At 39.1% G+C, this 72089-nt stretch overlaps 2 protein-coding genes across 2 annotated transcripts; both read right to left on the bottom strand.

Annotated features, from left to right (window-relative positions):
- Window positions 1-9884: 9884 nt before the first annotated feature.
- LOC140337198 (monocarboxylate transporter 2-like) lies at window positions 9885-44615 on the bottom strand. The gene is made up of 5 exons (XM_072420792.1): window positions 44552-44615; window positions 36420-36665; window positions 16722-16865; window positions 11813-12649; window positions 9885-11140 (listed from the first exon to the last, which is right to left on the bottom strand). Exons 2-5 carry the CDS (start codon window positions 36634-36636, stop codon window positions 10851-10853), a joined length of 1488 nt encoding a protein of 495 aa, XP_072276893.1. The 5' UTR covers window positions 36637-36665; window positions 44552-44615; the 3' UTR covers window positions 9885-10850.
- Window positions 44616-62073: 17458 nt separating this feature from the next.
- On the bottom strand, window positions 62074-71532 carry KBTBD8 (kelch repeat and BTB domain containing 8). Its single transcript, XM_072420793.1, has 4 exons — window positions 71452-71532; window positions 67448-67658; window positions 64666-65777; window positions 62074-63951 (listed from the first exon to the last, which is right to left on the bottom strand). The coding sequence occupies exons 1-4, from the start codon at window positions 71465-71467 to the stop codon at window positions 63491-63493; spliced, it is 1800 nt and encodes a 599-aa protein (XP_072276894.1). The 5' UTR covers window positions 71468-71532; the 3' UTR covers window positions 62074-63490.
- Between the last annotated feature and the right edge of the window lie 557 nt (window positions 71533-72089).

Here is a 72089-nt window from a genome sequence, read left to right on the forward strand (position 1 = left end):
TGTATTGCAAAAATATTTACAAATGAAATAAAGGTGTTTTCCTCTTTTAATGCATCATTAAAGAAAAACAACCTAACAATAATACAAATGAAAAAAGCTAATAACGATTAGAATAAAAAGCCAGGAACATTTTTGATAGGAGGAAAAGGGACATGTCTAGTTAATTAGATCTAACTGGGGTAAAATATTAGTTAAGGATGATAAAAAAGGAACAAATATTTTATATGGGTTCAGCACTTCTATGGGTAATTGTTCTGTTTTACATATGCCCCCCTCCCTGGGACTGAGCAGTTAGCATTCCCTTTAGCATTGGGGTGGTGGGGAGGGGGTTGACAAGGGTTTTCTATAATAATGCTGATCAATGCTGGAAGGGGGTTTCTGGCAAAGGGGCAATTAGACAGTACAAATACATTTAAGAAATTTTTCCTCCAATTCAAGGGTGTAAAGAGCAAGTCAGCATAGGACTAGGGTGCATTAAGAACAATGTGACCCCACCTTTCCCCATTCCAATACTGTAAATCGTGTGGTCTGGTATTAGCATAAAGATGTGGCTGCATGCCCAGCATGCTTACTAGCTTGGCCGGTTTCTTCAGTGAGGAAGGGACAAAGCACTCTGTATATTGTGCTGGACAATTTGTAGTCCTAATGCACCATAAGCTGTGCTGTACATTACATATTACTGAACAAAGTGTTTAAAATAAATGTTTGGTGGTACCAAAACTGCAGCATATATATTATATTATATTATATCATATACCATGTTTAGGTGCAACTTCTAGCTCACCTGGTCCCTCTAGCCACTTACACTGTTCAGTATGACATGGCCACCACATACCGAGCTGCAACTTTTCCTTCCTCAGGGTGCCCACAGGCTCTTCCTGTCTTTCACAATTCTATGTTGATCTTGGATACTGCGTAGAGCAATTGTCCTTACTAGGGTTCTATGGAATACCAGATTTTCATCCAGAGGTTACTAGGGGTTCCCTGAGCAATGAGCAATTTGTTACTCTCAGGTCAGGTAAAGTGACACTAACGATTTTTTGGCTCTGTAAGGTTTCCTATTGACCACTACAGTAATGTACAGTAGTGAGCTGTGGATATAGTAAGGGGTTCCCTGAAGACCTGAAAGTTATTTCAAGGGTCCCCCATGTTAAAAAAGTTGAGAAAGCCTGGTTTAGAGAATGTCGGCTTCCAAAGCAGGCTTATTGTAGAGGCGAATATTTCATTTAAAGCTGAATTGGATAATAAAATATTTTTTTACTGTCTAAAGGGGAAGTATTAAAAGGGGCAGAAGTTTACTACTGTTGTGTGTATGTGTATATGTATAAATATATTTATATATATATATCTATATTGTGTGTATGTGTATATTTATTGGAATATGGGGGAAGTTGTAAGTTGCAAACCACTTTAAGATGATTGTCACCACATCTATTTCCAGAAACCTTATCAGAATGATATTCCCCTGAACGTGCCGTGTAATCTGCGGTGTATTCCTCTCACTGTATTGATCTATTACATGGGTGATGGATGCAAGCAGACAGCAGTCACATCTATATCTGACCACTCCTTCAATACAAACAGACACTTTTCTCATTAACCTTTTGGCTGGCAGTGACGGCCACAGAACTGCAATATGATGTGACACCACCATTAATTGGGAGTATTTCTCTCTGTCTCTTTAGTGTTGGGATGTTAAATGTTTTCCTGACCTCCCAGCCCTTTCTGCACATTAGGATTAGATTCCTCTTAATAAACATGTCAAATGATAAAGATACATTTTATATATTTATAAAGATGCAGGAAAGAACAAAAACTTTTTCTTTAGGTTTTAATAAAGTTGGAACCTCTGTCGGGTTTTTATTGCTATCTATGTCTACATAGTGGCTCCGTAGTCACCGAGACATAAAGTGTTTAAAAAATTCAGTAATGGGGACTCAGACTTCATTAACAACTTGGTGGTGCTTGTAACCCTTTGGTGCTTCTATACTATAAAAAAAGTTTTTCCTGGAGTTCTGCGTTGAACGTGATATGAATTTGCACTCTGTTTATTTTGTGAATTTGGAAGATTATTGCATGTAAGAGACACAGAAGCCACTCCGGCTGTGATTATCAGGGGTGTCTCGTCCTTAAGGCCGCTGAGGCAGGTCGCCTTGGGCCCTGAAATTCTAAGGCCTCTTGCCATGCACAGCACAGCTTTCTCCACGCTTTCATAAAACTTCATAAATGGCGCCTGAAGGCATCAGACATAATGGCACAAAGTCCACCCAAAACCAATACAGAGCATGTGTGCCAGCCCAGTGAGACCTCCACACTGACATGCATGCTCCATCCTTCTGGTTGGCATTACCTCACATGCTCTCAGGTGTCATTTATAGGTGAACTGGTGAGGGTTCTTGTCCAGAGTCAGACACATTGGGGGCAGAAGCATTTTTTTTCTCCTCATCTACAGTATACAGCTGGACTCGTCAGGAATTATGGATGGGTTATATAATGTAAATAATCCAATGAATACTGTTAAACTGATTTGCAGACCTGGGGGCCCATTATGGCATGGGGGATTCTGGCTGGTATGTGGACCTGGGGATTATGGCATGGGGGGTCTTATGGCTGGGATGTGGACCTGAAGGGTATGGATTATGTCATACTGGGGAGGACTGGGATGTGGATTTGGGGGTTATGGAATATGGTATGGGGGTTCAATATCTGGATTGTGGGCCTGGTTGTTGTTAATGGCATTGTGGTCTAATGGGTGGAATGTGTCCTGGGAATTATGGGTTATGGCATGGGGGTCTAATGGGTGGAATGTGTCCTGGGAGTTATGGGTTATGGCATGGGGGTCTAATGGATGGAATGTGTCCTGGGAATTATGGGTTATGGCATGGGGGTCTAATGGATGGAATGTGTCCTGGGAATTATGGGTTATGGCATGGGGGGTCTAATGGATGGAATGTGTCCTGGGAGTTATGGGTTATGGCATAAGGGTCTAATGAGTGGAATGTAGACCTGGGATTTATGGATTATGTCATTGGGTTCTAATGGCTGGGATGTGGACCTGGAAATTATGGACTATAGCATGGGGGTATTATGGGATGAATATGGATATGGGGGTTTTAGGTTATAGCATTGAGGTCTAATGGGTGGAATGTGGTCCTGGGAATTATGGATTATGGCATGGGGGTCTACTGGGTGGAATATAAATGGGTGGGTTACAGATTATGGAAAAAGAGATTTTATAGCTGGAATGTGTACCTGGGAATTATCGATTATGGCATGGGGGTCTAATTGCTGGGGATGTGTACCTGAGGGATTTAGATGATGTCATCAGGATTCAATTATAGGTGTATTAATATATAAGTGTATACATTGAATATTTAAAACAGCATGCCAATATGCATTTATTGATTGACAAAAAAAACTAAAGAAATTATTGGTGATCACAACACTGCACCAAACACAGAACAAGTCGTATACCATCTATCGGAGTCAGAGATGTCACAGGCAGCCAGTTTGTCAGGAGCAGGAAAGTGTGTGAAATTAATTATAGATGGCTGTTTAATTACCTTCATTACTCAATTTGCTCCTGCCATGCGGCCATGTGATTGGAATGAATGATGAAAGAGAAGTCTTGTATTTTGCAGTTAGTGGATGATACGGCTGGAATGGGGTTGGGGCAGGGCTGGGACATGACCAGGGGCAATTCTGTTGTTTTTGGTACAGGAAGTTCCATAATGCTCTGTTCCTAATTTGCTGTTTCATAGAAAATTCACCATTTAGAACACTCTTGTGTTTCCCTGCTATCTCCAAATAGAAAATGCCAATTAAGACTAACACTAAGATTCCTGGAGTTCTGCAATGAATGTGATCTAAATTTGCACTTTATTTATTTTGTGAATTTGTTAGATTATTGCAAGTAGGGGACACAGAAGCCACTCACCTTTTTGTTAGTGTTCCAGCTGTCTTTATCAGGGGTGACTCGTCCTTAAGACACCTAAAGCCGCCTACACACTTCCAATTAAAGTCATTAGAAAGGATCTTTCACCATCCTTTCCAACGACTATGCACTGCACAATGCATGAACTAGTATTGTAGGAGGGGGAGAATGACCGAGCGGCACCCTGCTGTGCGCTCTCCCCCTTCACTTGCATTACGATCGTTCTTCGTTCATCATTTGTAGATCCGTCAGGACGGTTGTTCGGACAATGAATGACACACACTGTACACACTTCAGATTCTAATCCGATATCGGCCCTGCAACGATTATCCGGCGAGAACCATTGGAAGTGTGCACATTAGTGCTTTAGATTAACTATTGTAAGCCCCCAACAGCTAAAAAAAAAAAGCAGCCATTGTACTCATATACCTGTAACATCAATGAACTTGACCACAGGCACCTGGAAAATGAAATATATAATAGTTTTGTTGTGGAATTGGCCTGCTCACATGGTGAGCGGAATGGGGGTATTGATCAGGTTACATACAGATGCTGGGACATGAACTAAGATATGAGCTTTAAAGGTTTGTAAGGTCAGATACCAGTAGGATCAGCAATTAAATATTGCTGTACATATTTTCGAATATAAACCAAATATAGACTATAATATTACTATTACCTGGAAAAGAATAAAAACCACATGGACTTGAGTATACACTTTACTCTGTGCCACCGCAGTGTAATACCCTGTTCATTCTGTTTGATGGTATAGCTTGCAGCAGCAACATACACAAAGAAATTAGCAGCATCTCCTGCTTCCCTTCAGCCGTGCAGCTTGAGAAGCACGTGTCGGCATCCCCAGCACATACTTAGAGGCTGTGCACATCTGAAGGAGATTTTAGTAGCTTATGAGTATCTGGATCCATTCCACCCTACCATTGACTCATAGGGTTTTATAGCCTCACTGCTCACAATCACCATTTGCTTGTTGTAGTGTAAGGCTGGGCTGACCTGCTGCGGGTGTGTTTATTCCTTAGATTTACTATTGCTGACCCTGCAATTGCATGCTGTCAGAACCGACCTTTTGCCTGTGACCCGACTCTGCTTTGTCTTTATCTGGTGGTCTGATTATCTGTGTCTGACCTCTGTATTCTGGACTTGTCTCTGTTGAAATTTTGGTACTGCAATATTCATGGGATCTTGGTTCTCCTTCAATCCTTTCTCAGACGTGCACTAAAGTCTTGGTGCAACCATGAGTGGGGGCTTGCTATAGGCGAGGAGTGCAGAGTTAGATTGGGGAGTTAGTGTCTGGTGAGCACCGGTACTGGATCAGAGCATAACACACACACATATATATATATATATATATATATATATAAATATATATATACCCAAAAACAAATATATAATATGTTGCAACATACCCTAGTATACACATTAAATGTAGAGGCTGATTTAGTTTTTTTTTTTTTGGAGGGGAGGATTTTCTTACCTTTTTTTTATATGGTAATGCTGCAAATAACACTCTACCAGTCTCTTTGTATCTACACTCAATTTTCTCTGTTCTACACCATGGTAGTAGGTTACAAGAAATAAAAAAGATAGAATTGTTTGTGCTTCATTTTAATGAAGTCTTAAAAATCTTTGGAAAGATCCACAGCTATTTTTGGTGTTAACTGAAAATGTTCTTCGCCTAAAAAACAAACCAATTCAACTACCATATCTAAGGACTGGTAAATAGCAATATATCAAATTTTGATTTTTAGATAAGATTTTATATAAAATGGACACATTGTGCAGGTTTGTTTGACTGTTCTCCTGTGTTAGCCCAGGGCTATGCAAGCCATTAATATCTAGTGAAAAAATCACTCTTTTGTTCTACTGCAGGAAATTGTTAGGAAATTACATGGGCTCAGTGTTACAGGACTGTACATGAATAGGAGAAATTGCCAAGAAAAGCCACAATGAGCAATTGTTGAGAGATTAATCACCCCACTTTCTATGGAGAGGAGCTGATTTACTAATAGTTTGTAGTATGTATGTAAATTGTGACTATTGAGAAAATCTCTTTTGTAGCTGCTCACAGCAATATAATACAGACAAAACAATCAATTCAATGAGATGTAGTAGCAAAATTTAGTTTGTGTCACCGTAAATTTAGAGCTTTAGAATTCCAAACTTCTTTCACTGGACTTTTATTATTGATAAATAATGTTCTTATGTTTTAATTTTTTTTATAATTGTTTACATCATATTTGCAGTTGTTTTAACTCATATTCCCCTTTTGATACATATAACAGAATTTTCTGGACCTATAGGGTGTCATGTAGTTATGAATTCATTTTGGATGATGACCTTGAGCATACTGGTATATTTCTCTCAATATAACATGCATTCTGTTATATTCTCATCTATCAGCGGTCAGCAGAAGCATTCAATCACATGACGGTACAAAGGTATATACGGTAGGTGATAAGGTCCTTCAATAAACGTATAATCAATACAACAATGCTAAGCTTAAAGTGAATTTGGTATCCAATCTGTTTTCAGTTTAGTACACGGATGTTAAGTAATAGGGGAGTACTGCAGATACAAATGACAAAGCCTTTGTCACTTTCTGTCCCCAGAAAAGCATAGGGATCATAGGCTACCCTGGGTGATACATAAATCGTGGTGCTGCAATTGTTGGCTGTATTCACAAATGTCTGACAAAGGTTACGTCTTGCTGCAGCCTCTCACCTGGAGACTTATTATAAAGTTACAATCTGATCAGTGGGGGAGAGGAGACTAGGTACATGATTCCTTGGCCCTGCAGTAGACTGATGGCATTATCTCAGCCAAGGCAAAGTCACTGGAGATCAAGGATACATTTTATTAGAGTTCATTATTATTATTATTAGTGTATTTGTATACACAATAATGTATATTGTGATATCCATGAAGATTTCAATAGCCTATCCCAGTGTTTCTTGTTTTTTTTTTTAGCATGGGGTAACCCTTGAAATAACTTTTAGGACCCCTGCTATAATAACTATATTCAGAACTCACTGTACATTAATGTGATAGTCATAGGAAGAATTCCTTTTACTTTGCTGGTCATTGGGAAGAATGCCACCCTTACAGATAGCCAAAAATATCATTGGTGTCAATTAAACTAACCTGAAAGTCATATATCTTCCATTGCTCAAGGAACCTCCAACAACCTTTGGAGGAACCCTGGTCTATCCCCTTTATTATTTTGAAACAATGTAAAATTCCACTATTCATTCTATTTATTTGTAAGTGCACACACTAGAAAAACGGTTCACTGATCAACACATTATTTTTCACCCAGCAGTATTAAATAAATACTAATCTTATTTTAGTTTATTTTACTCATTTAGAAGGGCTCAGGACAAGGACAATGCAAAAATAAAAAGATCCACGCTGTGTAATTGAAATCATATGTTTACAGCTTTATTTCTTACAACATTTACAAGAGGTAGATTTGTGTACTGGAAGTGACACAGTAAAAAATCCACTTCAAGAAAACCAACAGTGAGCATCTCTCCTTGTATTGTGTGACCTTTGGTGAGTTTCTACACAGCACATCTTTGTGTTTTTTCACACAGGGCAATGGGCAGGCAGTATGACCAAGTGCTTTCTCAAGAATAGGTTATCTTAGGGGCAAGCCCTTGTAACCTGAGCACATTCTCATGAACTAGGGTTGGGTAGGCACTTGCAGTTAGAGTTATAGGGTTGGGTAAGCAAGCCCCTGCTACTAGGTTTGGCTGTGGTTGGGTAAGTGACTGTTGGTACAGTTAGTCAAGGTTGGGTATGTATTCATTAGTAGAGATAGCTTGGGTTGGTTAAATGCTTGCAACATGGGTTTACTAGAGTTTGAGTAAGTTCTTGCCACTAGGGTTAGCTAGGATTGGGTAAACACAGGTTGGGTGAGCAATATCCACAAGGGTTAACTATGGTTGAGTAAGCACTTGCCACTGGGGTTAGCTAGGGTTTGGTAAGCACTTGCAACAAGGGTTAGCTATGGCCGAGTAGGAACTTAGCACTAGGGTTAACTTGGTTTGGATAAGTGATTGCTGCTAGCGTTTGCTAGGAATAAGTCAACGCTTGTTGCTGGGGTTAGTTAGGGTTGGCTAAATGCTCACTGCTAAGGGTTAGCTATAGGCATATGCCACTAGGAATAGATAGGGTTGGGTAGGTGTTTGCCACTAGGATTAGCTTGGGTTTGCTAAGTGAATAATAATAGATTAGCTAGCAGTGGCTAAATGCCTAATTCTATGTTTAGCTAGGGTTGGATAAGTCCTCACCACTAAGGTTACCTGAGGTTGCGAGTAAGCACTAACTGCAAGTATTAGATATGGTTAAGGCACATGATTACAGAGTTGCTGAACAGCCCAGCCGCCTCTCTGTGCAAATAAAGACTTAATCTCATTGGAAAAGTTTATACAGAACATACAAGAATCCAGAAGCTGATGTGGTTTATCATACCCCATCTTAAACAAAAATATCACTCATGGATGGACTGACCCTTTAGGATTTTGTTCACGCAAACTTAAACTAGTGTAAGAGCAGTGTGTACAGCAAGATTTTGCAAAGTATTTGTAAAGTTTTCACCAAGCAGCTTTCTTGGTGCCTTTCAAGTATCTTTCAGCTTTAATCCAGGAACATTAAAAAAAAAAAGATCTTAGTAGGAGGATTGTCACTTCAAGCATGCTGCTAGCAGGCTTCAATAGGCATCAGTTCTTCTTGTAGATTGCTGAAAGCCCCCTAAAGCCTGGCAGCAGATTGTTTTGTACAGACAGCATTCCCATTAAAGTATCCCTGTCAATGGTTCCTCCTGCCAAACTTTGTGGCACTACTGGACACAGATGGTAATATAGAGGGCTGGTGGATGGACCACTGAGTCCAGCATGACATGCAATAGGTTGATTACCCAATAAATGTTGGGTTTTTGACTTCAGAAGATGATTTTTCTTGATTTACTTCTTTTGCATGGCGGCCAGTTTTATTTTTCTGACAGGTTTTTTTTAAAGGCTTCAACAAAGCTACCTAAAGCTTGCTGTGCACACTGCTGCTTTACAGGTCGTAGCCTAATGGTGCTAAGCAGATAGTCAACATACATCCACCCTGGGTTTTAATGGGTTGTCAACTGTCCCATTCAATAAAATAGTCAATTGCTGCATTTTTTAATAAAAATATTTATTTGCATGGGCAGAAATCACTAATAGTCTTTCTTAAAACATCATCACTTTCTCTATGTGCTAATTTCCTTATATATAAGAAAGCTGCCACTAGCTGAGGACAGTGGTTCACATTCTCTGCTACTTTTTTTTATCAAGTAAAATATTTGGTCCAGTTTGTATGAAAAGTCATCTGTACACACTTAATTAAAACATATTACTGCAATGAAAAGAAATGACAACTACTCCCAAAAAAAGATAATTTGGATGTTTTTTTTATCACCTGCAATTAAATAAATTTAAATCTGAATTCCATTTTTTATATTTTAAAACCCAGGCCCCATTTTTTGTCAGCTCCCAGTACACCACTCACCTACTCCAAAGCTTCCCTCAATCAAATCCTTTTCCAAGCTGAATGACAGCCAATGCACTTCCTGTGGGTCCAGGGCATCAAGGACTCCCCCCTGAATCTATTGTTTACTAAAGGATGAGTAACTACAAATACAATGATTTCAGAGCGATATGGTCGTTGAATAGTAGTTATTGAATAATCATTTATTATAGTTATAATAAATATTTATTATAATAATTCATTATTTATAGTTATAAGGTGTGCAAATATTAAAAGAAAAAAAACAAGGTTTTAATTTATCCTTCTGAACTTCTGATTTAAATGTCCCTGAGTCTTGCAGCGAGACTTCTCTGCAGGAGTTTTTGTCCCTATGCAGGAAAACATGGCCATTAAGAAGATCATTTTCTCTGTTCTCCAATAATATTCCAAAATGAAAAAAAAAATTGGCTTTGAAATCTGCCTCCACAGTGACATCTGGATAAAGAAGATGCCTGCCAAAAGTAGACTATATATAAACTTCCCTTGCATGGCCACTGCAAAAATTTCCCATTTGGATAGTCTACTGCCCGCTGCTTCCATGAGTTGCCGTGGTCCTATAGTGATATATGAGGCAATTGAAGAAACCAAAGTAAGTCATAGGTAGCTTTTTTATTCAATTGCTACTGTGCTTGCAGGTTTTCTAAAAAGCATATGGATAAAGGGTGACTGTTGTAACTATAACACATTTGGCTATACCTGCAGTGGTCACATTTTAATTTATATAGTTTAAATCTTTTCCTCCTTTAAAAAGAAAAAAAAAGCTTGGTGCCAAAGAACAAGCTCCCTTGATAGTGGTAAAGTTTGTCTAAACTTTTCCTGGCATATTTGCAGATTAGCTTGACCTGTATGTAAATATGGAGGAATATAAATTGTAAATAAAGGGATGTGCAATAGGGTAGGGGGTTCATAAACTATGTACAAATAACTTTGTTATTCTAATCTCTTCTTTTCATATGGGCTACTAACATCAACTCAGTGCCAGTGTGCTGCAGAAACTGTAATTATCAGGTCTTATGTACCAAGAATGGAGCTAATTCAAACCTAATGCTCAGCCGTGATTTTATATTGATTTTTGGCTATGGGTAACCGTTTATTACAAAATATAATTTCTCCTTGTAAAGCCCTAATAAATAAACCTAATTTATAGTTTAAAATATTTAATTTAGCTTTCCCCCTGTACATAACGTGGAGTCATTGCTTCTGAACAAGTCCAGCCCATGACATCACACAATAGATAGATCTTATATCACAGTAATATACATACTGCTAAATGCAGCCCAATTGAGTCATACAGGCATAACAAGCCTATAAAATAAATTTACTAAAGTGTCCTGAGGTGCTTCTAACATGTGTGGCCAGATCCATTGGCTTCCTCTAACTTTGTAGTTGGGATTTCACTGCCATTTTTTGGCTTTTCTTCAGTGGCCACTTGACTGTAATCATCTTTCTTGAGTACACCTTCCTTCATCTCCAACTCTTTATGTTGTCCTTTTTGTTCTGCTTTAGCCTCTTTCCTGAGCATTCGATAGTTGTAGAAGTTGCCGACGAACAAAAAGACACCAGCAAACACCATGATGGCTCCGCACTCTAGAAACATATACTTATAATCTCCAGTGGCATCAACAATGGCACCTGCAAAAGAATAACATAGATACTTAGAATAATAATATTAAGGGTTATCTTCCTTTTTTCATTGCACATAACTCCCTATTTTTTATTACGCTGCTCATCACTAGTCAGAGGGTCACTAAAATTATAAACTAATATAGGTAGATCCTTGAGGCTATGATTTCCACTGTTTTGGGGTTTATTAATATAGACTGTCCCTGGGTAGTTGACAGGTGGCCAGGCATCACCACTATGCTTACTCAAAATGAATGAGCATTCAGAGGCAGTTTTAATGGTCAGTTATCAGTGTGCCTCAAACACTTTGATGGATTCTGCATACAACAGACACTGTTTGCAGCATTTGGCCAACAGCCTTGGTTCCATGCAGTTGTAAAGCCATAACTGCACCCCTTCCCATGTGGAGTAACCCTTAAAGTGGTTCTGATATACAGTTTTCATTTCTGATTCTATATGACAATATAACTCTGTGTAATGAGTCTGCTAATAAGGTGCTCTGCTGTGATACTTCATGAACCACATAAGCTTTACGCTGATATTTTTGTGGTCTGAGACTTCATTCAGAATTTCCTGTACTAATAGAAAAAAATGTCATGTTACTGAGATCAACAATTCCTATGAGGGGCATGCATGATAGATGTAATGTACTGTATTTTGGGTGCAAGATTAGCAAATCACCTCCAATTGGTGGTCCCAGTAGAAGAGGAACACACTCTACAATTGTGACCAGTCCAACAGCGCTTGAAAACCGCTTAGCTCCGACCAGATCCATAAGGGTTTCGAAGAGCATGGAACAGACCATGCCAAAAGCTAAGCCAAAGAAAACAGAGTACACAACAAGACCTGTGTAGGTAGTAGCCAGGGGGCACAAAAGATGACAGGTGCCATTAAATATAATAGATAAGCTGAAAAAGTACTGGATTCTTGGTCTGATCCATTTGGTATTGGCTACGATTCCAGATATTGGCCTGGCAAACATATCAACGATAGCAAGTATAGACAAGAGGAAGGCAGCTGAATATTCGTCAACACCACAATGTCTTCCATATGGAGCAAGAAACACAATGGGAGCATAAAAAGCAATGAACATCAGGACATTTCCAATGAGGTAGATCAAAAAACCCCGATGTTTAAAAAGAGACAAGTCAAGGACTTTGTTAAACCGGGTTAGACAACCTTCTTTTTCCTCATTTTCTGAATCTTTTGATTTTTCTGGCTCAGTTAGTTTTTTGTTAAGCTTTTCTGGGTCTTTCTCCTTTTTCTTTTTAGAAGCTGTGGGCCCAAGGGGTCGGAAGAGTGCACCTGCCACACAACAGTTCAGCAGCATTGCACCCAGGATGAGAAAGCTTCCGCGCCACCCATACTTGTCAAAAAGGAACTGATTCAGTGGAGCAAGAGTTGAAAGAACAACGGGACTTCCAGCCATTGCCAAACCATTGGCCATTGGTCGTTTTTTAAGAAAGTACTTCCCCACGGTGATGACCGATGGCTGTAGGGTCAACGAGAAGCCAAAACCTACACAATAGGGAAAAATAAGTTTAGCACAGGCAATATTGTCATTACAAATGCAAATCACAAAAGCAAAATACAAGTCTCATTGTAGATTTTATGGTGTTAAAACAAAGGTCACAGTTTTAAAACACGTCAGAGAACTTGGAGAATTATATTGAAATAAAATAAATGCTTAAATGATTTCTGTTCTGTATGACATAGAAAGATAACTCACATAACATTTAGGAATGTATATGCTTTGATTAATAATAAATAACTCTATGTTGGTATAAAGAACTATGTTCATAGTACAATCATAGTAATTGTTTTGCAATACATTTCATTATGTTTGGTTTAGCTACTTTAGTCCCAAACTACCCCTGAAGAAGCTGTTGGCTGAATTGTGTCAGGAAACAAAACACTATTGATTTAAGTTGTATTTCCGATGGGTTTGTATAGAGATATGTTCCTATACCCTTGGCTTAATAATGGGTCCTGGACCATTAGATTTTTTCTTTGTATCCAGACTATATGAGGGGGTGCTGAGAAGTTCCTGGCTTTGCCCGCTACCAGGTCTTTGCGATTCTTAAAACTGTTTTTTGTTTTAGTGAGAAGCTGTGATGGCAGAGGCACAAGCAAGTTTCACGTCGTTGGAGTTACGGGCCATCATGAAGTTTTTGTTTTTCCAGGGAAAGTTAGCTAAGGACATTCACACTGAGAAGTCACAAACACTGGGGGAGAAGTGTCCTTCCTACAGCACTGAGACACAAAAACTTCATGACGGCCCGTAACTCCAACGTTGTGAAACTTGCTTGTGCCTCTGCCATCACAGCTTCTCACTAAAGGAAAAAGTTTTAAGAATCGCAGAGACCTGATATTTGCACAGTTACATACTAAGATATTAGGCTGTCATATGCCCCCACACTCATTTTTCTATTTCATCCGGAAGGGGGCAAAGCCAGGAACTTCTCAGCCCCCCCTTGTACCTTACCATTGTCATTTATTTGTTGATACTTTAACAATGTATACTTTTTCAAATTGCCAAAAAACCTCTATTTTGTGTTTTTTCCTGACCCTGACAATGAAACCATTGCAGTAGGTAATTTGCACCCAGCATTTACAACCTTCAAAAATGCTAATTAGGAATGAAACCATTGCAGTAGGTAATTTGCACGCAGTATTTACAACCTTCAAAAATGCTAATTAGGAAGTAAGTGCCATGCTGTGTCCACAAAATTAGGATAAGGGTGACTCCTAACAGTCAGGGAGAGTATGGTCGCCTGAGCTAGCCCAACCATCTTGTCTTTAGCATAGGACACAGAGCCCTATGGTGGTATTGTGATTGTTAGCAGGCACTTTGTTAAAATTTGCAAGGTAACCCATATCTGCCAGATTTATTTTTATTCCACACCAATAAGTACAACAACCAATTGACTACAAGCAATTTTTAAACTCATCTATAAAGAACCACAAGGAACTTAACACTGGTTTCTACAAGAGCTATATGAAGACAGCTGAATGATGATTGACACTCAAGTCTAAGTACACTAAATCATAAAGAATTGAGATATACTAGTAGCTCCTTCTCCTAAAATCAAAAGCGATGGATCATTAAATAGATACAAAAAATACTGCTATGATGTAATCTATTCTAGCAGCACGTAGTACTCCACAACCACACGCACTGACAAATTGTTAAATCACATGCTGCTTGTGAAGTTTACCAAAAAGGGAGCCATTTGTTCCAACTGGTCAGTGATCAACTATCAGTGTCCACTTTCGAGCTGAATTATTAGCACAACCTACTAGTAAAAGTCATCCCTGTATTCAAACCTTTTATGTAATCGACTTATGTGCGTACATATGTGAATTATGGAATAAATGATATTTTAAGGATTTTTGCTTTATAGAACTTCTGACATTTGCAACAAAATTAAAACAAGTGAACATTTTTATAATTTAACACATTTTTGGAGGCACACTGGATTTATGAAATGTAACATGTTATGCAAATTTAGGTTGAATGCCAACCACTAGGTTGAATGCCAACTAGCTATTTAGGTAATAATCAATTAGAGCTCCTTATTATCTCATCATTAATTTTCCACTGACACAAATCTAATTTATTATCATCTCATTTTACTAGCATTAATTAGTATGTGATCGCTTTCTACTCTTGCTGACTTGCAATTAAAATGATTTGAAGTCACTAACAAAATTCCTTTGGCTAATTTGACTGCTTTTCACAGTTAAATCTGAAGTCCGAGCATACATAAAAGACATGTAATACAGCTCTGTATTCATGAAGAACACCAATAAATATGTTACTAAATGCTAACTTCTGTATTAGATATTAGCCTATATATCAGTCCTTGTCCAGCATGTGTTAAGCTTATGTCAGGAATTCAGCTCTGTTAGTTTAAATTTGGTCCTAGAATCAGGCTTTTTAATCATGAACAAATTCCTCTATGTTTTCTAACATTTTTTTTTTACATTTTCTCCTGAGTTTATGAAGTCGGAGGGGAAAATAAGCTGAACTACTAACCCAGGAACACAAATACATTTTTTGTTTCTCTTTTCTCTCTTGTTAGACCAGGCAGGTCCTCAATTGAACAAGGGACAGGCAATGTCCGTTCTTGCCTGACTGCAATTTTTAAACACACTTACCTGTCCTCGTTCCATCACAGGTACTGCCATCGTCTCCTCCTCCTCTTCCAGGTTGCCAATCTCTGGCTATCTTGATTGGATGGGCCAGGATAACGTAATTCCTGCACATGTGCTTGGGTGTTCATTCAGTCCCAGTAGCCCCAGGGGGTGCATGCACAGATCAGTCTCCTCCGAAAAGAAGATTGCGAACAGGAAGGTAAGCATGTTCATTGAGAACAGACATCACCTGTCCCTTCTGCAATAAACAACTAGCCTGAACACAATATATCTTTGTGGAACTATAGTTTTGCCTTAACAGCAAAGATCTTTCGTAATGAAAGATCTGGTGTGGGGTTAGGGTAGGGACAAATGTGATTATTCAAAAGAAACTTAACCTAGTTGAATACTAACTCTAAATTTGAGAAGGGAATATTTGTGGTTGTTGGAGATACCAGGTGGTCTTTAAAGGTTTGCCCCTTACAAACCTTATTGGCTGGATCTAGCTGAAAGTTTACCAATGTCTATAGGCACCCCAAACCAGTGCAGCAGACAAAGTTTGCCATGTTTCCAAAGGTTGAGTTGAGTTTGTAGTTTATGAGTAGTAATTTGCAAATGTAACAAAATTTGATTTTAACCCTAATTAAAAAAAATGTCAAACTCGAATTTCAATTGTTTTGATTTAAATTGTCCACCTTTTTTCCTAGCCATGTTTGGCCCTTTGGAGGGATGCTAGACAAGCTTTAAGACTCATACAGCATAAAAAGCCCCCACTATTTTGGGGGAGCATCAATATTATGCGTATTGATGAATGACATGGCTTACAGTTTCATAGCGACTTCCAGAAATACCATTATTTTATAGATATCGGTAACATTGTTTTTTGTCACTGCATAGGTATCTGCAAGACGCTGGAGTATTTAGCTTGGCTCAAAAATTCAATGACTTTAAATTTGATCAAAATATATGATTCTTGATAAAATTAGAATTCTGGAAATTTGGGTAAAATTTGTTTTCAACCCAAATTGGAATCTCATCAAGAGAATGGGAATCTCATCTCATAATGCTGGCCAAGACCATGTGACAATAAATTTGGATGTTGCCTTTGGCAGTTATACCCACTCAAAACCTTTTCTTGTTTTAGAATGAAATATCCTTAGAAAACATTAATGCAAATAGCATAATCATATTTTTTTTACCTATAATAGCTACCATTACATAAGCAGCATCATTACCGTAATGAACATATAGATTTCAGAAAAGTATGACATAATATCAGATTTGTCACTTGTTAATGATAAATTCTGACTGGTCAATATTTTTTCTACCATCTGACTCTATTCCTAAAAGGTACGTCATAAATCTGCCCATTGATTGTCCTGTCAACGATTCAGTAACAAATCTATACTTTACAATGGATTACAGAGTAACTGAGGAAATAATGGCTCATTACCTGCAATGACTCCAACGAAGATGTAAAGCTGTAAAATGCTGGTGCTGAATGTGGCCACAATCATACCAATTGAGCAAAGGAAGCCCCCGGCGATGACCACAGGGCGGCTGCCAAACTTGTTTACCAGGATGCTGCTGATGGGACCTGGATAAATGTAAGATAAAAAAGAAGAATACATCAACTGATTTTATTAGACTGTTTAAAAGCTGTAAATGTTTTAACAATGATTGTAGTTAGTTGTAATAGCAAATCAAAATACAATGTAAATGGCCATCAATAAATGGATGATGATGTGTGATATTGGCTCATTTTCATTTTGCTGTGTATACAAAACAATTTCCTGCTGATATATAACTTATGGGTTCATATCTGGCAGTGGTTTCTAAACACAATTAAAAAGAAAGGGTTGATTAGGGATTTCAGGCTTCCCAGGCACATAACCATTGCAACACCAATGCCACATAACCAATAGGGTGAAATTGTAACTCTAATTGAATGCTACAAGAAGAATATTTCTTCCTTGAGGCTGGGGTAGACTGTTGCCAGATAACTGGATCAGATTATTAACTTCGTTATTTCAATTTATTATATCAGTGTACCCCCTCCACCCAGTGGGAGAGGAACGCCATTTGCTAGGCTGCTGTAACCTTCATCCCAACAGCTAGGGCTGCCATTGGACATTTCTGGGCTCATGTCTAAAAGTCAAGATTTTGATCGGGGCTCAGTAGAGAAGTACCCCTTGCCACCCCCACCAGATTGCAGCCATACCAACATCAGCCTTATTTACACACCAACACACTCCTACATGAGCGCCATAGAACCCTAATTTCCAGGCAGTTTATCTCCCACAGTTTGCACCTTCTTCTGTGTTGCCCTCCAATTCCTCTCCTCTGGCTCCTGGAGCACGGATTTCTTTCCCCAGATTGCCACATGTAGCCCTTTCTGGCTCCCAGCCCAATTGTCCCACTGCATGTGCCAGGAGACAGGAATAAATCAAGCAGATACCGCTAAATCTTCCTTGTCCCTTTGGCCCCAATAGCAATCTAGGCAAAAGGGGCACAGGCAGCAATAAGCCCCTTAGGGGGGCAACTAATGTCAGAGTCTCCCTTCCTTCCCTGGAACTGCAAGGGTCAATGGGGTAATAGTTACACCCCTGTTAAAATTGTTGTAGATACTAGGCAGTATAGGAGCAGCCTTACAAATAAAACTTAAAAAAAGTCAGATCATGAATGATTGAAACAGTCAAAAAAGATTTGCAGGGTGAAGGCTGAAGAAATCGATTTAGTTCTAAGGTTTTTGAGATCGTTCTTACGCGCTCCGCTGATACGAGCTGAGCATCATTACCCCCAGAATAAATAGCTTCTCCATTCCCTGTTCAGCAATTTGTACCAGAGCTGCCCAAATACACCGACACGGAGAAAAATGCCCGCTCGGCATCTCCAATAAATAAAGCACAATTTAAAAATATATAGCAAGGGGATTTTCATACCAAGGTGAAACCGTTCTATGTAATGAGGTAAAAATATGTCTCAAAGAAAAGGATAAAAAACTACAGAGGCTAATTTCTGTGCTATTATAGCAGGACTGTATTTCATGCAGTTTATGGACTGTACTGCGTCTCGAAACAACTGCAGGAAACCATTACGCTTAACAAACAACGCAATCATACATTTTCCACAACAAGCACAATAAAATGGAAGGTGGGGAATGCAGTAAAGCAGAAATCCAGATTAGCTTTGTGTAAAAATAAAACTTCAAGGATTACTATGAAACTATAATACGTTACAAAATGTGAACCCAGGGCATGCATCATACTGATCAATGCGTCATGAACATGACAGAAATTGAATATAGACATGGGACAGATAACTTTAAGGTAGATGTATATGGGTAGACTGACAGCTCATTCAGCAAAAAAGATTTATTGCAAAATAGCAAAAAAATGTTTTCACTGTCTTCAATAGGAACTTGTATTTTGGTTTCAGGAAACAGCCTTACTGCCTCCTTTATTCTAGATTAATTTATGTATCTATAAAATAGGTAAAGGTAAATTAGGGAGATAGAGATGATTGAGAGATAGATAGAGAGAGAGATAGAGAGATAGATACTCAAGTATAAATCAAGATTTTTGACCTGAAAATACCAACAGAAAAATAATTTCGGTTTATACTCAGGTAATACCTAGTGGTATGTCCTGGAACTGCATTTGTCTCTGTTTTCACAGATCAAAGATAAGCTATTTATAACACTTTATATAGGGACACCATCTAACTGGGACCAACAAAAATGTATCTTTTAAGAGCAAGTGACCCATTATATTCAACTTAAAAGTAAAAAGAATAAAAAGGGTAAACAAACTGAGCTTATATGTGATTTTATTTTACACCTTTTGAATAAATGTTTTAAAAATAACACATCACAGATGTATTTATTTACATACATAATTTATATAATGACATTTTTGATGATCACCGCTTTGAATGTAAGCAGCAGCTGCATTTTGTGCCCTAGCTTCTTACTCAAGTCACTGTAGAATTTTTCTGTTTTATTTCGGTTAATATTTAAGTATATACAGAAAATAATATAACAATAGATAGATAGATAGATAGATAGATCTGTGAGTTTTTGTGCCTAAGTTTTAAATTAAACCTACTGAATGCTGTCAGCTGTGTAGTCAGAAGCAGTGTAGTCTGAAACACTTCCTGCCCAGCTTGGTTTATGGCAGGGACTTACCAGATACATTCCTAATAACTATACCAAATGCAATGCAAAATAGGATCTACATGGACTACATCTACATGGATCTTGCCTAGCCCTGCTAAGGTCAACTGATGGCAGAGACAAAAAGGTTGCTTCCCTCCTAACCATGTTTCCTGCCCCTGCACGGAGCTTGTGTTGTCATTAAACCACTCATTAAATTTATGTTTAAGGTAATTGGAAGCATTTTATACTATAAAGAGACTTTTCCTTAATATGCAGAAGTCCGTTTAATGGTTGTTATCAGCAGACTCATAAGCCTTAAGTTGTCTTTTTCATCTCAGAAACTTTGGAGCTATAGGTACACAAGGGTACCTCTCAGTGCCAGCTATTAACTGCTTAGCTCAGTTGTGTTACATATCAAAAAAATGTGTATTTAGCTATTTGTGAACCACAGGCTTCTAATACACAATTAAAACATCATTTGACAGACAGGTCATGTAATGTATTAAATTGATACATTATTAATATAAATCATAGCAGCTATTTCTGTCCCTTTGTACATATTTGGCTGCACATCTGTAGCTGCTTTTCCATGTAAGTGTGATTCAAAGAAACCATTTTTCAGTCTGGCCTTGTCACACACTTAGTAAACAATTACTAAGAGCACGCCTGAAAAAAAAGACATTATTGATCCCAGCAGGCGTCATTCCATTTCTAGATTTCATTTGCTTTTATCTCTCACATGCAATGTGCAATATTGGATTATGAAAGGCCTTCCAATGTAATTCATTTCTTAGATTTGCCAGTATTAGCAATCAGACATGTGAAATTTGCAATATACATCGTAACCTTGTAGTTAAAGAACAAAGGTAGGTGCAAGTAAGATCAATCCGTGCAATACTAATTCAAGCCAGGAGGCACCGCAGGTGAGTTCAGCTAAATTTTCTATTAATCAGACTTTTTATATTGTGTGGCAGATATAGTAGAATTTTCATAGTGCTTTTTGCAGAGAAAGCAACCTCTTGTCATCTATTTCTGTGCAATCTTTCTACAAAAAAAATTGAGAGAAGCTTGGACCTTGGGAACATTTTTTAGAGAGAGAGATTCGGGGCCACGTTGGAGATTATTTTTTTTAGGCAATGACAATCCAGTTGCACAAGATATATGCTTTAGAATAGAACTTTACCAGTAATTTTCTAGTCTTTAGCAATGCATACCTTGCATCAGCATATGCTATAAGGGTATTTTAGACATCTGGCACCTTCTGACTCCTCTCCACATACACTGCACCCCATTTCTTCTACAATTTCCTTTCTTAATTTAGTCTCTAATATCCAGAGGTGGTCAGAAGAGGGAAACAATGTAATAAAAAACTGTCATAGTTGAAGCTTGGTGATATTTCCCATCTCCCATTTCCCACCTTGCTACCCTAGGCCCAAGAGTGCTTGCATAGAGCCCCACTTAATATTACTTGGAAAATTATAATGGTAAAGGACTAGGATTTGTGGATAGCCCCAGCATGCGTACCATGACTAAGTTTATGTTCCTGGAGTTCCAAAAGACACTAGGCCATATTCAGAGATCCTGATGCTCTACTAGGCTCATGCCTAAAAAATTTAACCCAGGAGAACTTTTAGTAGACTTGTGACTAGGCTATGGATATTCATATATGTATATATCCCATAAGCCTTAAAACAAACTACTGCAGGATTAAATTCTTTCCACAAACTTACCAGATTCTGCTCCCAGTATGGCTCAATAAAATGTGTTCTGAAATCCATGGTTATTTGCCCATTGGCATGTGTGTGCAATGTCTAACGGCCCATGACTAGCAGCAATATCACATGGAGTTGGTCACCATGTACCACTTAAATAAATCCAACATTGTATGCCAGAATATCCCAACATATGTACAGGATTGTAAATAGATGCGAAAAATCAGAAGAGTTTTGACATTCATGGTTTTGTGGTGTGTCATACATCAACTGAATATCAATTTACCAAATGATGTCTATATGGCTACTGAATCAATTGTCCATCCAACAATCTGATTATTTAGTTATTTACCAAACATTACAACTTATCATTAAATGCTCATCCACTATGTATGGGAACAATAAGCCGACTTATTTTACAAGCAACATTCAGCCACTAAACACCCAAAAGAATGCATGTAATGAGTCTGTATATTTTGCATTTTCCTTTCATCCTCTGCAAAGTTGTGAGGTTAACAAGTGACAAAGGTTAAACTTTTACAAAAGTCAAACTTTTATTTTCAAAGCCAAATGTCAAGGAAAGTCAAGCATCACATTGTTACCTTGACCAGGTTCAAGGTTTAGAAATTGACATAACTTGCGTGTTATGTTAACTCTTTTGCTTTAGGAATTTTAGGTCAAACTCACAAAACAAAAAATAATTTCTACTTAATGTTTTTAGGTTGTTCCATAAATATTACAAATTATTAAGGGATATAATTATAAAAGAGGGATTCTGACATTCCCTCCAACATTCCCTGGTGGGAAACAATTACTGCCATTAAACACAAGGACCTGGAAGATTCATATTTTATGTTTTATTATTAGATCCCTACAATGTAGAGTATATTAAGTGTTGTAGCCAATGAAATGTGTACATAAATAAATGTGATGGTGGATTAGTGATTTTAATATTGCATTGCTTTATTCATTATCATTAAAGCTAAACTTAACTCTAAAAAATTGCAAACAGACAGGTCCGTTAATACAGAAAGGACAGGTGGTGTCCCCTCTGCAATCAAAAAAAAAGCCATAAATGACAGATTGCAGCTTTTTTTTTGTATGTAAAACCACCTGCCAATGTTCCATCATGGGCACTACCATCTTTTTTTCTTCTATTCTTCCTGGTTCCAATCCAATCTTTAGCCATTTTCATTGACTAGACAAAGATAACAAAACTCCTGTACTCCTCATTTAATACCTGGCACATTCCTGCCAAGAAACTTTGCCTAGACCGAGATGCCTAGATCCTTAATTTTCTCTCCACCAGTAATCAGAATTAGCATTGTACCAAGGTAGGAGCCAATCTCTTTCATTGGTGAAAAAATGGAAAATTTCACTGGCAACACTATTTGAATGACTGTGTCATCACTGAGCCAAAACTTAATAAAGTAGATTCTGGTCCCGGATCATCCTAAAACAAAGATGGTGTTCTTCAACACTGCACATAGCCATAGTGAAGTCCCAAATTTTTTTTTAATTTACTAACTGTTCTAATGATTATCAAGTGCTATCACCTTGCAATTTGCTGAAAGTTGGACATGAAATAGCTAAATCTGTTGTGCATGAGTGTCACGTATACTTTAATATTCAATAACAGCTTCATTTACTTGTTGATCTTTCACAGTGCAGAGTCAGACACCTTGCTAATCAACAGCCCAAATTTGTTTTCTCTGGTTGGCCTTTGGTGCCCAATCAAACAGGATGAAATAAGTTTATTTGACAGTGCAAAGGTCAGACAGTTCATTCAGTGCTCAATTGGCAGGCAGAGTGGTTGTAATGATCAGAATAAATCCATGGGAGTATTAACCTTTTACCTTTCATAAACCGTCAGTTTCTCCCGCTGAGCATTGTGTTAAAAGGCTACAGAGTGTTGTTCTCAGACGCTGAAGAGCATATGCATTAGAATTAAATGTAATCGTACTTATCTTGTTTACTGAGGTGTATAATTATTGTGGATTCATAACTAGCAACAATCACCAAGCCTGAGCTAAGTGGACTAGTCGTTCCATATAGGAGATCTTTCCAGTTAATAATAAGGACATGCTATTTAGACAAAGAATGCTGTTTTAATCGCTGAACCTATCTTTTGTCTTTCTTTAGTTCGGCAACCCTGACTTTTCCAGATAATTATTCATAAGAAAAACATGTCACGTATCATTGGCCAAGCTCATTACAGATTTCACACTTTATAAATCCTTTTTAATTTCTGCCTTGATGGAGTTGGCCTCTTATTAAAACTGAATTATGCTGCATGGGCTGTTAAATTTGTTATAAGATCAAGGAGAACAGGTAGTGTAATACTGAAAGGAAACACCAGTGTTATATGGAGATGGGACTTTCAAGTTTTGGGATGTCCAACTTCAGTCCTTGACGACCACATACAGAGCCAGGAATTTCCATAAAACCAGGGCATGTTATGAGTATTTGTAAACCACACCTTACCTAAAGTGGGATTCAAGTTAAAATATAAAAACTTGGGAGTGGGCAGGTCCTTTACTGAAGAAAGGACATACATGTCCCTTTATCCAATCAAATAACCTTACCAGCCTGATCACAATTTTTTTTTAAAACCCCCTTTTCCTCCACAGGCTATGACATTTTCCTTTGCTCCTCTTCTTGTTTGCTGATCTTCAGTCATCTTTAGGTTACCTGCATGTTAACTATTTTCTAAATAAACTCACCTTCCTTCACTCAGTTGAAGTTAAAGTTTGCTGACTGGGGCAACAGGAAGCAGAAACTGCTGGTATCAACAACTTACAGAGGCATTCTGTTAGGAATGATCCAAGCACATGCACTACTACCGGTACTAACCATCAGAGAAAAGTTCCAACGGTATTCAAAGACTTTACTCAAAAATCTGAAGAAAAGCTCATTTCTACTGAATATTTCATTTATTCAGCATTGACTACAGAGGCACATTTTGCTTACATTTGATCCTTTAAATGATGAAAATGTAGTATATGGACCTTCCCCAAGGCAGAACATATTCTTTTAGATGGGCCATTAGGCCCTGGATTGATGCCCTGAAACTCTTCAACTTAAACCTTCTCTTATGCTAGTTGACCCACTGCACTGTGCCCACTGCCAGGAATTGGCACTCCGTTCCCTTAGCACATTTCTTTATATGGTTTTTAGATCAGTGTCACATTGTTGGTCTTTTGGTAACTGGCTTCAGTATTTTGGGAAGATTTTCCAACCTTACCCTGCCTGAAAGGATATTAAATCAAAGAAATGGTAAGGGAGCCCCTTGCACTGATCTTCAGTAAAATGTACAACTTGACTGCAATGTGTGACCATTGGCAAATCAATTTTTAGAGCCGGAGTTTTTAGGGACATTTGGTGGGCAAACAATCTACTTTCATATCTTTTTGCTTGTTCATTTAGGTGCTTTGCAGCATTTATTATCACCTAAACTACATTCACATGCAGAAGACAGACTGACACTTTTACAGTATTGTCTTCAAAATACAATACTGGACAAAGTAGCAATTAACTAGCAATAACGTATTGCACTAAACACTATATAACCCAGCAGGGAGACTTCCCAATCTGCCTTGCCAAATTATTTAGGAGAATTAAGAGTATTGTTGTTTAAAAGGAATACCCAAAATAATTCAGATGCTACCCACATTATACTATCCTCTGTAGTATATAGAAGGACCATCAAGCAGTATTTAAAACTAAGGTACTAGCAGGAAAAGAAGAAGTCTGTGAAGCTTGCTGTCCAATGTATATGGTTTTACAAGTGCTTCATAGACCCTCCCCATCCAAAAATGTACTACAAAGAATAGGCAAGAACACTATTAGGTTATAGTCCTACCTTTACAAAAATGTAACCCCCTATACTAAAGGAATAAAACAGCGGTTAGTGTATGGATGATAAATACGGAGTATGAAAGAGACAAATTTTGAGACAAATTGATGCAAACATTTGGATTTGAAATATTAAATATGAAATGAAGTTACAACCAATGTGCAAATACATTTTAAATGTATGAAACAGGCAGGAGCTACTCACTGTGTACTTTACAGATTCAAACTGATTGATACTCATAGAAAGATTGGGCTTTAAGCCTGTTGTGAAGAATTACAGCAAGAATTGCTCCCATTGCCTGGTGATTGTCAGGGGCCAAAACTTGCTTTTATGAAACTAAATAAATGTTTAATATCTGACCCAGTTTTGCCCAACTTCCAAAAGCAATACTATATATGATCAAGAAATATTCTTTAGTAAAAGTCTATGTAGGTGGAGAGATAAACATATAGTGCACTAAAACAGAGTTTTTAGGTTTGGCTAGAGTAGTGAAGGGTGAGATGATGCCCACTGTGTCTCCATGACCCTTGACTATGAGAAACCTTGAACAAACACGGTGGCTAAGAGGTAAGTGTTCTGGCCTTTGCAGTGCTGAGTTCCAGGTTTGAATCTTGGCCAGGGCACTATCTGCATGGAGTTTGTATGTTCTCCACATGTTTGTGTGGGTATCCTCCCACACCCCAAAAACATCCAGTTAGGTTAATTGGCTTCCCCCTAAAATTGACCGTAGACTGTATTAAAGACATATGACTGAGGTAGGGACATTAAATTGTGAGCTCCTTTGAGGGACAGCTAGTGACATGACTATGGACTCTGTACAGTGCTGCATAATATGATGGTGCTATATAAATATTATGTAATATTAAAACCCCACATTTCACACGTCACCAAAGAGGTATGAGTATGCCTTCTAATGGAGCCACTGGTTCTGATGATACCTGTATAAAGGAAGAATTAACAAATTCTGGTTTTATTCACTGGAAATCTACCCAACATCAGTTTAAATCCTTCCCCATTCAATACATAAAGTGTTGGCTATCCATAGACATTAAAGCCACACCACCAGTTTGGCCCCATTCTGGCTCCTCTACTATGGTGAGTAGGTCCTGAATGCTGCAAAGAATGGCTTTCTGGGTTGTTTCATCCTTGTTTTCTTCGATCAATCATAATGGGCTTTTGCTTCAAGAATGAGGACCAGCCCCATCTTCCAATTCCTTGGGAAGATTAGTGACTTGATTTGAGTAATATGCCTGGACTATTTTTTTTTTTTCGTTTTTTTTTTTTTTTTATTAAGTAAACTGGAGAATAAGGAGAGAAACATATTGCTGCTCGATTTAAACTCTCCAAAAATGCCATTTGTCATGCTGAGTCAGTGACCTAGAACTTGTTTTTACAGTAGATAACGCCTTTTCACTTTTGATCCAGGGTAATAAATCAATAAAGTATTGAAGCCAGTAGATCAGTATAACAGCAAGGCAACTACAATCAGGAGTATCTCAGCAATGGCAATACCCCTTTCTCTCATAACAGGTTTACTTTAATTCATTTCATGGAATTCTGCTGACCTTGGATGATCACACAACCAATATACCCGTGCTTCATAAAAATTGGTGGCTTCTATCCAAACAATATTTAAGTTATGAGTGCATGCCAGTGAGTTTAATCATCCAATGTCTTTTCATAGTCACTATAAAGCCTCTGAAGTGGAGATTTCACCATTGTGGTAACCTGCCCACAGCTAAGTGAGCAATAAAACTAAAAAACCTATTGATGCTTTGGGTCACTGAACATGAGGTCATTACACCTTGGTATTTAGGAGGACATGTACTGTAGAAGGTGTACCCTCCAAAAAAGGCAAGATAAAGCTACGAACTTGTCAGGAGAAGGACCCTGCTGTGGGGGCACACCGGCCAGAGCCGCTGACCATGTCTCCCATATGCATCACAGGGAGGTAGGCAGGTTGTCTCTCTGGACACAACCCACCCACTCTCCCATCCCAGGCTCAGACCTGTGCTGGAAGAGTAGGCTGGTTGTGGCATCATGAGGTCACTCTGGTGAAAGATTCTTTCCCTTTGAGTGACACACGACTCCCTGCGCTTGTGTGGCCCGTAGTCCGTGGATTTATTTGTCTGGGAGCTCCAAAAGGTTGGGGATCATTGCCTTATAGGGATTTCTTCACATTTTTTATATGGTATATGCAACTATGTACATTGCAAAGGGGTCTTTTTACTTATAACCTAAATCATACCCCTAATCTCATAAGACTAGTAGTTAGAAATAGCAGTGCTATAGATAATCCCAAAGTGCATATATGAGGCTGAAGGCACAAGAAGTATACTAATTTTAAAGCAAATTTAAGACAAAACTAAAGTTCCACCTTAAGACTTTGCAATCAGGCAGGGCTTTATTGCAGAAAAGAACAAGTGATGTCTCTTCTGCAACTAAACATACTTAAACATTTGCTTTCTACCTTTGTCAAAATTGCGTATCCCAGCTTACCCTGTAGCTGCTGGGACTCAATAAACTCCCACACACCTGCGTGAGATTTATATCATGCCAGCCTGGCCAATCAAGATGGCCAAAGATCAGAAACAGGATCAGATCAGAAATGTGTTTGGATGAATCAATATTTACAAAGAAGATGGCACAAGGACAATGGAACGAGGACAGCTCAGTGTATTTAAAAATTTGTAATCAGGCAGGTACAGTTATTTTTTTGCATCACCTGTCGCAGGACCTGCTTGACAGTTTTTGGAAAAAAGTGTTTTGTTTCACTCATTTCTAGGTGATACCTATAGCACATCTGTACTTTTGGACTTTATGTTTAATTTAAAAAAGTAAATTTTCAGACCTCGCTTTACCTACAATTAATTTAATTTCTAGCTTTGGCTAGAAGGTATTATTACAGCTTAGTAAGTGAAGGTGTACTCAGCCACCATCACAAATATTACAGTCATCAGTAAAATCCAAATCTTACCTCTACATGTCTGTATGTTTCCGGATATGAGATGCCTTTCTCAGAATTATTACACTAATCCACTTTAAGCTCAGTAATTCTTAAGAATGCTATAGAAGTTCTGTGCAGCTGTAATATAGCTGAGGGTTTTGGGTGACAATGGGTCCATTTATAACATTTATGAAAGAACTTTGTCTTGTTTAGAGGTTTATTTTACACATATTAAAGGAAACTCTGGAGTAAACAAAAACATTTCTATAGTTTTAATGACAGAGCTGTTGAAACCTTAAGCCCCGTACAGATGCCCAATGGGCTTAAGAAAATAGTCACTGGGAATGATCGTTCATGATCATTTTCTGTAACAGATTAATGAGTGCTGTACACACAGTGCCGTTCTGTTCAATGAATGACAGTGGTCATTCTCAATTGGCCATTTAGAGGTCCAACATGGAAATCACTAAATGACATTGGTGTACCCCTGTCTCTCTGTATCTCAATCATTATTAGAGGCTGAGGAGAGAGATTTGGGTACTTTGATTAGTTGCATTTAAAACACACATTTAATGATTTCTTAATGGATACATAAATGCATTAAGTAATGTGTTTTAATATCTCCAAGGAGTTCAGTGGTAACGATTTTTGGCAAAAATATGGTGGTAATTACATGAGGGAACATGAAATGACACAGAAGAGTTCCGAGAGCCATACCCTATTTGTATAGATTTCTATTTTGATGTATATATGCTATAAGCCATAAATATCCACATTGGTGATATTACAGATAAGCTCAATAGGCAAAAATGGCCACATGAGTCTTCCCTGATGACCTTCTGTAATTATATTTTCATTCATTCTGGTAATTCTCTGCTGAGTCATGATGTAGTTTCCCTGCCTTTGATCAATCTTAGCTCTATCCATTCATTTTAGTGTCATTACCCTGTAAAGAAAGTTCTCTTCCCATGTTTTCAGATGAAAGGTGAGCTTCGGTCATATATGAAACACATCAATTTAATAGATTTCCTGACTCAAGAACTTTTTCAGCAATTACAGAAACTATATATGTTAAACCTGCCAAAAAATCAAGTTTCCTGGAATTCCCTGTCCCCATGTAATGTAGATGAAAAACACAGGAGGTGTTAGAAGTCCAAATCAGGAGAACAACCTATTGGGACAACCAAGACTCCTTTTCAATGAGCATTGTTAACCTTGGACAGGAAGCATGTTATTTGCAGGTTTACCAGGCAGAAATGCCATTTTAGTCTGTGTGTGTTGGGGTACCATAAAAAAAGAAGGTAATCATTTTGCACAAACACAGGTAGCGTGCAATGCAACAGTTAAGCTGCGTACACATGTGCAATTATTGTCGTTGGAAAGGATCTTTCACGATCCTTTCCAACGACAAAGGACTACACGATGCATGAACGGTGCTGTACATACAGCACCGTTCTGCTCTATGGAGAGGGGAGGGGGAGAGCGATGGAGCGGCACCCTGCTGCGCGCTCTCCCCCTTCCCTTGCATTAGGATCACTCGTCGTTCGTGGATCCACCAGGACGGATCCACGGACGATGAACGATGCCGACTGTACACACGCCAGATTCTCGCCTGATATCTGGCCGATGCCGATTATCGGGCGAGAAAAATCTGATGTGTGTACGCAGCTTTACTCTCTTAGGTTCCCACAACCTATCACAATGTAAGAATTACTGCCCTAGCAAGGTTTGCATATCAAAGTGAGATACATGATGTTCTATGCAGATCATGAGAATAAATCTAATAGACAATTGGGACAGCCATTTCCAAGAGGTTACAAGCAGTTCCCTGGACTGTGGCTGATTGCCTTCCCATTTGATGATGTCTGCATAGTTGATGTCTGTAGAGTCAGCTGCATGGTTGTAATGTTGTTTTTTTGTCATCTATAAAGGTTGTATTCTATCACCCACTTTAAGGGGACATTCTTTCCTCTGCCCACCATTTAAGAGCCCTCCCCAATTAAAATGGTATTTTTAGGGGTTTCCCAAGACATGAACATTTTTTTTTAAAGGTTCCTCAGGGGTAAAAACGATGAGGAGCAGAATTAGAAGCTGTTTAGAGGCTTAAATAAGGTGAAACTGTTAACTTCAACCATCCAATCATGTGCAAATAAAACTCTTATTTTTATTAAATTAATTCAATAAATGTAATAAATAGGAGGAAATACCTACACCTCTTCACCTTATTTGTAAAGCCAAGTAAAATATCCTTGTGTGTACACAAAAACATCAGGATAAAGGGCCATTTTGTAAATCATCAAAAACCTCCAGGCCATTCTATGTTTGGATTGATAAAAGGTGTGTTAGTGGTTGTTTTTATCTTGCAGATAAGATTTCCAATTTATGACTATAAATAATATAATTTATGACTTGGATAAGAAAAACAAGAATCAAAATGTGTACGAGCCTTGGAGTGGCATAGGAGAAATGTACGTAGAAGCTTAACAATATAACATCAATTTCAGGGGCCTAAAAAATGGGGACATCCAATATATAGTTTTATTTTATTTTTTTTAATTTAATTTAGAAAATATTTAGAAATAACTATGTCTTGTACAAGTGTTTATAAATTAATAATGAATATATTGTGATTCACCAGTTCAATGTTTGTCCTGCAAGAAAAAAAGAACACTGCTGCATTCTTTAAATGTATCTTGCTGTTGGGATCTCCATGTTGGACATCCATCCTAATTCCTAGACTTCAGATGGATAATCTGGGAGGAACTTATTTTACCTCCTGGGCGTTTCACTGATGTCTCGATTTCTGTACTAAAAGTGGTACTGTTTTTTATGAAATTTTTGTTTTCTATATTGTAGACCTGTACCTTATGTAAATATGTCCAAACAAGGGTGTAGTACAGTGGTCGCCAACCTTTTCGGTTCCGCGGACCACTAAACCCACAGGCTCCTGACTGCGCATGAGCTGGGAGCCGGGTGTCACTCAAAGGGGAGAAACCTCCCCCAGAGTGATTTCATTATGACATAACCCTGCCCACTCTCCCATTGCAGATTTAAAATATGTCATATATATATATATATATATATATATATATATAAATAAAATTAATACATTTAATAATAAACTTTAAAAAAATCTGTTAAAAAATGTTTTAAAAATTGGGAAAGGTACTATAACTGTACAGTAGCTTGTATAATATATATATATATATATATATATATATATATATACACACACATATATATATATACACACACACACACACATACACACAAAACTGTAATTGAACAATCCAAAGATTGTATTGATACAATTTAGCTTTTACAGTCCTTAACGCGTTTCACCAGTAGGCTTCATCAGAAGGACAGAGCATTATTAGTAACGCATCTATATATCTGTATTTTTGTTTAAATAGTAGTTGATGATCAAATTAGTATCATATCACTGACAAATTGATGTTCAGAAACAAAAATATTTGTATAAAAACAATGCTGCAGACTTTATGTGGTTATGAGTGATGTGACCCCATGCTATCATAGGCACCACTCTTTAAGTGCACCACAATTTATATAATCAAAAAGGTAAAATATCACCTTTCGTTGTATTGTCTTCAGGAAAGAGCAAGAGAGTACACCTTATTGTTCGTTAACATATTATTCTATTGGGATCACTCAATCACTGCTTTCTGTCTGCCAATTTCCTATTTCTGGCAACTTTAAGGTAACTCAAGGACCTCTAATTGCCAGGATGATGTTTATCTGGAAGATTTGAGCCCAGCACTCAATGTATATGGGTCATGGTCAGCTGTCATTTTAGAGGAATTGCCCATTCATTAGTAGATGGCCAAGAGGAACCTAGACCTGGTCCAAGTTTTGACTTGGAGACACTTTTTATGTAGTCCCATGTCAAGAAATGGAGAAAACCACCATATGGTCTCATGGCTAGAACAAAACTCCTGAAGCCCTAAAGAAGGGAGAGGCTTGTTCCCAAAGAATGTGTCAGCTATATTTCCCTTGCTCTTAACCAATAAACATTTTACAGAGATCTAAAGCTCACAGAATGTTTGTACTAGACGCTCCTTGTCTTGCCTCTCTCAGCAGATCTGCCAGGATGATATTATTCATAATCCTGTGATAACTGCACAGACCTAGGTTACCCTTCCAGTGCTTGGAGGGACATGGCAGCAGCTTTATAGAGAGGGAAATCAGGAAGGACTGTTCAGTGTGAGGAAAATAAGGTTATGCTTCCTTGTAACAGAGAATAAACCCGCCAATGTTTAGTACTCAACAACAATTGAATGCCTATAGATCATGCAGATTTAATATTATTGGCCCATACTGCACATGCCCAAGACACAAAGTAATGCATGCATTCTTTATTACAGGGGTATGTTTGGCAAACGTATGCGAGTCCAGTGTGAGGGTACCAGTAAAATTCAACGGACATGCACCACTGCTTGTATACACAGCGTGTTCTGGTTTTATTGGTTCCACTACAGTTCTGCGTTTTGGTTAAAGACAGTTAATACACAGGGAAATGTTTTATATGCAGAAGTTGGTGTTATCACCAAGGTGAGCATAACTATTTTGGCCAATAAAACAATTTAAAGAAAGAAAGAAATATTTAAATGAAAAATTTGAAGAGGGATGTAAAATAAAAATGTGTGAACGGCAGGGTTTTTATTGCACAAGAGACAAAATATATCTCTTTTGCAATAAAGGATTCATATGTACCTGTTCCAATCTTTTACAAGCTGTGCACTGAACAATGTACATTGCACAGTTCAAAGTACAGTTTTTGTATATGTTGACATAAATGAACTCCTGCACAAGCTAAAATCTCATAAAAACCTCACCACATATTTTAGGCTGTTTAAATATGCATTAAAGAGATGAGATGCATTTTAAAAAATGTACTTGTGTTGCCATTCATGTTAATATGCATTGCATTTGAATAGGCTGTCCAATGCACAGAAATATAATGCATTGAAAGTGTCCATGACAGAGTTACTGCATGCTGGTTGCAGTTTGATTTGCCATCAAAAATTGATGGCAATGCAGTGCACCAACACAAGTGTGATGTCAATTTCTGCACTTTGCAATAATGCATGCACTGTTCTCTGTGTTACGGATGCAATAGTGGGAATGAGTCTTAGTAAAGCCAGAACTTTTAATTTTAAAGTAGGGAATAGTTATGACTCCTTAAAGGTTTACCTTTACCTTTTCATTTACTTTTTCTTCCAGTAACAAATCTGAAGGATATCTCTAAAGCCACAGAATGTCTCCTTTAAGGTCTAGATTATATAAAATTTTTAATGGAAGATTCCCTCTTACCTTTTCCTAGACGATCTTTCATGAAGATTCTTCATGTATGGCAGTTCTCTTTTCTTGTCTCCCAATGGTACCCCTGCATTCTCATGCTGTCAGGCTTCCAATGGAAACTACAGGTAGCCACTTTAGGACACACCTGGCAAGCATGATCCATTGTTGTATCAATCAGAAAAAAACACCCTGAGAAATGTCTCAAAGCGATTACAGCAATCGTTGTAGAGTTTGCAAGACAACTGCAGCACTATAGAATTATGACAAGTATTTTATCTTAAAAGGTGGCAATTGTTTATAATTTACAGTGCTTTAGCAAACTCAATGCAATTCAGAGTTTACCTGTACTGTATTTAAACAATGTGCTTGAAGTTATGCAATAAAGCGGCCTCCTCTTTTATTTTCATATATTATTCAAAGCTCTTGCTTGAGGGGATTGCCCATATGGTGCACTGGTTAGTGCAAGTTGTTGGTATGGGAAATATTTTGCTTTGGATACATTTTATCTTCCTTACTGAAATAAAATGTCACAGTTCAGCTCTGCAGAACACACAAATGAGTTCATGTAGAAGCTCTAGTGTGAGGAGCTAAATTTTTGTTCATTATGTGAAGTAATCCCTTTAAATAGATTAACCCCCTCTATATCCACAATTACTTCCAGCTGTGCAAATATACACAAGGGGCTGATTAACTTTCCACCAACCGGACCCTGCTGTGTCTGCTGGAACTTTTCCACTAACTTTACCACTAATCAATCCGACTGCATGATACTTGTGTAATGTATATAATGCCCATGAATTATTTATGCTTACAAATGAATTGAGAACTGTAAATCTGACTGCTGAGATAATCATTTCTCTGGAAAACTTATGTGAGCTGAGCACCGGTAGAAATGCAACTGCTTACAGAAGAACTTGGGAACGGAGGATAAAATCTACAGGAATAGAAATGTGCATCCACACTTCACTGCATTTGTTTGGCATAGTGCTAGTAATTCTTAAAAAAAAAATATAAAGGAACACAGTCATTGTGCAGTGTGGTACTAAAAAAAAAAAAAAAAAAAAAAAAAAAAAAGGTGCATACATGTCTTACAGGGTGTTAGGCAGCTTGCCTGACACAATAGGCCTGATTTATTAAAACTCTTCAAACCTGAAGAAGATTATCATGGGAGAACTTGGAGCCTGGAATAGATTTCATAAAATAAATTTCATATTTGGAAAATGTTTCAATCCTGAAACAGATTCATTCAAGGTGTGCTGGATCATCTAGGTTCTCCCATAATAGTCTATCTTCTCCAGTCTTGAAGAGCTTTAATAATTCAGGCCCATTGTATGAAATTGCACATCCTCAGAGCATTGGAACACGCCTGTGTTTCTGCAATGCAAAGGTCTTGATAGTTAAGGGACATTATGGTGGCTGCTTTTGCCAACCTCCTTATGGAAATGGTAATTCTATGGTTGTTATGATGACCCTTTAGCTTTAGAACTTCTAAGGAATTAACATGCAGATCAGAAAAGTGAAAACCCTTTATATGCAGTAAGAACCCAATAAATTAGGTTACTAAGACCAGATTTGCAGTGCTCACTAAATCTTTTTTGCATGTCTTCTCAACAAGCATACCAGCTTTTTTGATTGGAAGACATGGAAGACATGGAAGACTACAGCCCACAAGGACAGCTGTGGTGCAGTTTGGCACAGCCCATGGCCTGGTGGTTGGGGACCCCTGCACTATTGCATTGCTATAACATGCATTACATGTGAGGGATTCACACTATGACCCACATTTTATGTATGAGCCACACAATGCACTGCATAGTAGATAGTGATACTCATCCTCCATTATAAAAAAAATTTGGGAAATATATAGTATACAATGAATGGCAGGGAGTCATGTTAGCCATTACCAACTTATAGAGCGTATCAAGTAAGACTTAAAAGAGAACTTGCCAAAAAATAATTACATGGTTTCAAAAGAGTTCATGATTTGACGTTGTTTGTCCAATAAGTTCTCCAGTTCAAACATTTGCTTCATCTACACATTTGACTAAATCACTTTCTATTTTGGGGAATTATTTTGGGGTTGTATTTTGCACGGTAGCAGTACGTGTTTTGAATACTGGAGTTGTGACATTGTATGGTAGTCTCCAGGGCTAATAGGAAAGAGTTTTTGTTTTTGTAAGAAGGAACAAACGTGTTAAAATTTGTCAAGCCAGAGAAACTTCTTTAGGAATTCTGTGGACAGTAAATTAAGAAAAGGTAAACTTTGTGTACATAACAAAGGACAGTGTAACTGATACTCAAAGTCCATCATGGTAAACATCAATAAATGTTACAAGTATTATTGAAAAGAAGGTCAAATAACCTGGGTGGGGCCCAGTGTAGGAATGGTAGTTTGCAATGCAAAGGCACCTTTAACACCGCTTGTTTACCACCCAATACACGTTAGTATGAACAAGGTAAGTCTCCACTATGCCCTCTAGGTTCAGCTGAAACTTCCACTGTTTGTGACCCATAGTGTTCCCATTAGCTGGTGGTCATCAGAATCAGTTCATTAAGTTATCATGAACCACACTAACAACCACCAGACCCTGCTGTCTGTGTATCTGAACAACACTGGATTGTCTCATTGGGGTTCAGCATTAACATTAGGTTCATCAAACTTCAATGAAAATTGAAAATTTGCAGAGCCCAGAACAAACCAAACCCAGGCAATGCCTACATCTCTAATCCCAGACGAATAGAAGGTGGTTAAAAACTTGCTGATTTGATTTAATTTGTAATTGCTTGTGTTGAAATTGCAAATCATTCATATACACATAATGATGGTTTTGAATGACTGCAAGGCAATGGTATCCAAGTCAACCCAACCAAACCTGATGAAAAATTCCAAGGTGCCCTTTTCTGTTTTCTATTTGATTCATCAACAATTGCATTGTGATCTGACAGGTAACTCAAACACCAGTGTTTTCCAAAGCTCAAATATCAGCTTTGGGTGGAGATGACTTTCAAGTAACTTTTTAAGGAAGGCAAAAGTGAAATGGGATGAATAACACAAACAAGTATTTCTGCAAGATAGCTGCCAAAGTTCAACTTTATAACAAGTCAATGCAAATTTTTAACATCCTACAGGCTATTTGTTGAATTGTTTGATATTTACGTACCTCCAGCATACATGCAGGCAAGCAGTAGAGAGGAAATCCAGGCTATTTCACTCTTTGAGGCCCCAAAGTACTCTTGGATTTCCTTGAAGAACACAGTGACTGCTTTAGAAAAGGCATAGGAGAACCCCATGGATATAAAAGCCCCCACAACGACCACCCATCCCCATCCTCCATCTGGTGGGGTGTAACCAAGGTCAGTTCCTGCTGCTGGAGCCATTCTGTAATCAGGACACTTGTCTCATAAACCTAGAAGACAAAAGGAAAGGTTTGTAAATGAACAGGGCTGACAGTTTCCATATGAGCAAAGTTAGTATTAAGCTTGACGTTGCAGTTCTCCTAAGGAACCTGACACTTTGCTCCCCCACAGCTCTGTTCATCTGTTGAAGCCCTCGGATATCCCCGGTACTTATGGTCATTTAAAAGATTTTGAGCTCTCTCCATTCTTCCCAATAAACAGGACATGGAAGAACTAAGATGGCTATTAATTCTATGTAAACTCTGTCATCAGAGCAAACAGAGTTTGGGACTATATTTAGGGCTACAAACAGTACTGCAGGGGAGGGCGAGTATGGCACCAATTGGTGGATGAGTGGGATCTTAAGAGGCAATGAGCCATAATTTTGCACCCAATAAGATGTATATAACTGTGTAAACAGCCGATTTCCAAACGGGACCAGGACATAGGTAGATGTGAACAACCCTCAAAGAAAAAAAATATATATTTCATCAAAATAATGGGCAGGCATCAACATAACGAACAGACAACTATCTTTTTAGAAAAAATAGTCAGCAATGTCACTCCCTATACTTTTTAGGGCTTTAAAGTGAAACAACAGAATGATGAATTTCCCTTTTTTTACTTCCAGGCTTTATCATTAAAAATGTTTTGTTGTATCTGTTTAAAAAGACCAAAAATTACCTGTTTGTCCTGTCTTTTCAACTGATAACTTCCTCTGGGTTCTGCCTGTGCGTTGCCTTTATCAGTTGGTAATGTTTCCTCTGTGGGTTACAGAATACCCCCTCCCTATGTGATGGGAAAGGTGAAGAAATATTCTGTAGTATTTTTATAGAGTGACAACCTTGCTCCTCTATAGATCCAGTACACAGAGGTAGTTGTCACCCAAGGACAGAAAGTGTGCTACTGAAAGTATTACCAGTTGAAAACAAATGAAAAGCATTGGATAAAGAAAACTATTGTGGCTACCACATTTAATGGCTGTTAGGCTGCAATATATTTTACATTTATGTTCTTGAGTGCAAGTACACTTTAAATATACTCAAAAACTTTTTTAAAGCCGCATACACACATGCAATTCTTGTGGTTGTAAAGGATCTTTCAGGATCCTTTCCAATGATAAGAACCGCACGATGCATAAACGAGTGCTGTACATACAGCACCGTTCTGCTCTATGGAGAGGGGAGGGGGGGAGCGACGGAGCGGCACCCTGCTGCGCATTCTCCCCCTTCCCTTGCATTAGGATCGCTCGTCGTTCATGGATCCGCCAGGATGGATCCACTGACGATGAACGTCACGGGCTGTACACACGCCAGATTCTCGCTCAATATCCGTCCGAAAGCCGATTATCAGGCGAGAAAAATTTGACGTGTGGCACGTAGCTTTAGATTTTGAAAATGAACATTTTATCATAATTACAGAATAAAAAGACTCTGGTTTTACATCCCACAGTCAGCTTCTCTTAGTATACATTAGAAGATGCAAGTCAGAGAGAGCCAACCTAATTTCCGGGCTGAATAACATTAATCGTCATCTAGCCATTTCCTCCCCAACCTAACTGTCCCTGGTTCACTCCCTTCATTTAGGGAATTGTTTAACCATGGAAGCTCAAGATTACACAAAGTATTACAAAGGATGTCCGGATGCAAAAAAGACCTAAAAAAAGATGCAGAAAAGATCTAAAAAACGGCCACTCTTCCAGAATGACAACCATCCATCAAGTCTTTTAATATCTGCATACCTCCTCCAAGAGCCAGCCTGCTGCTTGCAGAAAAGGTGAGGATTCTTAGAAACAAAAACTACTAAGGCACTAAGGACTTGGCAGCACCCTGTCAGCCACTCTTACTCGCCATGATGTGCTTGCATTTCATAGAAAAGCAAAGTCCACATAATGAAAATAGAAACATTTTTACTGAACATTTTCATTGACATATAGGGGATAGGAGGAACCAATAGTAAGAAAAAAAAACTTCAGCTTCAATAAAGGAATACAAATAGATGATTCCTTCACAACTATGAACTGTTATAACTATTGGGGTGTAATATGGAAACCATTTTATACAGAACATTGTGAGCAGTTACTTTCCTGTGGACTAAAACCATGGGAGTTATGATGACAGGCTGAACCTGATGGATAGAAGCGTTTGTGTAACCTGTATTATGTAATGATATGTAATATGTATAAAGTTCAGGAAGTTATTGTAACTTCATCGATTGGACATCACATTCTTTCACTGAGCAAAGATATTTCCCAATGCACAGCTGACTAACAATCCCACTGCAGACAACAAAAACGCTCACATTGAGTAAATACAATATCAAAAACCTCAAAGTCTGTTATAAACTTTTTTTTATTATTACTCTTTCTGTAATACAGATGTAATAGTTCCAGCTGCAAAACTGTTCAGCCATTAGAAAAATTGGCATTGGATCTACTCTTCTGTTCCAGGACTTGGTTTTTCAAGGCTCCATGCTTCACTCATTCTTTGTATTCAAAAGACTTTGCAACTGCAGGAGAGCAGATGAAGGGCTTCTAAGGACACCAATGATAAGAAGGCATCAGAGATAACATAGAAAGCCATGACCTGGAAGTCTTCAACTTCCTGTCGGCTATGTGTATTGAAGCTTATCTTCAGGACAAAGCTAACACCAGACACATAGCTGTCTCCTAATTTCTTCAACCTGACCGCCTATTTCACACACCTAAAACAACAGATGAGTGATGCTCCAGTCTTAAGCTACGTACACACTTCCAATTATTATCGTTGGTAAACGAACGACGAACGATCATGCACGATATCTGCGAACGATCGTATAGCACCGATTCTGTACATACAGATAACGACACGATCGTTCGTAGATATTGTACACACAATAGATGCGATCGTTTGAACGATACAGGAAGTTACGTGCACCACAGGAACGTTCGTTCATCACGCATGCTCAGACCATGGACGATCAATGAACGATCGTACACATGAACGATGGTCAACGATCGTCGTCCAATCTGATCCGCTGGTCCGGTCGTTCATTTCCAACGACTTTCCTCGTTCGTCGGCGTCATTGGTTACTTTTTTTACGAACGATTTTTGCCCAATCGATCGTTCGTCGTTCATTTTGAACGATAAAAATTGGAAGTGTGTACGCAGCTTTAGACTGGGTACACACGTCCAGGGATTCTCGCCCGATAATCGGCTCAGGGCAGATATCAGACGAGGATCTGGCGTGTGTACAATTACCATCATCCATCACCCAATGACCGTCCTGGCAGATCCACAGACGATGGACAACGAACGATCCCAATGCAAGGGAAGGGGTAGAGCGCGCAGCAGGGTGCCGTTTCGTCGTTCTCCCATCTCCATCGAGCAGAACGGTGCAATATGTACAGCACTCGTTCATGCATCGCGCAGTCCTTAGTCGTTGGAAAGGATTGTGAAAGAGTCTTTCCAAAGACAATAATTGCACGTGTGTAGGTAGCTTTAGGCTACGTACACACGCGCAATGGTTTTCGTCCGATAACCGGCTCAGGGCTCGTCAGTCGGACGACCGTAATGAATGTGAAGGGGTGAGGACACAGCGGGGTGCCACCCCATCATTCTCCCCTTCCCCTCTTCATAGAGCAGAACTGTGCTCCATGTACAGCACTCATTCATGCATCATGCAGTCGTTTTTCGTTGGAAAGGATCGTGAAAGATCATTTCCAATGACAAATATTGCACATGTGTACATAGTCTTCTTCTTACAGGACGAGGGTCCTTTTTCTGGAGGCAATGTCACTACCTGTGTGACACGGTCATTTGGTATTTGCAGGGATAGGGCCCTCTCACCATCCAGCGGCATAAAATCATCACAAGGAGATGACTTCAGCTGGAATCACCAATGGCAAAGGATTTGGGCAAGTATAACTTCTTTTACAAGGAAAGGGGAGAAAAAAGCGTGGGAGCATAGAAGACTTACAGAAAGGTTTAGAAAAATAAAGTAGGAATTCCCTTTCACAATGTTTATTCTAGGATTGCGCAAAATTTGGATGTTTGCCCTCTGACCTAAGTTCTTAAGCCATCAGCCGTTTACTTTTATAGGTAGCAATATAACCTCTAACTTTCATGGTTTCATTAGGTCAGCATAAATGCTTGCAGCTTATGGACCAAATCCAGATGTGGACGAGAGGTCAGTGGTGGTTGCCAAATGTACCTTGTCTTGAACCTAGATTAGATGAATTGTTGTATATATGTCAGTATTATGATGTTTAGCTTTCATTATATTGTCTAGGGAATACAATCCAGGCATACGGCTAAAGAACCATATATATTAGGATTTATTCAAGATGGCGGCACCCAGCAACAGTCTTAGGTCCTTTGGATGTCTACACAATGGGGACTTATGCACATAGAATCAAGGAAATTACTACTAAATAGAATGGTTTGACAACAAGGTCATCTTAAGGCAGGAGTGTCTAAACTTTTTGCAGATTTGGTAAGGTGAAAATGTGTGGGAGAACACCCCCCACGAACCAGGGTTAGTGCAGGCGTGGTCTGTGCGAGTCCTGCACAGCACACGTCCACCAGGGTGATGTGAGGGATTCCCAGTGCACAGAGTCCGGTGTCAGTGCGGGCTCTGTGCAGAGCACGTTCTTGGAATCAGAATGGGTGTGGTCCATGTGGGTTCCACACAGCACACGCCCACTATAAAAACGTAGGGGATTCCCTGTGATGACAGAGGCTGCGGGTCGGTGGAAATCAGAAAATGCGCCTCAATTGGCCCCCGGGCTTTGGACATGCCGGTCTTAAGAGATTCCCATAATCCTCTAACCCCATACACAAGACCAAGAAAGACTTCTTGATATTTTCCAGTAGAGAGTCTTACCTGACCCTACGCAATTCAAGATAATTTCTAGAGACCCTTTAGGCCAATTTCACACTTGCATCAGGAATATCGGTTTCCATGTGGCATGCATTGGGCAGAACGACTTACTGCTACTTTTTTTCATGCAGTATGAGCTGCCACAGATGAGAAACTACATGTAGCCTCCCACCTGAAATGGTTCAGTGACATCAGCTAGTAGTAACCAGAGTGATCATGCAGTAAACATAGCCTTAGGGTTAAGCTGTTGAGACCAGATGTGCCTAGCAAAATATTTTCTCTTGAGCCTGCAAGACAGGTTGATTCACTAAAGAAATCGTTTTCATTCAGGACTAGAGAAACATATGTTCCTCCAGTATTATGCCAGGTAAAACATGTTTTTCTGGACAAAGTAGGGAAGTCACATTGTTATTGCTGCCTGTGGCCACAGAATTTTTTCTACGTTCTTCCTCTCCCTCAGACACCACAGTTAATTTAATAAATTTACCTCTCCATGCATCCAAAGACACTGTCCTAAGAACCCCATTAACATCAATTGATGATAGGAATTAAATAAAACCAGCAGAAAAAAAAAGGATTTCTAATTGTGCACATATTCACCACTGAAAGTTTGGAACGCAAGAGGAACAAAAATTACTGGAAAGCAACTGTAATATATTTGCTGATCCAAATATGCCAATTATTACTAGCACTTACACTGAATGAAATGTTCTTGCTTTATGTATGTACACTCTAATGGATTTCTTCAAATATTCTAAAATACCATTAATTCCTAACAAAATTAGGAAGCACAGTGCAGCCCACATCATGATTCACTTTTCCACAATGCATACAGCCTGTGCTGGTTTATGGGCCTCTTTACAATGATCTGTTCTTTAGCCATTTGTAACATGTGTGGTATTTGCACATTTATGTGTACTGCATTAGGGCAGCCTATTTAGACTTTTTTCACATTGGCTGGATATTTGTACATTGTTATTGCATGCTTTCCTGCGTGTTTGTATCCTATTTGCATGGCACTTTTTTGGACATCCATGGCTCAGAAGCTAGGAATATTGAACATGTGTTTCTATTGTATTCTACTGTGTTCATTGTAAGTGAATAACCAAACTGGAAAAAAGGCTCAAGGGAGGACTTTTTTTTTTTTTATGTGTAGCCAGGCGTATGTGACCCCATGTCCCTGGACATTTACCTGGATGCTGGGAAGCCTAAAAAATGCCATTTTAAAGGCTATAGAATGGGTAGCCAATGCACAGCAACAGTAGCCCTGCGCCTCTTACCATAGCACAGTATGGTGCATCCAGTCAGCAACTACGGTGCATTTCGGTGCTAGTTCTAATGAATCTCATTACTGCCACACCTTACTGAGGGCTGTAATGCCGCAAGGTACATTGTGTATTATAAGGGTGAAGGGGTAAGTGAATTTTGGATGCATTATATGTTACTTGTTGATATAATACTTTTCCACACTGATTACAGCATATCTCATCTATCCATATCCGTCTCTGCCCGTAAAGCAATTAAAAGTCTTTACATAAGCCACACCAAATTGAAAAGAAGCCATCACTAAAGAAAGGGTAATTATAAAGTGCACTGACCAGCCTGATCTGATAATAATTGACTGGATAGATTGGCCAGGTCCTCTTATTACAGTTCTGGAAAATCTAAAAGAGATTGTGCACAGATTGCATGTGTAGTGAACGCCTTCATGAAGGATAAGTGCCAACCATTTGTGCTCCATTCAAATGTATTCCAAATGCATTTGTTTTAATGCAATTCAAGAAGAAATCCTATAAATATCATGTGGCTAGCTTAATTTCATGAGCATTTAACCTCATTAAGTAATCCTGTTTAAACTAAACGGAAACACACAAAACCAAATGACTTTGTGAAATGAATTTGTGCATTCTAAATTTTTATTCTAAATGTACCTCTTCACTGAATGATTAAAAAAGATGCACAAAAGTGCAAATGCAATGTATTTCTGCATTAGGTTAAGTGTTAAAGGGGCCCTTAGACATGACTTTGAACATTTGTATTTTCTATTCTGTTTAAACCAATGGATACACTTTTACTGACAATAGAGAAATATCATCAAACTTGGAAACAATACAAAGCACTATAAGACAATGACATTTCAATACTAATAATATTCATATAGTGATTTTTTTTTCCTGTACAGTCACACAGTGTTGTATCTAATGTGGTGCATTCCTGGCAACTGATGCATGTTTCCATTTATTCCTACTTAAGGAAAGGCATGATGGGAACACAACCAAAATGCAACAATCTGGATTATTTATTTATTTTAGTAGTTCACTAAAACACTAAAGTGTGGATGGCTTTAACACACATATGGATGCAGAGCCTGCAGATTTCTCACTATACCTACTTTTGCTTCCCTACTATTTTCTCTATATCTTGCATTTCTGAGTCACTACTTGTAGAATCTGATACTTTGTTTGTCTTTCCAACCCACTGACCTGACCAATCCCCCCTGCCTGTCAAATGCTACACTCAAAACAAATAACAAAAACAATAATGAACAAATAAAAAATAGAAATTGCAATGCAAATCACAAGATTTAAAAAAAATCATAAGGACCACATATGTATTTACATTTCCTAAAATGTGAATCACTGGGCTTTATTGACAGTGTGCTACTGAAATTGCATCAAACTTTGTGCAATCATGTGTAAAAATGTAGCGATCCTTGGTGATAATCAGATTTTTTTGTAGCAAGGTCACACTACAAAAAAAAAAATCCCCCACGTGCTAAAAGACAACTGTCCTCCACATGGTCTGTAAAATCAGTTTTCTAAGCAGCTGCTGGCTTTTCAAAAGAACAGAACTATTGTACATCCTGCTGGTAAAAATGAATTGCAATATTTGAATGCTTTAGAAGAAGTGAGAAGTTTTTGGAGAGTGCAGCTTTGTCTCCTCTGCTCCACGTGTGCACTCATCGCTGCCAACCATCATCAACTACAGGACAAACTTTGAATCAGCAGAAGGTTTCCCTTTGCTTTTGCACACTCACCCTCTCCTAGATGACGTGTAGCTCCCAGCAGTTTTGAAATATGAAGCAAGGGGGGAGAGAAAATACTTTTTAACAGCCCTTATCTGGGGGAGGAGAAGGCAGGGAGGAGTCTGGGACAGTCACACCATAAGAAGTACAGCCTGGGTTCCACTGCTTGTTTTTGCTCACCTTGTGGTCAGGTCTGTCCTATTTGTCTTTAAAACAGCTAAAAAAGGCAATCATGCCCTAGGGGCCTTTTTAACACTCAAATACTACAGAACCTCCTGGGAAGTGGAGGCTAATGTCAGTTTGAGAAGTATTGCATAGACAATGATGTACTAACCTTCTAATAAAGCCAACAGGATTATCAGTTCCATATGAGACCAGCCTGTTCCAATAATAAATGATAAAGGTACACTGTCCAAAAAAGTCAAACATTCTATTATCTTGAAGTACCACCAATAACTTTTTTATTATTTCTTAAGCTTATTTTACCATGTATTACCCTTAAACTTGATACCTGATGATTGATTTGATACATTGCCAAAGCAATACAATGCATATACATATTCTCGCATTGCACACTGCCTTGAGAATAAAATAGGTGCTGGTACATGTTGCAATGTGCTGTGTGCACATGGAAAGGTGGGGGTCCGTTGCTCACTATATCGTTTTAAGAAAGGTTCTATTTTGCCAAGCCTGAAATATGTAATGGACAATAGGGAGGAAAGAAGAAAAAGACAGGCTTTTGCTGGCATAATATTTGTATGTTATTAAAGCGTTTGTGTCAACGTTTTTTTGTAAAACAGGACAGTAGTAAGGTAATGTTGCATTAAAAGTGTATTACTTCATAGTTACATATTACATTACATATGAACTATACAGGTGTAGACGATAGATAAATAATAAAACATACATGTGAACAAGTGTTAATCAAAGATATACTAAATCAGAGTGCATCAAACAGTTGTACTTAGGAAATCTAAGCGTCTTCGAGAGTACCCGACACGTTTCGCCAAATCAATGGCTTCGTCAGTGGATCAAGAGAATTGAGCAGATATAAATGAAAATAAAGGGGGAAAGTCAAAAGTCATAATGTGAGAAAGGAATCGCTGTAATGATGTGAAAGATACCAAAGTAGATATAGCGCTGGATCATAGGATCGCAAATAAGGATATAGATGAAAATAATTTAGTAGCCATAAAGTCCTATTGGGTGTTACAGTCGTCCTTGAAATAGGCAAGCATATGACACTCAACAGACCATTGGGAGACAGATTAAGGATGTATCCAGATTGGGTAAAGAAGTATGCCACTTGTTAGAAAGTCCGATGAATTATAGAGTAATGTAGTAATTTCTATATGCGTCCATATCTGTCGAAGAGATAGACTTTATGGATAGTGTGGGACGACCAGTCCTGAAGGGATGGTAATGATCACAGAGTGGATACATCTGTTCATAGATAGTGTAATATAGAAAGTGAACAAAATCCTATCAGAAGCCAGCCACCAAAGGCTCCAAAAATACCAACAAAATTGACTGAAAAGTAGTTAAATTGCCCATGCATTTGTTTGTCTGGTCCTCACTCAAAAAAGGAAAAAATACTGAATATATAAAACTTACATTCTTATTGTAACACATATTAGCTAAAAAAACAAACATATATTCACATGAAGAATATAAAAAAAATAAAAAAAAAATAAAAAAAACAACACACAGGCAAGAAATAGTTGTGGTCGCCACCTGGGGGACCCAATAATTCCCCAATGGTTAAAATATATAGGTATAAAGATTGGGCACTCAGGTAATGTAGTTACATGGTTCACAATTTGTATATCCCTTGTAGGAGGGAGGATGGAGAGGGTATCCTAAGGTTCAACATGATATTGAGTGGTGACGTGTTTCGCAGAAGAAGACAGCTTCATCAGACAGCTTCATCAGACTTGGTGACATACCATATAGATATTAGCCAACTAAAGAAGATTAAAAACATGTGTAAATTACTATATGAAACAACTAATTTTTAACAGAATATGATAAACACCTGATTTATGTTTATGCAATGGAACAGCACAATACTGAGAGAGATCCCAGACCACTAATAAGGGCCAAAGATATGAGCCAATAGCACACTTTCAGTTTATTCATTTAATAATGTGCATATCCAAGAAGTATAGAGTGAATGAATAGCATGTAAAAAACAGAAGACCCCCCCAGAGGTGAATATCCCAACAAATGTATCACCCCCTTCTGCAAAAAGCAAATTCCATTTCTTTTTTTTTTTCTACTATTCCCATTCTTATCATTCCAATCCTTGCACAGAGAAGTGAAAACTGACTATACGTGTGGTCAGTAATTACTATTATTTGCTGGCCAAGCACTCAGCTCCCCATGTGACAGCACAAAGCACTCCATTATTGGAGGGTGCATGCATGGGTCTTACATTAGTAGCCAGAGTTTCTGGAGGTGTAGATCAGATTAGGGGCAATCAGATTGGGGGCCTGCCTATGTTGTGTAAATCTCCAAACTGGATAGAAAGAGGTACAAGTACTTTAGCAGTTAAAACACTTATCCGCATTTCATCCATTGCTAGTTTGCCTGGAGTACATAAAGGCCGGTGGTTCAGAGAGTGCCACTTGAGAGTGCTCATTCCCACACCCTTTTTGCAACCCTGCCATACATGACCCCCTCACGCCCAAGACACAGCCAAGCACTGCAAATAGGAAGCCGTAATAAATATTGCCTCTAACCCAATAAGATAGTGTGCATTTTCCTGCACTTTTATTTGGGAGCATAAGAGTTGATCACTCACAACTTACATTATCGCCCCAAGCGATTGCATGAAGAAGAAAGCAAACCAATCAGTCAAGTCTCAGAGTGACAGCCCAGTCAGTTCCTGCTTCTACTGTTAAAACAAGCACTGGTTATTTCCCAACAGGTCTACTTATTGATCTTTCCAAAGATCAGCAGCTACAGGATTCTTTATTTACTCATGTTTGTGACTGTCAAGGTGTTTTACACTCTTGTACTGCCAACACGATCATTTCAGTGCCCATATACCAGCAAGCCTCAAAAAATATACTCGTAGTTTTGGATAAGACAATTGTTAAAGCTGAATGCCAGGCTTTTCCATAAGTCTTGCACAGTTTTTACAGGCTCCTCCTCTGGACTGAAGTTGTTTACTCACACTTTGAGCTTGAAAACTTAGTTTGAGAACACTTAGTTTAAGTTTCTTACAATATGCATTAGATATTGCAGCAAGACAGAGAGCACACTTTTCTCAATTGGAGGAAATCCAATCATTATTTCTTAAACATAATCCTTTCTTTTCCAGCCTCTGTCCATGGCCTACCCATTTCTTTTATCGGAGTCCAGTTCCATCATAAAGGTTCAGCATCACATGCAGGCATTACTTTACATTACCTAAAGGCATTACATTAGGGAAGTCTGTATCCAAATACAGCATGCCTAGGAAAGGGCATTACTCCAGACTGTCATTCACCCATGAAGTGGTTTTGATATTTTCAAAAATCCAATAAAAAGTCAACTCACTGCTTGTACCAGGGCTGATGACTTTTGGGAGGTAATGTGTGATGTTGTAGGGCAGTGGGGGACTGACAAGGACAGGCGGAAGATCTCACTGGCCCAGATAGAGGAAGCAATGCTGTCAAGGGATCTGGATGGTAGAGTTAGATGTGTATTAGTTACTTTACAAAGCAAGGAAGCCAAAATCGCACATGAAAGCATTAGGTAATCAGCATAAAAAAATTGTGATTTCTCATCGCTTGTGAGGTTACTGAGAACAGTCATATAGACAAAGATAATGCAAAGCCAAGGGGGGACACAGTAATTTTACAAAAAAATGTGGGGGGGGGGGGGGTTAAGCACACTACTCTATCCTTTAGCCCAAAGCAGAACTAAACCAAAAGTTGTGACCAGGAATGTCTTTATTGCGGAAAGGGACAGGCAATGTCCAGTATGCAATTAAATAACCTTACCTGCCTGATTGCCTGCCTGTTGTTGCTCTGGGGAGGGAGCCACAATCCCCACTAGATCTTCTTCCTAAATTTGGGGATTGGTCACCATGATTGGCCAGGTGGGAATAAAGTAACTGTCTTCTGTAACAGTATTCTGTCTAGGCAGGCACACTGGAAACTGACATTTGCTGGGTATCCATGCCTCCTACACTAAGTATGCACAGCACAACTTTTTTTTTCGGCTGGATTTCGGCAGCGATCAGGTTAATAAATAAATTTGATTTCTGGAGGAATATCACCAGTCCCTTTCTGCTATAAAACTACCTAAAGACCTATGTGATCAAACATTTTCAAAGCAAAGCACCAAGCAATCAGGTGATATTTTCACAGCTCTACCTCAAAACACATGCCCATTCTGCAGAGTGTTGCTGTGTGAGGAATGACAGGCAGCCCATAACAAGGCGGACAAATTCCAGATCTTCTCCTCTTTGCCCTTAACATTTAGCATGATTATTAAAGCAAGATAGAGAGAGCCTGAGATAGACATCCCTGGCCTGCCCCTTTAATTTATAGGATTTCTATCATAAAGGTTCAGTATGGGATGCAGGCAATACCTAGAAAAGCCTGTCTTGGAAAAGGGTATTAACACCACTGACATTCACCCACGAAGTGGTTTTGATATTTTCAACAATACAATCAAAAGCCAACTGACTGCTTGTACCAGGGCTGAGGAGAGTGCAGGATCTCACTTGACATGGTCCCCCATACAGCAAGCATTGCTGTCAAGAGACCAGGATGGTGGAGTTAGGTGTGTATTAGTTGCTTTACAAAGTAAGGAAGCTAAAAAAACTCCACATGGGATCACCAGGGTGGGGGTGCTGGGCTGTAGGGGATAATCATAAATATTAGAATTTCCCATCGCTTGGGACATTACTGACCAACAGTCTGTTTTGCAATAAAATAACCTTACCTATCTGATCACAACTCTTTGTAATTCCAGTCACTTGTCCTCAGTCCAGTGCAAGAGCCGCTATTATCACCCAATCTTTTTATTGGGGTAGGGGATTGGTCAACTCGACTGGCCAGGTGGGAATATTGTTCATTCAGTCCAGGAAGCTGAGGTAAGTATGTTTTATTGCTGAAGAGATATCAATTGTACCTTTCCCCTATAAGGACCTACGTGATGAAAAAGTTTCAAAAGTAGAACACCAAGCTATCAGGTGATATTTTTTCAGAGTGTTACCGTGTAAGGAATCACAGGCAGCTCAAAACAATGCGGTCAAATTCCAGATCTTCTCCTCTTTGCCCTTCAAATTTTGCTGATTGGTAAAGTAAATCTATAAACACAGAAGAAAAACCTGTCTTAAAATCATCTGAAATATGCAACAAGAATTGTAAAATAAGACACCGATTGTTTTTGTTTGTTTTCTTAGCCAAACGTAGAAACCGTGACTTGCATTTTCTAATATTGCTACAGAAATGACTTTTTACAAGTTAATAAAATGTACAAAGCCAGGAGGTTTCTTCTAACCTTGATTTAGCAATAGGGATTGTTACAGTTTTTAAATATGAATAAGAATTAGGTTAAATAAACGAGTAATGCGGTAATCTCAAAGATTTCATTTTTCATTAGAATTAACTATTGTGGAATTTATACAAAGCTTAGAAAAATAACCCACATAACCTATATGCTTTAAAAAAACAAGAAATACAATCTGTGTTTACATAAAGCCGAGAGATAAAGGTCATTAAACCAACTTTAATTCAGGAATCAATTCTTGACCCAGTTTTAGATGATTTGAGGCATTACTTAGTCAGGACCTTTAGGTAAAATGCTATTTGTGACCTGTGCACACAGTAAGAATGGGGATGGTCATGTTATCAGCACTTTAAAATGCAATTGTGTCAGTTTTATTGCACTGGTAAACTGGGGGCTACTGCAGATTACCCTGCACATGCCCCGTGCCCTGCCCTGGTACACTATAGGTTCTATCTTTCATCTGCTGGTGGTTAAGTTGCTTTTGCTCTGTACAGACCTCAGATATAAAACTGTAGGCTATGTTCAGAATGGCCATGAGGTTGGGTGGTGATAGCGCTTCCTCATGCCAGTGAGCCGTTACATGTAGCTTCTACCAGCGTCAGACCATTAGAGAATGAATGTGGGTGACGGTGAGCGTTGCAATTTTGTTCACTGCCGCCAGCTGTCAAATGGGCATATGCTGGTTCTTTAGGAAGTGAAAGTGACCAAGCGGCAAGGTGCCAGCCACTGGGAGCCATGCGGGATTGCTTGATCATGCAGCCAATCTGAACCTGCAATTACAAACTTAGAAAAATGTATTGTGAGCATAGGAGGGTTACCCCTGACTGCAATTAATGCTGCATCTGACACGTGCCTAGGGAAATAATTACTTGGGACAGGGAATTGGGATGGTTTAGGTGAAAGGAGTTTTTGCTGGCAGTGGGGTTCAATTTTTGTACGGGAAACTCCTAGGTATACAACTCAGTGTTCTCCCTGGCCCCTCGTAGCTGGGTGCACCACCTGACACTTTTCAGTGACAACCTGGCTGTTTTTGGGTGATTACTGAAAAGTTGTGTCACAATACAGGGGCTGCCACCCACCTGCTATTTCTTCCCACACAATTTAAAAAAAGTTGAGCACTGCAACTGATCTAAAGAGTAAAAAAATAGCACAGGGGGGTTCCACTATTTGAACAAAGGTCGCTGCCAGGTTGAGCTTAACCCTTTGTTAAGAGACTAAACCAAAGTTTTTTTTTTCTTTTAATCTGTTTAAATTGGTCTGGTTGGTTTCCAATGTGCAAAAAAAAAATAAAAACCTGATTGGTTTCCAATGTGCAAAAGGTTTTGTAATTTCTTTTAACAAAGACAACACATTACCTTTTTCTTTCTAGCAGGCTTTTTCTTACCTCCATGGCACAGGATTAGTGACCACAAATACCTACAAGTAAAGTTATTAACAGTAAATTAATACCTTATCAAAAAAATACAACCTTGTTACAAAGGTCCTGAGTAATGTTGGCAGCGGGCATGATGGTAAAACAAACAGTATGATTTTTGTTAAATGGTGCGTGGAGAGATTCAATTCTATCTTAACAAAAAAAAAATAAACACGTTAACATTTTTTTTCTTTTTTCTACATACTTGAACCATGTCGTCATGTTTCCGGTGTCCTAAAATGTACCCTTCTTCAGGGTTTATAGGACTGGCAGTCTGCCCATGACAATTGTGATTTGGATGGATGATAGCAGAGAATGGCTGATAGCAGAAGCCACTTGTTGAAAGTGTTCTCTTGGCATGCAGACCTGTGAGTAATGTGCAAAAGATAAAACAAAACAGAGTGAAATTTCTATATGCCAAACTAGCAATAGACAGTGCAGTCCGTGTTATCAGAGTTATAGGGACCAAGTGAGCTATGCAGTCCTTTTGTTTTACTTCTAAATGACAGACAAAGCAAACAAATATTGGCAATGGGGTTGAAGAAATAGAGATTGTTCAAACATGAGATTTACTTGCCTTAGTAAATAAATCAGCATCACTAATAGGCTCTCATTGCACGTGATTGCCAAAAAAATATATATAGTCTGCAAGCCAGGTGTAATTTTCAGTAACTAGCCGGCTGTTTTTGGGTAGCTACTGAAAAACTGGGTCACAATACAGGGACTACCTGCCTACAGCTTTTTCCCACCCAGGTTAAAAAAAATTCTGGGGAGAATACAGGTTGGTTTCTACTCCTTTACCAATTCAACCCAATTATTTGTTCATTAGGTGTCACATTGGGGTTGACTTACAAATACAGTGGGCAGCACGGTGGCTCAGAGGTTAGCACTCTGGCCTTTGCAGCACTAGGTCCCAGGTTCAAATCTCTATCTGCATGGCGTTTGTAGTTTCTCTCTGTTTGTGTGGGTTTCCTCTCACATTCCAAAATCATGGTTAGGTTAATTGGCTTCCCCATAAAATTGACTTTAGACTGTATATTAACATATGGTAGGGACATTAGATTGTGAGCCAGCTAGTGGCATGACTATGGACTGTGTACAGTGCTATAATCGTGTATAATACCTGTGTGTAATACTTACATGAATATTTACATATAAAAATTACATTCATTTTGCAAAATAAATTTTGTTAGTTGACTGAACACAGCAACATGTGTACAAAACAAAGCAGACATCTCTATTCCTTTAGTACATTCATCTCAGGTTGTCCTATCCTATAGACATTAAACCCCCCCAGACATGGGTTTACCTTTGTGCAGCAGGACAGATGTCAATGTGAAAAAGACATACAGCAAAGGATCTGCAATGCCTTCACTTACTGTCATCTGACCTTCAGGTTTCAGGTGGATCAGATGCAGAAAAATGTCCTTTAAGTTTTGGCTGCAGGACAGGAAGTCTGGGTACTCTCCACACCTTATGGTTTAAAGTTATTTAAAACCAATCACATTTTCATACTTGTTCTTCAATATGCATTATAGAATGTGAACTACGATGCACAGAAATAAGTCATTAGGTGTGATTTTAGGGTTCCCAGTAACTGACTTTGCCAAGTTCAGTCTTTGGTTTTAGAAAAATAGAAGCATGGTAAGAGACGAAACATTGAAACGTCTAAACACTTAAAAGCAAATATTTGTGTTCAGGGGATAAATATTTGCTGTTAAGTGTTTAGACATTTCAATGTGTCAATTTCGTCTAGCAACAAAGACGTTCGCACTGGTTGTCAGTAGAATCTGGAACCCCAAAATTTTTTGAATATTGAATATCTGATTTTCCCGATAGAGCCGAGAAGGATTTTAAGGTTGTTGTGTGCCACTGTTGGGCATGATTCTCCTCACTTTCTGGGTAGTCACTGGCATCAAAAAGTGCTGCCCCTCTCTCTAATAGTAGCAGAAAAATATAAAAAAAATGTTTTTGCTTTTAAGCTGAACTGGGGATGAAAAAAAGCTTTTTATTTTAATACACTAATTAGGCAAAGCAAAAAAATCCACTTTAAGTACAGAAACAGCCTTTCGAAACCCAGATTTGAACCTTATAAAAATTTATGGCACCACCACCTGTGTAGAAAGCAGTTCTGTAGAAGGGACCAACTACTGCTGGTAGAAAACTACAGGAGGGGGCAGATAAAAACCAGTCATCCTACACGAGGAAACAGCACCGCCTAGTGTTTATTACAGGAAACTCCTGGACACAGGTAAAGTTTCCCACTGCACAGATTTACAAAACACACGAAGACTCTTTTTTCATAAAGCAGATTTGCAACACATGGAGGTGTGCTTGCATCCCGGTACCAGCACCTTTGAGGTTAGAATCCATTAGCCCCCCCAAGCAGCCTCAGATTCACTTGTATTATTTGTCGATTTAAATATGGATCGTACTGGACAAGCTCAATCAGTTGGGTAGGATTATTATTCATTTATATTTCACCATTATTATTATTAATAATATTATTAAACAGGATTTATATAGCACCAACATATTACGCAGCCCTGTACATTGAATAGGAGTTGCAAATGACAGACGAATACAGACAGTGACACAGGAGGAGAGGTCACTGCCCCAAAGAGCTTACAATCTAGGAGGTGGAGGAATTGACACAATAGGGGGGGGGGGGGGAATTAAAATGGTAGGGAAGTAGTGACAGTTTCAAAAGACAGAGGAAGATGGGTAGGCAAGATTGAAAAGATGGGTTTTGAGGGCTTTTAAAAATGGGCAGAAAGTAGGAGCAAGCAGAATAGGACGAGGAAGACCATTCCAGAGAATTGGGGCAGCTCTAGAAAAGTCTTGTATCCGTGCGTGTGATGAGGTTATGAGTGAGGAAGTCATTAGTAGGTCATTGAAGGAAAGAAGAGAGCAGCTGGGGGGGGGGGGGTTTTTTTTTTTTTACCAGGTCAGAAATGTAAGTAGGACAATAACTGTGGAGGGGTTTGAAGGAAAAGCACAGGAGCTTGAATTTGATTCTAAGGTGAAACGGAAGCCAATGAAGAGAACTACAAAGAGATGCAGCAGAGGAGGAGCGGAGGGAAGGATGGATGAGTCTGGCTGCAAGATTCATAATAGATTGTAGAGGAGAGAGTCGGGTTAGTGAAATACCAGAGAGGAGGAGGTTACAGTAGTCCAGACGAGAGATAAGAGCATGTACAAGGAGTTTGGTGAACTATGGGGACAACCAGGGGTGGATTTTGGAGATGTTGTGTAGGTGAAAGTAACAGGACCGGAAAATGTTCTGAATATTAGGGGTAAATTAGAGGGCAGAACCAAAGGTGATGCCAAGACAACGTGCCCGAGTAGAGAGACGAATAACAGTGTTGTTAACTGTTAGAAATATGTAGCATAGGCATAACAGGATGGGACTAACCTGAACATTGGCTCAGCGCTTACCCTCATCAATAGATTTGTGGAACAAGACTGCTATACATTATGTTTTAGGTTTATCATGGAAACAGATTTGTATTCTAAGATACTGCTTACACCTATTTTTTTGGTCCTAACAAACATTTATATCACCTAGATTGTAAGCTCCTTGAGGCAGGGTCCTCTCCTCCTGTGTATCTGTCTGTCATTTGACACCCCTGTGTACAGCATTGTGTTATATGTTGGCACTATATAAATCCTGTATAACAGTGTTGTCCCTTTTAGCTGGGCCTACCACTCTTCAGCAACCACCCTGCTGCCGCCTCCAATTTCTTCCCACTCAGCTTAAAAAAATGTGAGCACTGACAATGATCAATGAATCTGAAACTGCTGTATGAAGGTTTACCATGCAATGTATATAAATAAGAGGAGCTCTGGATGTACAGTTGTCCCAGAGAATTGTAGACCTGTATGGCTTTTTGTATTGTATTTAAAGCATAGGTCCACCCAAAACTATTAAGGTTTAAATAGCATGGAGCAGAATTAAAACTGGTGTCAGATGTTTACTGCTATCCAAGAGAGATTTCATATTTCTTAAGCTGCGTACACACTTGCAATTTTTGTCGTTGGAAAGGATCTTTCACAATCCTTTCCAACGACAAGGGACTGCACGATGCATGAATGGTGCTGTACATACAGCACCATTCATGCTCTATGGAGAGGGGAGGGGGAGAGCGACGGAGCGGCACCCTGCTGCGCGCTCTCCCCTTCCCTTTCATTAGGATCGGCTGTCGTCCATCATCCGTGGATTCGGCAGGTCGGTCGTCCGGACGATGGAGGACACCGACTGTACACACGGCAGATTTTCGCCCGATAATTGGCCGATGCCGATTATCGGGCGATAAAAATCTGACGTGTGTACATAGCTTTAGTGTTTCTAGCAGAGTTGAGTCTCCCTTGATTTTTAAGGATGCTGCCAGGTGGTAACAACCAGACAAGTATCTTATACTGCTGCACAATGCATTGAGTGTTTCTATTTGTTTGTAGAGGATTGAGGTTCCAATTTAAATGTACAACGCACTTGCAATAATGTGTTAACACACATTGCAATGACACATTGGTGTCCTTCCCCAAAATCTTTAAAAGAAAGCAAGAGTGGCTTTTCATGCCTAGGGCTGCATACACACAAGTTTTCATCCCTGGAAGTGTTCCTTCATGATTGTTTCCTGTGACATATGAACAAACTCCAGCTGTACAGAGAGTCTGTTCTATGGAGGGGAAAGATGAGCCAGTGGCACACCGCTGTGGTCTTCCCTTATGTTAAGTGGTCATTAATCTTTGAAAGAGGACCGCTGCATACATAAGATTCTCACCCGAAAATTGCATGACCGTTAGTCATCTGATGTGTGTACATAGCAGAAGCATCTCAACATTTGGGGTGGTCACTGCAAGTCTCAGTCTCTAACATGGCAGCAGATAATGGCATAACCCATTTCACAAGTTGTCCTGCTTTTAGCTATTCTTTCTGCTGGGGATCAGAAGTTGATAAAAGTTATTCAAGTAACTTTTTGGTAAAACAACACACACACACACACACACACACACACCAAAATTTACCATATAAACCAACACACAAAATACAAAAGTTTAAAACAATTTATTATTGAAAAAACAATCAAGTAAAATGCTAATGTGTGCAAGGATGGCAAAATACAGTAAAATAAATTAAAACGGCCCAAAAACTTTAACAATAAGAATTGTACCTGCACTACAGTACTTTTCAACATACCTGAGCACAGAACAGTACACACAGCTTGTTAAACTGAATTAAAAGAATTTTGGAAGTTTAAGAAAGGAAAACATATCAAGATATAAAAAATATTATATATAGATACACAGCAATGCAAATAGAAGCCAAGCCATCAATATAGCAAGCGATTTATAAGATATCTACTATTAGCAGTACAGGGAGTGAGATTTATGAAACATCATAAATTTTATGAATTTGTATTATATTAGGGCAACAGATGGTAGAGACCCAAGGGGTGGGGCAGTGACTGATCCTCCATTAATACACAATGGGGAAAGATTTAACCTGAATGGCCCTATATACACACACAAATGTTTATTGCGGATGCAATGTATTTTTAACATTCCAGCAATGTATTTTTAACATTCTAGTCCATCTGGGAACTCCACATATATCTCACCATTCGAGACGGAAATAAAACAAGATTATCTTGTAATCGGATTAAAAATTTTTACGGGCATTTTCAGTATATCTAGGATTGTACAGTCACCATTAAAACAGATTTCCTCTACAGCATTTATAAAGCCATCATGTAGTTTTCCCCACTTTCACATTATCAGTATCCTATTATTCCAAGTTTATTTTAGTTGCCTGGAGAGTGTTGCCAGAACTTTAGGGCTGATTGTTACAATGTAGAGGTAAATAATAGAGCCATTGCCCAAATCAAGCAATGACTGGTTAATTGTAGGTAAACCCTAAACGTAAAAACTGTATATATGATAGGGCATGATGCAATAGGTTTTCCTAGACAATTTTGAGAATCTGATGCAAAAAATGTGTTACCCGGAGGTCTTTCCAGTAAGAGATGCAGTTTTAGGCCAACACTAACAAAATCACTGCCATGCAAAAGACAGAAGTGTTTATCCAGCCAAATGCCCCCCTTCAACTAGCTGTACATTGGGTCTATGGGATAGGCAACCCTATGCCTAACCTCTGCCTGACATGTGTGCTGCTTTAAATGGCTTTTGCCTATTACAAGGAAGAATGCCAAAAAATATGTATAAATAATGCCAAACATATCAATTTTGGAAAACCTACTCCATTGCTGAAAAATAATAAATGGCTGACCTTGTGAAGCAGTTGTTATCTGATTTTTATGCTGGCGCACTGTCTTTAAAAGGTAAGGTAAATGAGCCAGCACATCAAAAAGTAGTTTTCTATATGGAAGCAGGAGGGCCAGCATGACCCAAGCAAACACTTTAGGAATAAAAGGGCAGCAATGGCATCCTCTCTGAAGAATTTCCTTCAGGCGATTAGATGGTAGTTTTGGGGTAACACTGCTAAATATTGTTTCACATAGAAGATGCTGTAAAATGTCAAACAGCTCCCAACTACCTGATGAACACTGTCAGCTGAAGTTTGTTTATTAAGCTCCAGTGTTCAACCCATGCATTTTTATTTTTAAGCCAGGTGGAAAGAAGCTGTAGGAGGGTGGCAGCTCCTGTATTGTGAGCCAACTCTCCAGTAACCACCTAAAAGCAGCCGGCTGGTTGCTGAAGAGTGCCAGGTGGTGTGCCCAGCTTAAAGGAGCTGGGGAGAACACAGAGCTCATACAAGTTTGGCCAAACAGAAGAGTAGGTGATGCTAAAATTAGCAAAACCATCATTACTTCTGAACAACTGTTAAGACAAGACCCCAAACTTGGATCCATTTACCATTTTGTTAGGCAAGTGGCCAGAAAAAAATAATTTGCATGTTCCATTGCTGCATATATCTTCAGGTGACCTTCTCCCCACCAAAATTATTACTGTTCCCAATAACCTTTAAATCACAACTAACCTAATATCCAACTACTATCCTTTACGGATAAACAATTGCTAAATTCTGGCAATTTAGGATTTACCATAGGAAATACTATATCACAAATGTATTAATATTGTTTTTTCACCATAGTACGCCAGCACCCAATCAATGATAGCCAGGCACTGTATAAACAAAAGCCATATGGACAGAAAATGCCACAGCATACAGCAATCTTCAGCTAGGTACAGAAAATTTCAGACACTGTTCAAAAGAATAAAAATGATGGTAGTGTTAGTTGACCATCAGATATTTGCAGGGCACTGGGACCAAAGTTATTGTCAGATCTTCAAGCATACCATCTGCTTTTATAAGGCTTAAATAAGAATATCACACACCCAGACCAGGGAATTTTTTCAAAAAACCAAAATATTGCTAAAAAAGTATCATAATATAATAAATCACAAAAAATTTTAATATTGACTGAGAAAAAAAATATAAGATGAGAGTTATGACTATGAATAAAGTGGGATTATTCAGAAGCAAAAAAGAAGTATTTTCTGCAAAATCTGTACATGAAATGGAATAAAAATTAGCACAGCATATCATACAAGCAATACAAAATGTTGAAAACTAGCTACTATGCAGATGCCACTAAACAGGGGGAAATAAAATCACCACTTCACACAAATATAGAGTAATATGCATATACAATGTTCAAAAGATAAAATAAAGCAATGAGGTATGAGATTTGTCAAGGCTTTTTTTTTTTCATTTTCACAGTACTTGTGCAAGATTTGGGCAATAAAAAAGTGATGTACACACTATGAAAACTGAAATATTAGTAAATACTACAATGCTCAATGGAGGATGTTTTTACTTTATTAGCATTTTTCTGGATATTAATGCTTGGAGAAAAAAAATGATCCCTTCCGCTATGCAAAGGAATAACCAAAAATCTCTTACCTGTAAACGACTTTAAATACTCTCCTTTCTAGTGCCAATGCTTTTTTCTAAATTAGTGACCATAGGATAGTCAGTCATTCACTGCACATTTCATTTAAAAAAGTTCCAGTTATTTTTTAAGAAAGGAAGACAGGATTGTAGTTTTAAATTTCCACCATGTAAGAAATTCTATTCCAGTCTCCATTTAAAAAAAATCCTTTAATGTGAAACTACTTCTAACAAAGATTCTTCACAGGATGTTAGCATAGGCTTCAGCTTGGTTGTTACCACAATTACTTTTAGTCAACAGCTCACCTGTAAAAAGCAGATATACGTCCCTTTCTGGCAGCATTAGTAATGACAAGCTGCTCCCCAATACTCTTTTAGCCGGGTGCACCACCCAGCACTTTTCAGTAACCACCTGGCCGTTTCTGTCACAATGCAGAAGCATTTGGTGCTTACCAAAAAAACGATTGAAAATGGGACTTACTAAGGGAGTTAAGATTTAGAAAGTTGGAACAAAGCTCAGGGGGCGTAGAAAGTTGATAGAATTATAAGAGTTACTGTTTTGCCCACCCCCACAGCTTCTTTCCACTTTTATGAAAAAAAGACATTGGGGAGAACACCATGCTGCTTTTCTGTTGCCCAGCTGCTGTCTGTATTCTATATTCCAGGAGTGTGGAATACATGCTCGCCCTGCTCGATGGGCACTGTGGCTCCTTCGGCTGGCCCAGGCATCACCTCTGCCCATAAGAGCTGGAAAAAGGAACCACAGTGAGCAGCCACCATAGCAAGTATTCAACCCATCCAAGGAGAAATGGAAGCTTCTCAAACAAACCGGCCACCAGAAAAGATATCCAAGCTGCTTTTGCAGAGGCTGTTATGTATATACAAAAATTTTATGCTCCAATACAAGCTGAAGCCCATAAGCCTACTAAATTTTTAATTTTATATAGTTTAATGTTTACATGCCATGCATACAACACTTAAAGAAAAAAACCCATTTAAAAGATTTCCGTAGCCTATGGGGTATTAACTACAACACTAAACAGCAATGAAAGTAAATTCAAGCACTACCGTCCATTTAGTGTATCTTTTCCAGCAAATATATGAATATATTCTAAGAATTTGAAATAAAAATCAAAAAAAAATATATTTATTAAACATCTTAAACAGGTATGAACCAAGACACTAATGGTGCCATGTACAAAGATTGTAAAAGCTATCTAAAGTGATTTTTAAGGCCATATGTGAGGGATTGTTTTTAGGATGGAGGAAATACAATAATAATGAAAAAAATATAAAATTTAAAATATATAAAATATCAGTTTGAAAGAACAGGTCTCTTGAGTAGTTCTGGAAGAGGGGATATTAACATGGAACCAACAAGACCTTATGCAGAAAAGCAATGGCAGTAGTCGAGGCAAGCGTTCAATAGCGTCCGAGTTAAGCAGAAGCTTCAGAAAGAATTCAGAACCCCCACCTGAATTTTGCTGCGCTGCACCCCAACGCTACAATTTACATTTTTTCCATCACTCATTAAACATATTCCTTATCTCTGTGTATTCCTATGATTGGAAATGCTGAGACACACAAACACACACACACCTCTCTATAGAAGGCCTTATAGCAAACAATGCATATCAGAGCAAACAATTAAAAATTGCCTGCAGAACTCAAACACGATTAAGCAGAGATCTTGGTAAGATTACTAAAACATTTCTGCTGCACTGGAGGTTCCCAAGAGCACAGTAGCCTCCATAACCTTCAAATGGGAGAAGTATGGCACAACCAGGACTCTTCCAGGAGCTGATCACCTGGCCAAACAATTTAAGGATAAGGGTCTTAATGGGAGGTGATCAATAACCCCATGGTAACTGACGGAGTTCCAAAAATTTGGCGCAAACATAGGACTAAGTTCCAGAAGGACAACCATAACTGAGGCCCTTCACAGATCTGGGCTATATGGCCTGTTGGCAGGACAAACCACCCCTGGCTAGGCAAAACAGATAACGGTCTTAATTTTGCAAAAATGCACTTGAAGGAATTAAGACTTCGGCCTGATGAAACCCAAGATTAAATGGTTTGTTCTCATTTCTAAACATTCTGTCTGGAGTAAACCAGGCACCACACATCATCTGTCCAATACCATCCCAGCACTAGAGCATGGTGGTAGAATTTTCAGCAACAGGGACTGGGAGATTGTTCCATTCAGCTTTTTCCCAACTCTGACCAAAGTACAGAGATATCCTTAATGAAAACTTGTTCCACAGTGCTCAGGACCTCCGACTGTACGGAAGGCTCACCTTCCAAAATGACAATAACCGGATGCAACAAAAGACAACTCTGAATTTCCCAGCCAGATGCCTATATACTAGATTGTAAATATGTCCAAAATTCGGTTTCAATATTGTCATTATGGGGTACGGAGTGTAGAATAAGAAAAGAGTCTGAATACTTTCTGAAGCTACTGTGTATCTATGAGAATACTGGGGGAAAAAAAAAGCCAAGTTAGCATTAAAAAATATAGTTTTCACATTAACGCCAAGATCAAAAATCATAAAAAAAGTCTTTTCCTACCAGTTTCATAAACTTTCATTGCAGAGGAATGGCAGCATATAAAAACAGCTCAACTCTGCTCCCTTTTTCTAATTATCCTTTCCCATGCAGCTTTCTGTATGTGCAGACTGAAGCATAGACGTGATATTGCCTCAGATATTACCCGTATTATTTCTTCAAACTTTAAAAGATGCAGTACCACTTCAACGTATTGTGCCACGGTGTAGAAAAGAAGGCACTCCGAGATATACCGTCTCCGGCATCACTCACAGATTTTTCCCCAAATATGATGTAGGAGACGGCATTTACTGCTTTCATTTAAAAGCAAACCTAGCAGGACTACTTTAAGGGGCAGCAAAGATTTCCACTGAACTTTCATGAACAAGTTAAAAAGCTGATCGTTTTCAACAAAACCTAAAATGTAAACAAAACCTATATTATGTAAACAGTACATCCATCCAAAACCATGCTTTAGTTTTGTGAGGATGCTGGTGGATGTAGTCAACCACTGTTTTAAGCAAGGGACTCTGGGTTAAAAAATAAATAATGATCAATGCAGCACAGAAAGCAGCTTTATGCCTAAATATCATGCCACCTGTTACTTTGTTCTCTTGCACAGCAACAGCTTCTCCAGATCAGACAAGGTGTTGAATGCCCGGTCCCCCGCTGCACGCTATGCCATCCTCCTACTGGCCACTACATCACTAAAGGACAAAGTAGTTATGTAGAGCTCAGCGGAAGGAACCACAGGCATCAGACACAGCAGAGGATAATGGCATCAGGCACACACCTGATGGTGTTAAATGTAAAGATCCGGTCGCCATTCGCAGGAAAAAGATCAAAGAAACAGACTGGAAAACTGGCACAGATCAAGCCTCTCTTGCATGTGGTGCTTTGCTGCATTATAACCCAGTCTGGAACTAAAAGCAGGAGAAGCCCCAGACTCCAGAGCATGAAAGCAAACTAATGAGTCAAATGGGTTAAATAGAACTTAAAAAAACATTTTTAACATTTAAAACCAACACTATAAGGTGTAATAGAAGTTCATGAAACTAGGCATTAAATAGGTTCTAATCTAGCCAATGGGAGTACACCGAAGGTGAGCTGGATTTTCAATCAGCTGGCATCAGTCAAAACTAATGAAGCAGTTTGTGGTTGGCCTAATCCGTTTATACCAGAATGAAGCAAAAAATATGTCCATAATATGTCATAGGAGCCAACCGACGTTCACAGAGTTTTATCATCACTTGCAGCTTTGCTCGTTCTAGTGCATAGATCTCAAATCAGTTACTTAAAAACAAAAAAAACACAGAAACATACATCACGAAAACAATGCCGATAATTGCACTTTGTAAACTCAGGTTTCACTGAATAAAAACAGTGGCGCAAAAACTTAAAGTAGCTGAACCCCTTCACCAATTCTTAAACTGCAACCTTAAAAAGCACCCTATCCACACACAGAAAATTGTCCACTTTGTAACAAACATGAAATACTGACAATTTTTTTTTTTTGATTATATTTTTTTATCCTTCCCCGTGGCAGCATAGAAAAGCCATTTATAGTCTAGAGAACTTTTTGAAGACACTGGGGATAAAGTTTAGCAACTGCACATTCAAAGTGGCGGCCCAAGTCCCATAGCCTCTCCGGTGTTTCGTAGATTTTTTTCCAGTTGTCAGTCACTTCGTCGTACTTGTAAAGAGTATTTACTCTGCAGGTTCGGAAAACTAATTCATCCACGCTGACTTGGGTTGAGCGTACAAATAAGTGGAGTTTACCCTTTAGGACCAAAAGTTTTATGTAAGGGTTAGTAGACTGATCACATGGAAGATCGTTCCTTCGGCTCCACCGGTTTGTCTCAATATTGTAAACCTCGACGTTGTGCACCCGTTGGTTGCCTCGGATTCCAGCTACATAGTAGATGCTATTATTGTACACAGCTGCCATTCCTTGAATTCTGGGAGTGTTCATAGGAGTCAAGAAACACCAATAATCTCTAAGAGGATCAAAGCATAGAAATATATCTCCTAGATTGAAAGTAGGGAAAAAGCAATATTTTAGGAAAACACACTTTTTGCTCCCCCTCTTCCCCATATACCCTTAAAAGTTCTTCAAGGGATTGGTTCAAAGTTTATTTTCAAAGTTGGTAGTTTTGGTCTTATGGAAGGGGCACTTTACACATTTACTTGGTAATGGTAAATCTTCCAATTGAACTACGATTGCAATTACAGTTTCTAGTAGGGAAGTGAGGGGAAAACTTTAAATGGATAATAATAAATAATAATAATAAATAATAATAATAGGTCCTGAGGCAGTCCTGCAAACAAAGCACCAGAGTAATGAAAGTTTTTGAAATAAAAAAGCAAATCCTGTGGAAGCTAAAATGCCTCTCATATGTATTTAAAATTGTGTGATTAGCACTGGAAATCAGATTTACATATTCATCCTGATATTAGATGAACAAAAATTAAAAAAAAAAAAAAAAGGATGAAAAAAAGTAGGGGAATCTGGGATTGTTTGGCGTCAGGACAATTGCCACAAGGAGGGTTGCCATTTGGCTCAAGGGGGTCCTTAGGCCTACAGCCAAAATCCTCTGACCAACACATATGAACGGTTCCAAATTACAAAAATTGTCTCAACTGAACTTACAGTTTAAGCATTTTTCTAAACAAAAGTTAGAGGTTTTAAAGTTGCACAGGAATACAGCAAACTCTATAAATACCTTATACATACTGCCTTACCTTCTAGAACATATATCTTGTCTTTATGTGCTACAGCGCTATGAAACTCCATCGCAACTGGCATTAAACATGCAGCAGTCCAACAATTGTCTCTTGCGTCATAGCACTCGACGGATTTAAGAGAGTTGCGGCCATCCCCTTCGTAAACTCGTCCCCCAATTGCATACAGCCTACCAGAGCAGTGAACCAATTTGCAGCCTATACGTGCTTTGAGCAAGGGGGCTTTAGCCAACCATTTATTGTTTGAATGGTCGTACAACCAGAAGTCACTTTCTGCTTTGTGGTCTATACAGACATCATTATTGCTAGGTTTAAACCCCCCGGCAATGTAAAGTTCGTTATCCGGTGTTACAACAAATCCAACCTCACGTAGATCTCCTGGTGGTTTGCATAGTTTATAGACTCTTCCGGTGTGAATGTCCAGACAAGGCACAGTTTGCTTCTTCCCTGAGTGTTTACTGGCAGCTTCAAAGAGGATGATCATTTCTGAAGCCGTCATGCCAAGACGGCGATTACAGTAATTGGCACCGGGCTTTCCCTTTTGGTAGTTTTTAGGCATTGCCTGTGCAAAGATGGGAGGGATGTTCTCCAGGAATGGTTTTTCCAAAAGAGGCATACGGATGCATTCGGAAAAGATCTCTGGGAGATATTGCTCTCTCTCAGCCTCATCATGTTCAAACCAAGAGATGATGCTATCGTAGACATGCTCCTCCTTATCCACATCCAAGTCGTCACTGTCGAGGATACTTATGAGCTGGTCCTTAGTCAGTAGCAGAAACTCCTGCTCTTTGGCGACTTGCAAAAACTTTTTACGAATGTATTCTTGACACTTGGCTTTCAGTTCTGAGTGAACATAATGATCTGCAAATATAAATACACCTATACAGTTTTGTGGGTCCAGGCGGCTCACCATGAACTGGGCACACTGGTCCTGGAGTGGAAATATCTGGAAGATGCTAGCTGCAGTGAAAAGAGCTTGGACATTGGCCTCAGTCAGCTGAACTCGAGATGTATAGGCATAGTTCAGCACAATTTGCATGGACTCCTCTTCAATGCCCACTATTCGGACTTCTTTCTTTGTGCTCTCTGTAAGGCCACTAGTGAACATAGATCTGCAGAGCAAAAGCAAAAACAGTTGAAAAACACATTAAGAGATTTAGGTCTTACCTTTGTATTCTTGATAAGTTACTGACTTGAAACAAGTATGCAACTGAAAATATCTGCGCTTCTGTATATTATGCTTTCTTCAGGTAAGTGACCAAGTAATTAAAGACCAGAATGACAGCCCCAAAACATTTATAACCAAATCTTCTAACTTACATCTTTACTGGATCAATATAAAAAGCCAATGCAAGCAATAAGTCAAATCTATAAGGTGATAAGCCACTGGGATCAAAATACAGCACCTGGGTTTAGGGGATACCAGCTTGCTCTATGGACCTTGTGCCTCCATTAAATCCAACAGGTGCACTTCTAACACAACTTTATTTGCCTCCCTTTCTAAAACAGAAGTGCAAACTCTTGTTAAAAGATTCTGGGATATTACTTCATGCACAGATGTATGGAGAATTTGCGATGTTTATGCTGGGAATACAGCCCTTCATGTGGCTACAGACACTGATGAAGGGACATTTAGAAAATACTACTTAAACATGTTAACAGTGGGCTATGAAGGTACTGCCCATTAACTTCTCTATATTTACATCAATTGGGGGGGGGCGAAAAGGGGAAAAAGAACAAAAAACAAACATTGTTTAGATTTAAAAAAAAACCTAATGAAAAAAACATTAAATTGCATGAGTTTTGTACATTTTTGCTCTGCCAGAAGACACCAAAGCATCTCTGATCATTGTAGGCAAGACCTTAAAGCTACACCATAAGAAATCTGGACTTCTTCATCCTCATGAAACTTTGTAGTGACGTTAATATGACTTATTCATACTTTGTGCATGAATCAGGTGAAATACAGTCATGTGATAGATATCCGTTTTATTGTAGATGCGTTCTGTTAACCTAATACCTTCCATCAGCATGATACAAGATGAAAAAATATGGGAAAAGAAAGAAGTGTAGATTCTGCAGAGTTGATAGGGCAACTTAGCAAGATGAAGAAAGAAAACTGAAAAAGTTGCCAACACCCCAGGACAAAGGTGGATATTCCAGAACTGCACAGGACCTGATCCAGAAATGTTCCAGTGGGATTGAGAGATCTGCGTAACTTTTTTTTTTAGTTTAGTTCCGCTTTAAAGTAAAAGTGATGTCAAGATTCATCACTGTGCTGTACAGCCTGAGCAGAAAGCAGAGCTGTAAGTGGGATTCTGCAGGCCCACCTGGGGAAAACTACAGGAGGAATGGGTACACAACCTTTGACTCTGCAAAAAGGAGATAAAGCAGCAATGGCTGGTCATAATTAAAGAAGCTCCTTCGCAAAGGAAATGTTTTAATGGGATTACTGCATGGAAAAAGAATATAAATTTTGCCATGTTTAGATAATTATCCTAGAGTTCAGCTTTAGGATTCAGCATTACTAAATCTTTAACCTAATGACCAAGTTGACTGTTAAATGTTAGTACAATATACTTCAGATCAAACTTTATTAGGATTTTGGGCCTGGTCCCCTAGGGGTATAGTTCTCAATCCATGTGAATGCCATTACGGTTATACACGTACATATTGCTCACAAACCAGTTTATCTGGCTATAGTCTACTTTCCTCCCCGGTACTGGACCAGACCTTACAGCCAAAATGAGATTACTTTTTTTTTTTTTTTTTTATAACATACCTGAAGTATGGACTGATTGCTGCAAGAACGTTTCTGTGGCAAGCAAAATGTTTTCCATGATCAACCTGTACGACGATATCCGTCAGCTTTCCTTCATCGTACATCGATTTAAGCTGTTGGAGGATGATGCAGGCGTGGTAGGGGTCCACAGCACTGTTGACTGGAGTGAGTGAAGAAATTCCATTCTGTGTTTGTAAAAATTTGGCTACTTCTGCAAGAAAGATTTTTAATACGTTAAAAGGGCAAACAATTTACAATCATCCCCAATGACCAGAACAAGAGAGGATGTTAAGGGCCATTTCAGAACTGCAGTAAACTCCGGCATTCTGCCATGGTTCATGCAAGTGAATGGGAAAGGTTGGGCAGCATTTATACCATGTGGCACAGGCCATAACAGATTGCAGCGTGATTGCTAAAAGTGCCAAAACCGCATGCAAAACTGGTTATATGTAGTGCAGTTTAATGGGCATAGACATGGTGTATTTAAACAACCAATTTGCAGTATATAAACATTTAGGTGTAGGACTGAGCACTTCTGGAACAAGTCAGATCATCCATGGCTGCTCCACACCGTAGGGTGCTTTTAAGTATCACTGCTTATGCTGTGGCATGGGTTATGTTATGCAGAGCTGCCAGGATGCTTATGGGTACAATGCAAACAGCTAGCAATGCAAAAATGAAAATGCTATAACAATCTAGATGCCATAAGTCGTACATCGATGACCATGCTAAGCCGTGTAAATGAACGTACAGTAAAAGGATGCAAATGGCCTATATGCAATAAATGGTATATGAAAGCATTGCTATGCAACTTTATTTGCTTATCACACAAAAGTTTTACACTGTATGGGCAACTGGCCATCACATTCACTACATGGCTGAGTGAGGGCCCTTATAGCCAGGCTTGATGATCAGGGTGACCACAAATCTCCAAATGCAATTTTCACCCATAGGACTGGAAATGGAGATCTCAAGTTGGCCCTGATTATTGTATAAATGGCTGGTCAAACAGACCTGTAACTTTCCCACAATTGTTCATATTTCCGTCATAATGGGTACCTGCACACCCTGGGGCTTTAAACTTCTATCGTAGAATAAAACTCATAGCAGCAAAAAGTTCATTTTGATACCCCCTACCAGCAGCACAAGCCACACAGATGAGAAAAGTATGTACACCCTCTTTCCATTTCAAATCCACTGATCAAAAAAAAAATAAATAAAAAAAAAACAGAACAACTTGACATAATTTTTCTGTGTGACCATCTGTCTCCTACATCACATTTTCCCCCACTCTTCTTTAAACTATGCTGCAGTTCATTGAAGTCTGAGCATCCTTTTATCCACAGCATTGCATTCAAGTAAGGTTTGAAGTTTGACAGGACATTGCAGCACCTTGATTTTTTTCCCCAGACATTCACATAAAGATTCATTGGGGTTCTTGGGATAATTACCCTGTTGCATGGTCCAGTTTTGGTCAAGCTTTAGCTGGCCTCACATTTGGTTCTGCAATACAGAGAAGTTGACAAAGCCCTATAACCTTTCACAGATTGATGGGCAGCCACAATTGCTGATGTCTTTCCTCCTTGGCATTGTGCTAACACACACCTGAATGTGCCATACCCTCCGTTATTACAGAGGAGGTAACACTTGTTGATAATCAGCTGCATTTCATTTTTAGAACTTGGCTGCCACTTCACCTCCTGATTCTTATTTTTATTATTACACAGTATTTATATAACGCCATCATATTACGCAGCGCTGTACAAAGTCCATAGTCATGTCACCAGCTGTCCCTCAAAGGAGCTCACAATCTAATGTGCCTACTATAGTCATAGGTCATTAATGTAGTCTAAGGTCAATTTAGGGGGAAGCCAATTAACCTAACTGCATGTTTTTGGGATGTTGGAGGAAACCGGAGTACCCGGAGGAAACCCACGCAAATACTGCCTATGAAGTAGGAAGGGTGTACTAAATTTGTTCTCACACTGCTTTCGCATTTTGACTTGGTCGTTGATAAATAAATCAAAATGTAGTATAATATGTCACACCTTGTTCAGCGGAGGTTGAGTTTACCTAATTTTAAGACCCACAAATAACCAGAATATTTCCTGTTGAGTTGTGATCTGCAATACCTTAGATACAAAAGTTAACCTGTTTTTCTCATGACTACCATTGTTTTACTGGCCTGCGCTCTCCATTAAGAAAATACTCTGGGCAATTCTTACTATTAGGACCACTTGCCAGACCATATTTACCAATGGTGACCAGTTCATCATCCTCAGAGCTTATAGAGAGACTAACTTGCTCCCAGGAGCTGAACAAAGCATTGGGGAGAAAAAGAAAGAAAAGCATGTGCTGCTGTTTGAAGGGGGGTAAGAAATTTGCCTGAAGCAACAGGTTTCCCTACACAACTGGTCTTCAGCAGAATATACCATATACACCTTTCCTCTGCTCCCCCACCATTCCAAGTACATGTCTAGTACTTGAATTGTAGACATAGGACAACACTGAGCCAACCAGAGAGTAGCCACTTACACAGGGTTTTCCTTGGTTCCTACAGGCTGAATGGGACACCAAGGGACTGCGTTGTACGTACCACATTAAAAGTGGATCATTGTGTTGCCCTGCACAAACATAAGAAACTGACAAATACACTTTGATATTCTCATTGCACTCTGGAAAAAGGTTGGGAGGTGCTGCAGCTTTACCACCAACACATGGCACCATTACTGACCATTCAAAAATGCCCAGATCACATTGCAAACTATTTTGGGGTCATCACATGCTTGAAGGGGAAATGCGAGGTCCCAAAATGCTGCACTGCAACGTGATCAATACAGTTTGGGCTTTCTTCAAAAAACCTCTGGCGTGATGGCAAATGTCATATGGCAATCCCAACACCTGATAGAAATCCTGCAGCAAACATTGCTATCTACAAACAGTCTAAAGGGAATTGAAAAGTTTTACTTTTTTAGTTTGGGAAAATTGTAAAAATGTCAGCTTGGGTTTTTTTTTTTTTGCTTTGTGTCGATTGGAGATATCCCCCCCCCCCCCCATGTATATTACTCTCGGCAACCAGCGTTCATATGTAAGTGAAAATGATTTTTTTTGAGTGGCTAAAGGAATAGACTACACATGTTGATTGAAAGAAGGGGGGTGAACATGTTGGGGAGTCAGGGCACATGCTTGTTTACTTCCTACAGAGCCTCCGGGACAGGAAGTAAAGGGGAGATCTACCAAAATAAAAGTTGTAGCTTTACATGGAAAACAGTCAATGTCTTTTGCAGCCAGACCTTCACCTAGAAGAGGCCGAAGTGTCATTTAGCCCAACAAGATTACCCCGCCATGGCTACAGACTGCTTGTAGCAGATACAGAACCATTTCCAAACCCAGCCAGGCCCCAAGAGACTCAGGCCTACCAGCACTTATCTATTATCCGCAGACAGGTACTGGAGAAGTGCAGGTAACCTTACACGTTTTTCGCCTGGGCCAGACACGGGCACACGCATGCGCAGCCCGCCTGGGCCAGACACGGGCACACGCATGCGCAGCCCGCCTGGGCCAGACACGGGCACACGCATGCGCAGCCCGCCTGGGCCAGACACGGGCACACGCATGCGCAGCCCGCCTGGGCCAGACACGGGCACACACATGCGCAGCTCGCCTGTCCTGACCAATGTCCTGACCCATGTCAAGGGGATAACACAAGCCTGCCAACAAGCCTGACCAGCATTTGCACTTAATTGGGATAAATAGCTGCTTCCTGGTTCCAACAGGCCTACAGTTCAAAATGGTAAAATGAATCACATGTAAGGCATGCCAGAGTCTGTGAGAAGAAGACAGGACATCCTGGGACTTGTAGTTCCCCCCCAAAGTAAAGAAAGCCCCAAAGCCGCTGTTTCTGATTGGTGAAGTGGGCTGAACACATACAGCTGTCATTCCCATAGACTTATCCCCCTAGAATCTCCCTCTGACCACCAGAGCCCCCCACACACTCTACCCACCTCCCTGCGCAGCCATTCTCCTCCTCCGGCTCCTGCCTGAGCATAAAACGTCACCTGCTTCTTTCACAGAGGCCGGATGTACCCCGCCGGCCAATTATCAACCTCCCAGCTGTACGCCTCTCGGCTCCTATTGGTTTTCCGGCTGTAGAGGATGCCGGGAAATGTAGTTAGACGTGACAGGAGAGGAGGGGCTACATACGGCTGTTTAGTATGACCTGACGCAGCAGAAGAGGGATTTCTGGGAAGTGTAGTTTGGGGGCGAATCAGCTGTGAGGGAAATGACACAATTATTTACAATGAGGGATAGTCAGCTCATTGACCAACATGATTTATGTAGTAGGCTGCTCCTAATGCTGAACACTCATGTATACATTTCACATAAAAAGATGTGCAGTCATTCATTAAAAAAGCTCTTTGGAAATAAAGTGTTAAAAATGTAAACAAAAATAAAACAGGAAGTTGTATTTTATTTGTTATGAACTAAAATGAAAAATATATTTTTTTTATGTGACAAAAGTAACACGGTGTGACAGAAACAAGAAAGCTAAGCACTAGGTGGCTGGTTGTCATGGCGACCATCTGGTGAATTTAGTCTAAAAAAAATTAGGGCCTGATCACCTAAAAGCGGAAACTCAGGC

This window comes from Pyxicephalus adspersus, chromosome 8 (assembly GCF_032062135.1).
Source record: "Pyxicephalus adspersus chromosome 8, UCB_Pads_2.0, whole genome shotgun sequence".
Classification (NCBI taxonomy): Eukaryota; Metazoa; Chordata; class Amphibia; order Anura; family Pyxicephalidae; genus Pyxicephalus; species Pyxicephalus adspersus.

What these genes read in the sequence shown, in the direction of transcription:
- LOC140337198 (XM_072420792.1), bottom strand. Translation starts at nt 36,636, where the DNA reads ATGGCTCCAGCAGCAGGAACTGACCTTGGTTACACCCCACCAGATGGA. An exon ending in TGCCTGCATGTATGCTGGAG is followed by an intron (nt 16,866 to 36,419) that starts GTACGTAAATAT and finishes ACATTTATCCAG; the next exon opens with GTCCCATCAGCAGCATCCTG. An exon ending in CTTCGTTGGAGTCATTGCAG is followed by an intron (nt 12,650 to 16,721) that starts GTAATGAGCCAT and finishes CCTATTGTGTAG; the next exon opens with GTTTTGGCTTCTCGTTGACC.
- KBTBD8 (XM_072420793.1), bottom strand. An exon ending in GCAATCAGTCCATACTTCAG is followed by an intron (nt 65,778 to 67,447) that starts GTATGTTATAAA and finishes TTTGCTCTGCAG; the next exon opens with ATCTATGTTCACTAGTGGCC. An exon ending in CAAGATATATGTTCTAGAAG is followed by an intron (nt 63,952 to 64,665) that starts GTAAGGCAGTAT and finishes CTTTCAATCTAG; the next exon opens with GAGATATATTTCTATGCTTT.